The sequence below is a fragment of the Panthera leo genome, chromosome B3, assembly GCF_018350215.1.
Source record: "Panthera leo isolate Ple1 chromosome B3, P.leo_Ple1_pat1.1, whole genome shotgun sequence".
Classification (NCBI taxonomy): Eukaryota; Metazoa; Chordata; class Mammalia; order Carnivora; family Felidae; genus Panthera; species Panthera leo.
Window position 1 is genome coordinate 146,634,007 of NC_056684.1, and position 72,089 is coordinate 146,706,095.

General features: G+C 43.1%; 1 protein-coding gene, 2 pseudogenes and 2 gene segments (V, D, J or C); all 5 read right to left on the reverse strand.

Annotated features, from left to right (window-relative positions):
- Window positions 1-13,723: 13,723 nt before the first annotated feature.
- LOC122222693 lies at window positions 13,724-14,210 on the reverse strand. The segment is given in 2 exon segments: window positions 13,724-14,037; window positions 14,117-14,210. Coding segments are annotated over 2 exon segments (408 nt in total).
- A 5,244-nt stretch (window positions 14,211-19,454) lies between these two features.
- On the reverse strand, window positions 19,455-20,598 carry LOC122223224 (disintegrin and metalloproteinase domain-containing protein 21-like). The gene has a single exon (XM_042944504.1). The coding sequence runs from the start codon at window positions 20,342-20,344 to the stop codon at window positions 19,571-19,573; it is 774 nt and encodes a 257-aa protein (XP_042800438.1). The 5' UTR covers window positions 20,345-20,598; the 3' UTR covers window positions 19,455-19,570.
- Window positions 20,599-22,679: 2,081 nt separating this feature from the next.
- Window positions 22,680-31,612, reverse strand: LOC122222694 (annotated as a pseudogene).
- Window positions 31,613-56,664: 25,052 nt separating this feature from the next.
- On the reverse strand, window positions 56,665-57,489 carry LOC122223225 (the record flags this gene model as incomplete). The annotated part of the segment is given in 1 exon segment: window positions 56,665-57,489. A coding segment is annotated over 1 exon segment (351 nt), but the record flags the coding sequence as incomplete, so codon positions are not given.
- A 10,678-nt stretch (window positions 57,490-68,167) lies between these two features.
- LOC122222695 lies at window positions 68,168-69,118 on the reverse strand (annotated as a pseudogene).
- Window positions 69,119-72,089: the final 2,971 nt, after the last annotated feature.

A 72,089-nucleotide genomic window follows, 5' to 3' on the forward strand; every position in this document is an offset into this window, starting at 1 on the left:
CACACACTCATATTCATACACTGGAATGTTTCTCAGCCCTGAAAGGAATGACATTTGCTATTTGTAATGATATGGATGGAGTTAGAGAGTATTATGCTAACTGAAACAAGTGAGAGAAAGACAAATATATGCTTTCATTCATATGTAGAATTTAAGAAACTTCAAATGGGAAATGGGACAAAGAAGAGAGAAGAGCTACACCAAGAAATAAACTTTTTTCAATGTTTTTAAATTTATGTTGAGATAGAATGGGGCGAGGAGCAGAGGAAGCGGGAAGGAGAATCCCAAGCAGTCTCTTTGCTGTCAGTGCAGAAACCAAAATGGGGCTTGATCTCAGAATCCATGATATCAAGACATGAACCCAAATCAAGAGTCTTAGGCTTAAGCCATGGAACATATAAACCCAACAAAACAGATTCTTACCTATACAAAACAAACTTATGGTTACCAGAGGGAACGTGGGAGGAGGTTTGGGGAAGTAGGTGATGGGGTTGCAGGGCCGCACTCATAATGAGCACTGGGTGTTGTATGGAAATGTTGAATCGCTATATTTTACACCTGAAAGTAATACTACATTGAATGTTTACTATGTGGAATATGAATAAAATCTCAAATGATGTATTTACAGTGTCTGCAAATGGCCTTCTTGGCATAGAGCCCATGAAGAAACATTTATTCCAGAAAATATACTGACAGACGGCAAAGCTAGAATTTTGAGCTAAGGTATGTGCCTTTCCTTCCCCACCCCAGCTCAGCAAATGGAAACTCCAGTGCAAGGAGCTGGGACTATAGGCATGTGCCACTGAGCCTGGCTGCAACCTCCCCTCCAGACTGTTGCAACCAATACCAGGGTTCCTGGTGACCAGCTCCTGTTCAGAGGACTCTTTCCCAGAGGGACAGGATGTCAGTGGCCCTAAGCTGTTTGCTGTTGAGGCCAAGCCCCAGCAGGTGCCACTGAGATGTGGGACTCACTCATTGTTTGCAGCCCCACTCCCAGGATGGAAACTCTGCCCTGGGCACAGTCCACTCGGGATGCTGGGAGCCTGGTCGCCCCAGACCTGACTTGTACAGCAGGGGTCTCATGCCACTAGGACAAGCAAGGCTCAAAGAAGTGCAGCTGCCACTCACCCCTAAACTGAGCCCTCATTTTGTCCCCACCTGCAGCTGCAGAGTTTTGCCCAGGGCAGGGGGGAGCTGGAGCAATTCCCTAAACCAAGGTGCGGATCTGTTCCGGTACAACTGACTTCATTTCCAGCTGAGGGTGAGGAAGGTCTGGGCCTCATGTTGTGGGAGAGTCAGGTGCAGGAGACAGATGGTTTCAGTGGAGGATTCCTAACTTACTCCTCCTCACCTGCAGGAGAGAGCCAGAGCCAGGGACAGTGGAGGGAACAGCTCCTGTCAGAACACATGTGAGATTATGGCCTCAACAACTCTCCATTCAGAGGAGTCCGAGGTTGTAGGGTTTAGTCTGTGGAGAGTTGAAACATGAGAGCATTGTTGAGCGCAGGACAGCATTCAACATGAGGCAGAGGAACTTATCATGTGAATGTTGGGCAGAAAGAGATAAAGAAACCCAGCCAAACACTGTCATCTGGGCTGGCTGTGTGAATGTCCCAGGCCACACCACCTCTGTAGTCTTTGAGACGACTTCCCTTCCCTCATATCATGTCTTTGAGGTTCTCCTAGTTTCAATTCTGCATCAATAGCGTCACATTTCTGTGGCAAAGCATCCCATTGATGGAAGTTTCATACTTGGTTTATTCCTTTTTATTTAGAAAGACTTTTGCCTTATTCCTAGCTTCTAACACTAAGATGCTATAAATATTTACACACCATTTATTTTGTGAGCATGGGATTTCACTCTGGAGCAGACACTCGGGAGTGGTATTTCCAGGTTACATGTTAAGTCATCCATGTATAATTTCATAAGCAACAGCCAACAGTTTTCCAGAGCTGGTGTTCGTGTTTCATTCCTACCTGCAGTGTTTGAGGCCCCACGTGTGCTGGATGCTCACCTGGATGGTGTTGCCAGTGTTCCCTTCATACCTGAGCCCTCAGGATGAGTGCATATATATCAGGCTCCAGACTTAGATTTGTTTCAAATTTAAAACCAGTGTTTGAGAGGCACTTCTGGATCACTTCTTGCAGAAGGGACTGTGACAGTATAAATAATTCTGATCTGTGAACACAGTGATCTTTTCATCTGTGTTTGCCATTTTACATGTCTTTCTCCCAGCAGGTCATGTTTGGTATGTTATTTTACTTTTTAGTGAAATTTAATCCTAAATACTTTATTTTGTGCCATATAATTTTAATATGTCTTTATTTTTGTGTGACAGAGAGAAGGAGAGAGAGATCAGAGAGAGAGAAAGGGACAGAGAATCCCAAGCAGGCTGTAAACAATCATTGCAGACCCTGCCTCAGAATTAAACTCAGGAACCATGAGATCATGACCCGAGCCAAAATCAACAGTAGGCACTTAAAGGATTGAACCACACAGATGCTCCATTTTGTGCCATTTTCAATTGTGTGATTTTGTTAGTTTTTTCATATACTATGTTTTAGGTGTGTGGAAATACAACATATTTTTGTATGTTGATTTGTACCCTGAACTTTTCCTGAGTTTATTAGTTCTAATACTTTTTTTGTGGAGATTCTAAGGTTTCACTATATGTAAGTTCATGTGATTCTCAAACAAATAATTTTCTTCTTACTGATTTACATGTCTTTATTTCATTTTCTTACCGAATTTTTATGGGTACATCTGCAACTTATAGGAGCAGCAAGCTTTTTCCTTCTTTGCTTCTGTGTTCTTTGTATGGTCTAAGGATTCAATTGACATAAGACAGATCTACAGAAGAGAATAAATTTCATTTTGCATGTGCACAAGCTTCCTAATAATATGACACCCAGAGAATGAAGAAAGTAGGTGGCCCTTGTGCCTTTTAGAAAAAAAAAATGGATTTGCGAAGAGTTAACAAGACAGAGATTTGGGTTTGGGCAAGTCAATTAGTGAGGAATTAACAAGGCTTGTTTGCACAGCCTTCTTGGTGCTAAAGTTCCCATTTCTGGTGTAAGGATGGTTCTCCCATTCTGGTAGAGGGAAAGGAAGTTTCCCAGGAGAGATTTATGTCCTGCTCTCAGGGGGACAAAGAAGGGTCACAGATTGCTTAGACTAGCTGTACTCTAGTCACTTTCCTCCAAATAAGCCATGTGACAAGATGACATACATTGGGTGCCATATTTTACTGGTCTTCATGTTACCATGCGGAATACCTATGTAGGGAATGAGAATCCTTGCCCGGCTCCTAATATGACAGGAAAAGCGTCAGTTTTTCACTGTTAAATATGCTGTCAGGTGTGGGCTTTTCATCTACGGCCACAATTTTGTGGAGGTAATTTCTTTCTTTCCTCAGTTGCTGAGATTTTTTAATAATGACAATTTGTTGAATTTTGTCTAGTTTTATATATATCAATAGATGATGATATAGGTGATCAATAGATGTGACTGCATTGTCACATATGACCCTTTCATTGTGCTGTTGCATTCACTATGCTAGGAGTTTTGCATGTATGTCCATCTGAGATATTGGCCTTTAGTTTCTCTTAAGGTGTCTTTTGATTTCACATCATAGTAAGGTTGGTCTTGTAGATGAGTTGGGGCATATTCCTTTCTTTTCAGTTTTTGGTAAGAGTCTGAGAGGTATTGGCAATAAATAGCCTTTATATTTTGATACAGTTCATAGATAAAGTCCTCTGTTACCAAGCTGAATTTTTTTCTTTAGGGGTGGGATATGATTAGATTATAGATTCAATCTTACTTGCTTTAATTCTGTTAATTTTCTATTTCTTCATGTACAGTCTTGTGGATTGTATAACTCTAGAAACTGCCTAGTTGTCCCTTAGTTATCTAATAATGGGTCTATAATTATCTAGGGATTTTCTGTTACTGTTCTTCACTTCTTTGGTATCAGTTATGTCCCCTCCTTAATTCTGATTGTATCTGTTTGAGTTTTACTTATTTCCTAGTAGAGATGCTTTTTCAATTGCATTTAGCTTTCCAGATATCAATTTCGATTTGTTAATTTTTTGTATTATTACACTCCTTATTCCTTTTATCTGTTCTAATAATTTCTAATGTTAGTTGAGTTAATAAAAATGCCAATGAATGTATCTGGGAAATTCTTATTTATATGGTACCACAAAGCACACGGAAGTGAGAAAACAATCCTGAGAAAGAAGAACAAACCTGGAGACAGCACACGTCCTTCTTTCTAAGTATATTGCATAGGTACATTGTCTATCACACTGTGCTGCTGGCATACAGTCAGACACACAGACCAGTGGAGCAGGTTACAGAGACCAGAATGAAATGTGTCTGGATGCAGTCAGCAAATCCTCCATGAGATTTCACAGAATTAAAATTAGGGAAAAAATGGCCTCTTTCACAAATGGTTTTGAATTCCAGTGAGTAAAATAATGACATTTGGTCCTTATCTTATACCATACAGATATGTAGACCCCCATTCAGCCCCTTCCCTGGAGTCTAGCAGACCCACCTCATCAATTAGCTACTGAAGGTGAATCTAGAGACTGCACAGGAGAGTCTCAGGGACCCCCTCCCCTGCCAGGCATCATCAGGTCTCCCCCAGACTCCACCAGCTGTACGTCACACAAGACATCTACAGACACAAGTCAGGAAAATGTCACACATCCACTGTTTCTCTCACTCATATCCACTAACATAGTCAGTGTTTCTTGTTCATCATGAATTACTGTTTAAAATAGAACCACGGAAAACCAAAGTGAACCCAAACTCCATGGTGAGATGTCTGTGTTCTGTTCTGATCACTGAATGTGAACACTTAGGGGCTGGGGCTCTTCTCCCAGCTACAGTTTCAGGGATGGGAGAGTTTAATCAGCATACAGATGTCCTTTGACAATATAGTAAATTTTGCAATAGAATCCTCAAGAAGCCAGTGACCTTTGGCAGGTGTAAGGGATAGGGCAGTGTTTGGTGTCACAATATCTTTCAGGACATTGTGATTTATTAATTTGTGATTTTGCTGCAGTGATTATAAGTACCCATGATAATCGTTATTTTCACATATGAACCCAAACACTTGAGGTAAGAATCAGTATACCACCATTGTACAGGTTAATAGATACACTGCAGCAGAGACAGAGTGTGTGAATGTCCAAGATCACGTATGAGGTGAGAGTAGTCCCAGTATCTGGACCTGTGCTCTCCATCGGAGGACCCATCTGCCTCCTGAACCACATGCAGGACAAGGCTGGACATCCCAGTGAGGTTTGCAGGTTCCTGACTTTCTAGAAGTCCCAGGAGAGTGATGGGTGGAAGCCAGTTCTATTCTGTCACAGATATTGGAGAGAGTGAGAAGCCTCAACACAGACTCACAGAGCTAATGGAGATGCTAGGGGTTTTCTAAAAACACAAGGGGTCATTTACACATGAACTCTATGTGGACATCAATGGAAACCCTCAATAATGGGCCTCTGGGTGGCTCAGTTGGTTAAGTGTCCGATTTTGACTCAGGTCATGGTCTCACAGTTTATGAGTCTGAGCCTTGTGTCGGGCTCTGTGCTGACAGCTCAGAGCCTGGAGACTGCTTCATATTCAGATACTGTGTCTCCTCTCTCTCTCTTCCCCTTGCCCGCTCGTAGTCTGTCTCTCTCTCCCATAAAAACAAATAAACATTAAAAAAAGAAAGCCTCAATAACGTTAAAATGGTTGAATTTTATTAAAATATGTTGAAGGCAAAACACCTGAGATCAGGAAGGATGATGTTAATTAAAAATATTTCTTCATCTATGAAATGGAGATCATTATTCTTCTAAACTCTTGTTAATGTGAGAATGATCAAAGATGTATTTATCCCAGTGTCTGACCCTGGGAAAATTTGTGTATTCCCATTATCATGGTTTATTTAAACAGGGAGGACACTTGTGTGTTTCCACAGCTTTACAAACTCTTTGCTGTTTTCATATCAGAATAAGTGTGCAGAGCCTGGATCTGAAAGCCCTTGAGAGGAGACCAGTCCTCAACCAATCTCTTGTCCTGGATCATGAGCTCCCTGGTCTCTGAGTTCCCCCTGGTGGTTGTGATTGCCCCCGGTGGTCCCTGTGCTCCTATTGTTTCACAGACCCCTGCAGAGTTACAGTGACTCCTTTATTCCCCTCCCCATTTATGCAACAAGCAAGGGTGAGACCCTTCCATCATGAGCACTGCAGACCCTTCTGTTCACAGGATGTCTCCTCCTACATATTTTCCATCTTTGAACCCTTCACTCTGCTTCTTGCCTATAAATATACAGTTATATTTCCTTTAATCATTGGTGAGGAACAATCTTGAATAGTTATCCTTATCAGCTGGCAAGAGTCAGAAGAACTTTTCATTTGATAATAGAACAAAAGAAAGATTTTTGGGCTCATATTCTACTTTCATGAAACTGGGATAAATGTGCTCAGCTTCAGACATGTACCACCTTCAAGAAAAAAGGAAGTGTCAATCCCAGAGACAAGTTGGTGTCTGAGATTCAGAGCATTCTGTCTTTGAACGTAACGGGTTTCCCCAGATTGATAATCAAATTGTTTCTTGTTGGTGATGCACTTCTAAATTACACTGTATTTCTTCTGGGATAGGAATGTCAGTACCTGTTATGTTATGGTTACCATGCAGAAGCATTCAGAAAAAAAAATGGTTTTCTAGAAATGCAGGTCGGCTGATGGAGAGGGTTTCACCCCAGGATGGAAGGTACCACAGTCTCACCCTACCCAAGCTACATGGTTAGATTTGGGGTTTTAGAGGTAGTGAAATTTAGGAACGTTTTGGACTTGACTTAATATGTAATGATTTGACATGTTGGAGGATTTGGGGGTGTGGTAATGTGAGTGTCATGTGGGAGGGAGGTGAACTTTCCCTGACATCAGTGTGGACTGTGGTCATCTATGTCATTCTTGAACCTGTGTAGAATAACTTATGTGGCCAAAGGGACTTGTCACATGAGATTAATTTTGACACACTGATATTACTGCCATGTGTATGAGTCTGGGGATGGAGTTCAGGACACAGATGGGCAGTCACCAAATGTCTGTCTCGGAACTGAAGGTGAGTGGGTCCTGAAGACAGCATATCTGTGGGAGGGAATACCTTGAGAATTGTGGGATGAAACCCCTCATCACCAGGCACAGACACTTTCTTGCATGAAGTTCAAGTCTCCCTCTGGATCTGAGTGTCTAACTGAACCCAGGTGGATATGCATGGATGTCCCCAAAATGCTCTGAGGTGAAAAGAAACGGTAAGGAAAGAAACATGAAGAAAGACAGATAACAACAAGGAAAGACACATAAAGGTGTCATTGCCATTGAGAGAGGACTTCTGGGGATGACATGCATCCTGTTTTCTGCAGCCTTGATTCGACGTTGTTGGACACTAGCCAGTGGAGGTCGGGGGCAGCCCTACCAACTGGGCTCTGGGATGTAAGACCAGAACCATAGCCACCCTAAGCTGACTGTATTGTGGACAAGTGACATGACTCGGGAGGTCCCTCACCTGAGGGTAAAGGGATGTTCTGGCCACCCTGTGGCCCCCCCACCCTCTGAGGTCACTCCCTCCAAATGTTATACATTCACAGCTTCTATTGTATGTGAAATGTACCCTCTCTCAGTAAGGCGATGGTCCACTGCTGGTTGTGGGAGGATCCATCCTTGTGACCTTGTCTCTGGTATAAACCTCTTCTCTGTCTTCTAAGAATGAAAGCAAAGTTCCCCTTAACATGCAGCTAAAATCCAATATTGTGCCCTCACTTGGATCCAATTATTTTTTGGTGTAAATCACTAGTGAAATTGTCATCTGTTTGGAAATTCCCTTCAGAAGCAAGTACTGGAATACATGGGTGGTGTCAGGTGGTGTAGACCAGTGGAACAGCACATGGTAACCATGCATCCTCAAGGCTGAGCTTGTTCCCTAGTGCGGAATGGGAAGTACGAGGAATGCCAGGTGACACTCATCTGTGCTTCTTAAGTACCCAACAGACCTGGGTGAACGGGCCTGCTCCAGGAGCAAGGACGTCTACACATAGGCAATATATAGATGCCAGCTGTCTAGACAGACTGCCCATGAGACGGGGTCACAGAGAAGCAGGGAAGGGAACCTGGGGTTTGATTTCCCACTCACGTGGCACCAACATTGGGAATCCTGAGTATGTTTGTTAATTAATGTCCACTACCAGTTAGGGATAAAATGGGTAAATGCACGTTTTTAGACTCACTGCCCTAGATCCCATTGGTTATGACCTTTTTTAACAAAATTTGTCCCCTTCTTTTTTTCCCCTGTTTTTTAATGTCTGAAGATTTTATTTATTTACATCTTTGTTAGTTAACATGTAGTGTAGTTTTAGTTTTGGGAATAAAATTTAGTGATTCATCACATACATTAACACCCAGTGCGCATCACAAGTGACCTACATAATCTCCATCACCCGTTTAGCTATTTGAATCAGAATTTTTGTGTCCTTTGTGTAACTACCTTGTAGAGAAATTGGTGGGACATAAGGTAATTCTATTTTAACTTTTTAAACTCTTCTCCAGTGTGGTCACACAACTTTGCATTCCCACCAAGAGTATAGGAAGGTTCCTCTGTCTCCACATCCTTGCCCATATCTGTTGTTTCCTGAATTGTTCATTTTAGCCATTCTGACAGGTGTGAGGTGGTATCTTATCATGATTTTGAATTGATTTTCCCCAATGATGAGTGATGTTGAGCATCTTTTCATGTGTCTCTTAGCCATCCAGATGTTTTCTTTGGAAAAGTGTCTGCTCATGTCTTTTGACCATTCACTGGATATTTATTTGTTCTTCTGTGTTTGTTAAGTTCTTATAGATTTTGGATACTAACTCTTACCATGTATGTCATTTTCAAATATCTTCACTCCTCTGTCAGTTGCCACTTAGTGTTGTTGACTGTTTCCTCCACTGTGCAGAAGCTTTTTATCTTGATGAGGTCCCAATAGTTCATTTTTTGCTTTTGTTTTCCTTGCCTCTAGAGGCGTGTCTATTAAGAAGTTGCTGAGGTCGTGGTCAAAGAGGTTTCTGCCTGTTTTCTCTTATAGATGTTGATGCTTTTTGGTCTTACATTTAGGTTTTTCATCCATTTTGAATATATTTTTGTGTTTGCTGTAGGAAAGTGTGCCAGATTCATTCTTCTGCATGTTACTATCCAGTTTTCCGAGCACCATTTGCTGAACAGACTGTTCAGCAAATCTGGTTCTCTATTCTGTCCCATTCATGAATGTGTCTATTTTTGTGCCAGTACCATACTTTCTTGATGATTACAGCTTCGTAATACAGCTTGAAGTCTAGAATTGTGATGCCTCCAGGTTTGGATTTCTTTTTCAACATTGCTCTGCCAATTCGGTGTTTTCTGGTTTTATACAAATTTTAAAATTCTTTGTTCTTTTTCTGTGAAGAATGTTGGTGTTATTTTGGTAAGGATCACATTGAATGTGTAGATTGCTTTGGGTAGTATTGATATTTTAACAATATTTGTTTCCCAATCCATGACCATGGAATGCTCTTCCTTTGTGTCTTGTGTAATTTGCTTCATATGCTTTCTATAGTTTTTAGCATACAGATCTCTAACATGTTTGGTTAGGTTTATTCCTAGGTATGTTATGATTTTTGGTGCAATTGTAAATGGGACTGATTCCTTAATGTCTCTCTTTTCTGCTTCATTTTTGGTGTATGTATATAGTGCCAATAACTTGATGTTGTCTTTGTATCCTACAACGTTTCTGAGTTTTGTCTCCGCCCTAGAAGTCTTTTGGTGGAATCTTTTGGATTTTCCACATAGAGTATCATGTAATCTGCAAAGAGTGAATGTTTGACTTACTCCTTTCAAATGTCTATGCCTTTTATTTCTTTTCATTGTTTGATTGCAGAGACTAAGCCTTCTAGTACTACGTTGAACAAAATTAGTGACAGTGGATATCCCTGTCATGGTCCTGACCATATGTGGAGAGCACTCAGTGTTTCCCCATTGAGGATGATGTTAACAGTGCGTGTTTTGTATATGGCCTTTATGTCGTTGAAGAATTTTCCATCTATCTTTACTTGCTCGATGGTTTTTATCAAGAAAAGATAGTGTAGTTTATCAAATGCTTCTCTGCATTTATTGAAAGGATCATTTGGGTCTTATCCTATTATTGATGTGGTGTATAACTTTGATTGATTGTTAATATTGATCCATCCTTGCACCCCAGGAATAAATCCGACTTCATCCTGGTAAATGATTCTTTTAATGTACTGTTGGATTCAATTTGTAAGTATGTTGTTGATAATTTTTGCATCCATGTTCACCTGGGCAATTGGTCTGTAATTCTCCTTTTCTAATTCTTCCTGTTGAAATTTTGGTAGTTTACATGTTTCTGGGAATTTATTCATTTCTTCCAGATGGCCTAATTGGTTGGTATATAGTTTTTCATAATATTCTCTTATAATTGATTGTATTTCTGGTGTTGGTTGTGATCTGTCCCATGAAATTCATGATTTTGTCTCTTTGGGTCCTTTTTCTTTTCTGTTTGAATAATCTGGTCCAGGAAGTTCAATTTTATTCATTCTTTCAAAAGCAACCTAAAAGTTTTGTTGATCTGTTCTACTGTTTTTGTTTCTTTCTATGCCATTTATAGGTACTCTATGATTGTTTACCCTCCTCGTCTGACTTTAGGCTTCATTTGCTGTTCCTTTTCTAGCTTCTTTAGGTGTAAAGTGGTTGTGTGTTTAAAATTTTATTTTTATCGTGTTAGGCCTGTACTGCTATCTACTTCCATCTTAAACCTGCTTTTGCTGCATCCCACAGGATTTGGACCGTCAACGCTAACATTTTCATTTGCTTCCATGTATTTTTATTTCTTCTTTAATTTCCTGGTTAACTGCTTTATTCTTCAATGCAATGGTCTTTTACTCCAACTATTAGTGGTGTTTCCAAATTTTTCCTTGTGGTTGACTCCAAGTTTCATAGTGTTCTGATCTGAAAATATGCATGCCATAGTCTCAATCTTTTTGTACTTGTAGGGGCTGATTTATGACCCAGTGTGTGATCTATTCTGGAGAATGTTCCATGTGCACTCGACAAGAATGTATTCTGCTGCTTTAAGATGGAATGTTTTGAATATATCTGTTAAGTCCATCTGCACCTGTGTCATTCAAAGCCATTGTTTCCTTCTTGATTTTCTTCTTACACTATGTGTTCATTGTTGCAAGTGGGGTGTCCCCTACTTACAAGTGAAAGTCCCCTACTACTAGTGTATTATTATCAATGAGTTTTTTTATGTCATTAATTGCTTTACATATTTCAGTGCCCCAATGTGTGGTCATAAATATTTACAGATGTTAGTGCTTCTTGTTGGATAGACCACTTTATGATATAATGCCCTTCTTCATCTCTTTTTGCAGTCTTTGTATTTTAAATCCAGGTTGCCTGACATGAATATGGTACTACAGCTTTCTTTTTATGTCCAGTAGCATGATAAATTGTTCTGCAACCCCTCACTTTCAATCAACAGGTATCTCTAGGTCTCAAAGGAGTCTTTTACAGGCAGAATATACATGGATCTTGTTTTTTTAATCCATTCTGATACTCTGTGCCTTTTGACTGGACTTTTTAGTTCATTTACATTCACAGTGATTACTGAAAGATATGATATTAGTGTAATTGTGTTATCACAATGTTTTTGTAAAGTAATTTTTTTTCTGGAGATTTATTCTATTCCTTTCTAATGTTTGTTGCTTTTGGTCTTCCTTTCCCACTCAAAGAGTCCCCTTTAGTATTTCTTGCAGGGTTGGATTAGGGGTCACAGACTCCTTTAGATTTTGTTTGTCTGGGAAGCTCTTTATCTCTCCTTCTTCTCAATGACAAACTTCCTGGATAAAGTATTCTTCCCTGCCCATTTTTTTCCCATTCAGCACATTGAATGTATGATGACACTCCCTTCTCTCTTGGTAATTTTCTGTGAAGGGAACTAACCTTATTTGCCTTGCCTTGTTAGGGACTTCTTTTCTCTTGCTGCTTTTAGGATTTTTCCTTTATCTCTCTATTATGTCAATTTTCTATGATTTCTCTTGGTAATGGCCTACTTTTGTTGATTTTGATCTGTGCCTTCTGGATTTGGATGTTCATTTCCTTCCTTGGGTTAAGGCAACTTTCAGCTACAATTTGCACAGATAAACCTTCTGTCCCTTTTTCCCTCTCTTCTTTTGGGACTCCTATGAAAGGAATTTTACTACACTGTACAGAGTGGCTGAGTTCTCTAAGTCTACATCCATAACCCAAGAAGTTAGTTTACCCTCTCTTTTCTGATTCCTTATTTTCCATAATTTTATCTTCTGTATCACTTAGTCATTCCTCTGCTGTTTCCACCCATTATTATGTGCAGTAAGCATCATGTCTCTTTCATAGAATTTTTAAATTTCACCGTTGACCAATTTTTTATGTCTTTTATATCTGTGGTATGCATATCCTTGATGTCTTCTATGCTGTTCTCAAGCCCATCCATTATCCTTACTATTGTTGTTTTCAGTTCTGTTTTAGGCCTATTCCTTATATCTGTTTTGATTAGATCCCTGGATATGATCCTTTCTTGTTCTCTCTTTGGGGATGAATTCCTCCATATTCTCATATTGTCTAGGACTCTGTCTTCTTCTGTGTTTTAGAAAACCTGTTATGTTTTCTGCTTCTGAGAGTCATGGCTACATTAAGAAGAGTTCATATGCTGTACGGAGACTGGCGCTTCAGGAAGGGTTTGTGGTGAGTGCTGTGTGCACTGTGTTCTTGCGTTTTGGTGTCTTGGTAAGTGGGCATCACCCAATCCATTACGGTTATGAATAGAATAAAAATAAAAGTGAAGCAAATTCTCTCATTTTTACTTCTTGTGTGCCTGCTTGAGCTGTAACGTTGGCTTCCTCTTGCCCTTGGAGTGAAAGTTAAACCATCAGGTCCCCACATTCTCAGACTTGACACTAGTTTGGAATCAGATGAGAATTACACCTTTGACTTTACTGGGTATCCAGCATGTGATAGTATATCATGGGACTTCTCAGCCTATTTAGTCATGTAAGCCAATGTGCTTTGTGTTCTGTTCCTCAGGATTATCCTGACTAATACATGTAGATTCTTTTTCTCTTGTAGTTTCAAGTATTTGAAGAAAACTGTAACACATATAAAGTTCTGAGAAGCAAAGTGACATGAATGAAGTGTCATGGTGTTTGACTGGGACAAGAGCAGGGTGAGGATAACCAGGAGCTATGGGATCCTGTGGTCCTAGATGCAAAGTGAGCGCACCTGGGACTCCTGTAAATGTTCAGTTGATGTGCATCAGGATACGTGTAAACCATCGATATTTAGTACAAGGGTAAGCAATTGTAAGAGACTCTATCTCTTGTTCATGTAAGTATAGTGTTCCTGGTAAAACAAACTTTGTAAACCAGACCCGAGTAGGTAAGCACAGAATCATGTGTCCAGAGAGGCTTCCTGGGGGAAACTGCTATAAGGAGAGGAAGCCCCAGGCCATGGCACAAAACCTTCCAACAACCCCTACCTGCACCTGCTCCTGGGAACACAAACAGAATGGTGCATAGTGTGCACCCCCTGGCGGTCCTGATCTTCTTCTACAGGGCGGTTTGTGTCTGGGCTCACAGTGACAACCCCTCACTGTGTCCTTGCACAGTAATACATGGCCGTGTCTGCAGACCTCTGACTGCTTAGCTCCATGTAGGCTGTGTTTGTGGATGTGTCTGCTGTCAGAGTGAGTCTGCCCTGGAACTTCTGTGCATAGCTTGTAGAATCATCTTCAGGGTCAATGCTTCCCATCCACTCAAGCCCTTGTGCAGGAGCCTGTCGCACCCAGTGAATATAGTAATCAGTGAAGCTGTATCCAGATACTTTGCAGAAGATCTTCACTGATGCCCCAGGCTTCCTCAATTCATCCCCAGACTGCACCAGCAAAACCTGGGAGTGCACACCTGTAGAGAGGGGACAAGAGTGGATGAAATCAATGTTGACTGGTCCTGGTCCTCTCCTGTGTCCAGGGACTTGGCTGACCCTTAGCTGTCGCCACTGCCACCAGGTAGAGGATTCTCCAGCTCCAGTCCATTGTGAAGGGATGTGTCTCAGGGTCTCCGGTAGAGGATGGCATTGTACGGTGATGCTCTCAGGGCACAGACACACCCATACTTAACCTAGTGCTCTGAGGACTATTTGCATAGCCATGAGACAGAGTATTTCATACACAGGACCAGAACCATCTGGAGACGGTCCCAGAGACCGTGTACATTGGGACTCAGAGAGCACCAGTCTAATCCTTGTTTGAGGACATGGGTCCTTGGCCAGTTTCCTGAACTGTGTGCAGAGTGAGCTCCTGCCACTGATTGATAAGACCTTACAGGAAATTCTCCCCATTGTGGACCAGTATTGAATGAGGCAGAGACCACCTGAACCTGTTGTTGGCTCAGATATCTGGACGTCTTATTCCTGGAGAAGCGTGTCTCCAAACTGCTGCACAAAATGGGGTAATAGGGGCGCCTGGGTGGCTCAGTCGGTTAAGCGTCCGACTTCGGCTCAGGTCATGATCTCACGGTCCGTGGGTTCGAGCCCCGCGTCGGGCTCTGTGCTGACAGCTCAGAGCCTGGAGCCTGTTTCAGATTCTGTGTCTCCCTCTCTCTGACCCTCCCCCATTCACGCTCTGTCTCTCTCTGTCTCAAAAATAAATAAACGTTAAAAAAATTAAAAAAAAAAATGGGGTAATAAATGCGTCCTGGCTTCCATCTCTTAGATGAAGATACCTAAAAGCCCTGGAGTAGCAGCGTCAAGTGTCTTCTCACTGCCTGAGTTCATTAAATGCTCTGATGGAACAGGATATTTAAACACCCTTTAGCATCCCTCATCCTACTCATATTTTAGATTGCTTTCTGGAAAAGGAAACACTGGCTTCCGACAGGAAAGCCTTCCTCACCCCTTGTGCACCTACTCACCTGGGGGGGCAGCCTGGTGCTGGGTAGTACTGAAAGCTCCCTGCAGTCTAGGCCCGGCCCTGCAGGGAGGTTCCTGTCAAGACTCACAGGACATTTATTCCAGTGTCTCTACTCCAGCATTACATGGTGGAGGGGAGCAGAATATGCCACCCCAAATATGCCGCTGGAATGAAACATGCTTGAGAAACAGTCAGTGCAGAGACGCACTGACCATCCTTTGTTCCCTAAACAGAATATAAATCTCCTATGTGAAATACACCCTTTTTGTACCAGGAGGGGAGAAATGTCCTTAGCACCAGAAAAAGGAATTTAGGCCCCAGAATGCTGTGCAGAGAAACCTTATTTCTTCACTACTGTAGTAACACTAAGCACATTGAAGCTCTCACTTTTTCCCCATTGAGGATGATATTAGTGTTGGGTCATTCATATATGGCTTTTATGATCTCGAGGTATGCTCCTTCTATCCCTACTTTCTTGAGGGTTTTTATCAAGAAAGGATGCCGTATTTTGTCGAATGCTTTCTCTGCATCTATGGAGAGGATCATGTGGTTCTTGTCCTTTCTTTTACTGATGTGATGAATCACGTTAATTGCTTTGCAGATATTGAACCAGCCCTGCATCCCAGGTATAAATCCCACTTGGTCGTGGTGAATAATTTTTTTAATGTATTGTAGTATCTGGTAGGCTAATATCTTGTTGAGGATTTTTGCATCCATGTTCATCAAGGAAATTGGTCTATAGTTCTTTTTAGTGTGGTCTCTGTATGCTTTTGGAATCAAGGTAATTCTGGCTTCAGAAAGAGTCTGGAAGTTTTCCTTCCTTTTCTATATTTTGGAACAGCTTCAAGAGAAGAGGTGTTAACTCTTCCTTAAATGTTTGGTAGAATCCCCTGGAAAGCCATCTGGCCCTGGAGTCTTGTTTTTGACAGATTTTTGTTTACTAATACTATTTCCTTACTGGTTATGGGTCTGTTCAAATTTTTATATTTCTTCCTGTTTCCGTTTGGTAGTGTATATGTTTCTAGGAATTTGCCCATTTCTTCCAGATTGCCCATTTTATTGGCATATAATTGCTCATAATATTCTCTTACTATTGTTTGTATTTCTGTTGTGTTGGTTGTGATCTTTCCTCTGTCATTCTTGATTTTACTTATTTGCATCCTTTCCTTTTTCTTTTGGATCAAACTGGCTAGTGGTTTATCAATTTTGTTCATTTTTCAAAGAACCTGCTTCCGGTTTTATTGATTTGGTCTACTGTTTTTTTGGTTTCGATAGCATTAATTTCTTTTGTAATCTTTATTATTTCCTGTCTTCTGCTGGTTTTGGGTTCTATTTGCTGTTCTTTTTCCAGCTCCTTAAGGTGTAAGGTTAGGTTGTGTATCTGAGATCTTTCTTCCTTCTTTAGGAAGGCCTGGAATGCTATATACTTTCATCTTATGACCACCTTTGCTGCGTCCCACAGGTTTTGGGTTGTGGTGTTTTCATTTTAATTGACTTCCATATATTTTTTAACTTCCTCTTAACTGCTTGGTTAGCCCATTCATTCTTTAGTAGGATGTTCTTTAGTCTCCAAGTATTTTTTACTTTTCAAAATTTCTTCTTGTGGTTTTTTTTTGAGTTTCACAGCATTGTGTTCTGTAAATATGCACAGTATGATCTCAATCTTTTTGTACTTACTTAGGGCTGATTTGTGTCCCAGTATATGGTCTATTCTGGAGAACGTTCCATGTGCGCTGGAGAAGAATGCATATTCTGCTGCTTTAGGATGAAATATTCTGAATATATCTGTTAAGTCCATCTGGTCCAGTGTGTCATTCAAAGCCATTCTTTCCTTGTCAATTTTTTGTTGAGATGATCTGTCCATTGCTGTGAGTGGGGTGTTGAAGTCTCCTAATATTATGGTATTACTATCGGTGAGTTTCTTTATGTTTGTGATTAATTGATTTATATATTTGTGTGCTCTCCCATTTGGCACATAAATGTTTACAACTATTGGGTCTTCTTCATCTATAGACCCCTTGATCATGATATAATGCCCTTCTGCATCTCTTGATACAGTATTTTTAAGTCTAGATTGTCTGATATAAGTAGGCTACTCGGGCTTTCTTTTGTTGACCATTAGCATGATAGATGGTTCTCCATCCCCTTATGTTCAATCTGAAGGTGTCTTCAGGTCTAAAGTGGGTCTCTTGTGAACAGCATATAGATGGATCTTGTTTTCTTATCCATTCCGTTACCCTATGTCTTTTGATTGGGGCATTGAGTCCACTGAGGTTTAGAGTGAGTACTGAAAGATGTGAGTTTATTGCGATGATGACGCTTGTAGATCTGGAGTTTCTGATGGTGTGCTGTGGTCGTTTCTAATCTTTCTTGCTTTTGATATATATATATATATATATATATATATATATATATATATATATATTTTTTTTTTTTTTTTTTTTTTTTTTCATCTTTTGTCCCCTCAGAGAGTCCCCCTTAAAATTTTTTGCAGGGCTGGTTTAGTGGTCAAAAACTCTTTTAATTTTTGTTTGTCTGGGAAACTTTTATCTCACCTTATATTTTGAATGACAGCCTTCCTGGATAAAGAATTCTTGTCTGCATACTTTCTGATTCAGCACACTGAATAGACTCCGCCACTCCTTTCCGGCCTGCTGAGATTCTGTGGATAGGTGTGCTGTAAACCTGATCTGTCTTCCCTTGTATGTTAGGGACTTTTTTTTCCTTTCTGCTTTCATGATTCTCTCCTTGCCTGAGTATTTTGTGCATTTGACTATGATATGCCTTGTTGCTGGCCAGTTTTTGTTGAATCTAATGGGGGTCCTCTGTGCTTCCTGGATTTTGATGTCTGTGTCTTTGCCCAGGTTAGGAAAGTTTTCCGCTATGATTGGCTCACATAACCCTTCTACCTCTATTTCTCTTTCTTCCTCTTCTGGGACTCCTATGATTCTGATGTTCCTTTTTAATGAGTCACTGGTTTCTCTAATTCTTAAATCATGCCCTTTTGCCTTAATCTCCCTCTTTTTTTTCTGCTTCATTATTTCCTATTAGTTTCTCCTCTGTATCGCTGATTCTCTGTTCTGCCTCATCCATCCTTACCACAGCTGCATCCATCCGTGATTGCAGTTCAGGTATAGCATTTTTCATTTCATTCTGGCTATTTGTTTTCTTACTTCTCTTAACTCTTCAGGAGGGATTCTAATCTATTTTTGACTCCATATAGTGTTCTTATTATCGTGATTCTAAATTCTGGTTCAGACAACTTGCTTGTACCTGTGTTGGTTAAATTCCTGGCTGTCGTTTCTTCGTGGTCTTTCTTTTGGGGTGAATTCCTTTGTTTTGTCATTTTGAAGAGAGAAAAGGAATTCATGAAGTAGAAATATTGAGATAAAACAAATAAAATTACAAAAATATTAAAATTAAAAATTAAACACACACACACACACACACACACACACACAAATCTAATAGTTAATGCTTGATCCTAGTTGTGTTTTGTTTCGGTGTTGAAAGTGGTTTGACAGATTAGGGAAAAAAAAGGGGGCAAAGTAAATCACTTGAGAATTTGAAAAAATGAATACACTGATGTAGAGTAAAATGGGTAGATGGGAGTAAAATAGAATTTGAAAATAATATAGACAAAAGTAAAGTATATAGTAGAAAAAATTAAATAAAAATATTTTTAATAAAAATTATGAATTTTTTGTTGTGTAAGAAAAAAGTAAAGAAATGAAAAAGAGAATAAAGATAAAGAAAAGAAAAAAAAGAAATAATTTGATAATTTGAAAAGTGAATATACTGTAGTAGACTAAAGTAAAATGATGGAAATAAAAGGGAATTTGAAAAATTTACATAAAACTAAAAAAACATACTAATGACAATTAAATATGATTATTTTGTAAATATGAAATTTATTGTCAAATAGGTTTCTATACAACACCCAATGATCATCCCAACAGGCGCCCTCCTCAATACCCATCACCCACCCTCCCCACCCTCCCACCCCCATCAACCCTCAGTTTATTCAGTTATTAAGAGTCTGTGATGGTTTGACTCCCTCCCTACAACTTTTTTTTTCCCCCTTCCCATGGTCTTCTGTCAAGTTTCTCAGGATCCAAATAAGAGTGAAAACATACGGTATCTGTCTTTCTCCATATGACTAATTTCACTCAGCACAACACTCTCCAGATCCATCCATGTTGCTACAAAAGGCCACATTTCATTCTTTCTCAATGTCAGGTAGTATTCCATTTTGAATAGATACCACAATTCCTTTATCCATTCATTAGTTGATGGACATTTAGACTCTTTCCATAATTTGGCTATTGTTCAAAGTGGTGCTATAAACATTGGGGTACAAGTACCCCTATGCATCAGCACTCCTGTATCCTTTGGGTAAATTCCTTGCAGTGCTATTGCTGGGTCATAGGGTAGACCTATTTTCAATTTTTTAGGAACATCCACACTAGTTTCCAGAAAGGATGCACCAGTTTGCATTCCCACCAACAGTGCAAGAGGGCCTTACATCAAATATAGTGCCTTACATCAATCCCTTGAAGCATTGAGTCAGTCAAACTAACAAGCCTTATGAGGAATCGGGCACATTTTGACACGTTGTTGAACACACTATACATTGTTTTGGAACCGAGAACAAGTCCTTTCAAAATCCCATGATGGGATGAATACAACTTACTAGAGATCCTGGGGGCTGCACTGATATTTGCTTGAGAGAACAGGGGGTTCCTATCCTCCTTATATCCCAGGTTATAAGTAGGTCCCGTTGCATTGGTGTCTGCCACTATCTGAGAAACAACGTGTTCAAACCGTTGGGAATGGCTGAGGGGTCTGATTTCATAGGCAAGGTCATCCAACTTCATGATACCTTCAAGGCCCCCATAGCACGTGTCCATGGTGACCATGGAAAGAGGAATCTCCTCCAGGTAGCCGAGGTAGTAACAGTCTGGAGGGATGAAGGGGTAGTCCATCTGCAAGGCTCCCTGATCATCCTGAGTCATCATCAGCAACTGTCTGGACCAAAAGAGTTTCTTGTGCCTCATGTGGATAACATGGCTCTTGCCCCCGAAATGCAGGCTGTAGGACAGCCAGCCAGGCATCTGAACGCCCTTGCCGTGGTGCAACTCCTTCTTGGGAATTACCACCTCAGAAGAGATGTAGCGCCATGAGGGACGACCTTGAGAACCTTGGACAGGAGCCAGCAATGCCCAGAGCGCAAACAGCAAGAGGGGTGCCCTCAGGGTGACCTGGTCCTCTGCCAGCCTCATGCCCCTGCTCAGGGACATCTGCCAGTGAGCATGGATAAATGGAGGATCCTCAGCAAAGCCAGGTCTAGACCATCAGACAGAACAGAGGGCTGTACCAGGTGGCCAGCACCCTACACCTCGGGGCCACCTGTGGGGTTAGGTAACAGTCACAGGGTGTGGCATTGGGTGACCCTGCTCATCAGTTCACCTGGGGTGGATGTGGGAGAGTCAAGTGGGCCATGGTCAACAGTGCTCACATGGACATGGGTAGGGACTTGGACCCAGAAACACGGCTCTATTCAAGACATTCCATCTTTTCTCCTTCTACTTGGATACGGGATATGCAATTATAACACACTGAACTTCTCTACCAATTCCATGTCCTGTGGTACTGCTGGGTCACTTTCTCTGGATGACTGCTTTTCCTCATTATGGAGACCAATGCTTCCTACTTCCATGGGATATGGAGGTAGACTGTCAATTTTACCTTTGTACGTATTGAAAAACATCGCTTTGTAATGTTACATGTCTTATTCTGGTTGGCTATTAGTTTGCAAGCCATTTGATCCTTTTGGTTTTTGGTTTGAAGCTTCCTCTGTGTTGACTGAGGAAACATTTCCCAGTATTCTGTGTCATTATTGGTGAAGTACAAAGTTGTATTTTAGTATTTTCTTATGCCATCTGGTGAGAACAGAAAGTACTGCTGAACATGTGTGAGCCCCAGGGGATTTCCCCTCTAATCCCTTATTGTGGTTCTTTCCTGGCCTCTGGCAGTCTTCTCCCATGCCTGTGAGTTTCTCTCCTCAGGTGGAGCTAGATGCAGGGGAGTTGAGGTTACTTTGGCAGCTTGCACCATGGAGGCTGCACATGATCGAAAATGGTATCCACCATGGAACTCCCTCGTTTAAGTACCGTCTAGTCCTTTAAAATCCCTTGGGTTGGGCAGAAACCCTCAGAGTTGGCTTTTGGAGAAGAGTCTGCCTTTTCTCTGGGTGGCTGGCCTCCTAAATAAAGCTCAACTTCTTTTCCCATCAAAACTAAAACTTTGAACATTGACCTTTCCAGAAATACTCAGCTGAATTTGGGATTTGATAACAATAAAATGGAGAGTGGAATGGCAGTTGTCTGGGGCTGGCAGGGTGGGGCAATGAGGAGTAGTTCTCAAGGGCTATGATTTTCTGTTATGCAAGATGATTAGGTTCTAGAGGGGTCTCCACAACATTACCCCTGTCATTAACAGTACTGTACAGTACGGTTCAAATTTTGTGAAGAGTGTTGGTCTCATGTTCAGTGAGATCCTAACACAAAACACAAGTGGAAGACACGAATTTTGCTTCTCACATGACAGTATGCTGAACTGCATGGACACACTCTCTACTGATAATGTGAAAATAATTTAAAAACATTGACATAGTTTGAATACTAACCCTGAGGATATGTCATTTACAAATATCTTCTTCCATTCCATAGTTTGCCTTTTACTTTTGTTGATTTTTTCCCTCACTGTGCAGAAGCGTGCTATTTTGAGGTAGTCCCAGTAGTTCATATATGTATGTATTTAATTTTCTTGTTTTATTTTTAATTTAAATTCAAGTCTTCAGTCTTTGAGCTCCACGTTTACAGGAAGTTGACTTGTCATGATTAACTTTATGGGTTATCTGGACTGAGTCATGGGTGCCCAGATTCACCACTGTTTCTGTGGATGTCTGTGATGTGTTTCCAGAAGAGACTGGCATTTCCTTCCATGGTTTCTGTCTGGGCATCACCGATTCCATTAAGGTTGTGAATAGAATCTGATGCAGAGGGAGGAAGAATTCCCTCATTTTTACTTCCCATGTGCTTGTTTGAACTGGAACAGTGGTCCCCTCTGGCCCTTGTTATGAGAGTTATATCATCAGATCCCTACGTTCTGAGGCTAGACCCTAGTTCAGAATCAGACCTATTACACCACTGGTTTTCCTGGGTCTCCAGCTTGTGACAGTAGATCATGGGACTTCCCAACCTCTTTAGTCATGGAAACCAATGTGCTTTGGGTTCTGTTCCTCAGGAGAATCCAGACTAATACATGGAGATGATTTATCTCTTGTTTAGAGGAATTGAATAAAGCTGTAGCTCATGTAACGTCCTGAGTAGCAACTGCCAGGAGGGAAGTCTCACGTTGTTTGATTGGGACAAGGGCTGGGTGGAGTTAATGGGGAGCTGTGGGATCCTGTGGTCCTGGCTGCACAGGGAGTGCATTTGGGACTCCTGTAATGGTTCAGCTGTTGTGCCTCAGGAAATCTGTAATTCACTCATGTTGAGGGACAGGAGTAAGCAATGGAAACATCTGTGTCTTTTGTGCATGTTAGTGCAGTTTTCCTATGACAACAGGTATCTAATTCAGCGAGTTAATAGGTAAGCACAGAATCCTGTGTCCAGAGAGGCTCCCTGGGGAAACTGCTGTGTGGACAGGAAGCCCCAGACCCTGACAGGAAACCTGCCTGTAACCTCCATCTGCACCTGCTCCTGACAACACAAAGCAGAATTGTGCATAGTGTGCGCCCCCTGGTGGTGCTGATCCCCTCCTGCAGGGAGGTTTGTGTGTGGGCTCCCAGCGAGGTCCCCTCACCCAGTCTCTTGCACAGTAATATGTGGCCATGTCTTCGGCCCTCAGGTTCATCTGCAGATGCAGCGTGTTCTTGGCGTTGTGTCTGGAGATGGTGAATCGGCCCTTCACGGAATCTGCGTAGCTTGTGCCACTTCCACCAGTATCAATCCGTCAGACCCACTGCAGCCGCTTCCCTGGAGCCTGGCGGACCCCGTTCATGCTGGAACTACTGAAGGTGAATCCAGAGGCTACAGCGGTGAGTCTCAGGGACCCCCCAGGCTGCACCAGGTCTCCCCCAGACTCCACCAGCTGCACGTCACACTGGACACCTGCAGACACAAGACATCTTGGTCAGGAAACTGTCACACATCCGCTGGTTCTCACTCATATCCACTCACATACTCAGTGTCTCCCATTCACCATGAATTACCTTTTAAAAAAGCAACAAGGAAAACCAAGCCAAGCACATACTCCATGGTGAGGTGTCTGTGTTCTGTCCTGATCACAGAATGGGAACACCTGGGACCCCTGGAGCTGGGGCTCGTCTCCCAGCTGCACGGTCTGGATGGGCTGGTTTCATCAGCACAGAGAGGGCCCTATTTGCATGTCCTCTCACATATATATCACACTGCAGACTTAGATTTGATTCTTTCAAAGTGAATGGCAGGTTTAGGGATGCACTTCTACATTAGTTTGTGTGGATGGTGCTGTGACAATATGAATGATTCTAATCAGTGAGCACAGGTATGTTTGCGGAACTCATGCATTTTTACATGTCTTTCATCAACCAAGGTCATTTTCGCTCTACAATTATTTTACATAATTTATGAAGTTTAATCCCAAGTACTTTATTCTGTGCCATTTTCTGTTGTATAATTTTGTTACTTGTTTTGCATATATTTGCATGCTGGGGTGTAGAATTTTATTTTTATTTATTTTCTTTGTTCATTGTGCTCATTGTGCATCCTGCACTTTTCCTCATTTTAAAAAACTGGTTCTAATATTTTTTGTGGTATCTCTAGGGTTTTGTTATGTTTAAGATCATGTCATCTGCAAACAAATAATTTTCCTTCCTCCTTACTGATTAAATGTCTTTTATTTCTTCTTATTGCCAAAGTTTGTGGGTACTTCTTCCAGTTGTAGGAGAAGAATGCCTTTCCCTTCTTTTCTTCTGGGTTTTCACCTGGTGTAAGGATTCAATTGACATAAGACTGATCTAAAGGGAAGAATAAATTTAATTTTGCAAGTGCCTGGGCTTGCTAATAATATGACACCCAGACAATGAACAAAGCAGGTGGCACTTGTGACTTTCAGACAACGAAATATTGGATTTGGCAAGAGTCAAGGTAAAGGTGTGGTTTTGGGGTATTTAATTAGTCAACAAATAACTAGGTTTGTTTGCACAACTTTCTTGTCCCTGAGTTCCTTATTCTGGTGCTAAGGATGGTTCTCCCCTCCTGGTACAGGGAAGGGGAGTTTCCCAAGGGAGATTTATATCCTGCTGTCAAGGGACAAAGGAGGGTCTGAGAGTCCTTGGACTGGCTGTTTCTCCCGTGACTTTCATCCAAATAAGGACTGTGACACGATGATATGGTTTGAGGCAGCATAGTTATTCTTCACGTTATCATGTGGAATACTTATGTTGGGGATGAGCATCATTTCCTGGCTCCTGATATGGCAGAAATGGTTTTAGTATTTTATGTTCAATATGCTGTCAGGTGTGGGCTTTCATAGTGGCCATGATCATGTGGAGGTAATTTCCTTCTCCTTTTTAATTGAGTTATTTTTAAATGATGAACATGTGTTTTTTGTTCATGAAAAAACTTTCTCTAATGATTTTATGAATAAATTAAGGATGGCTTTGGTTTAATCATTCCCTCTGTTAATGGAGGACATCACATTTTTGCATTTGTGTATGTTGAAGGAAACTTGCATCTCAGGGATGCATCACACTGGATTATCATGTGTGATCCTTTCAGTGTGCTGTTGAATTCAGTAGGCTCGGACTTAATCAAGGAATTTTGCATGTATGTGTATCTGAGACACTGGCCTGTAGTTTCCCTTCTTGTGGTGTGTTTCTCTGGCTTTGTTGTGAGCATAAAGGTGTCCTCATAAAGTGCACCTGGGAGTGGTCTTTTTCATCAGCAATTTGTAATAGTTTGAGAAGTATTGGCATCAATTATTCTTTAAATATTGTAGAATTTTAATAAAGCCTTTTTTTTTGGAGGGTGAAGGTTTATATTAAGGATATCTTCTTACTAATTTTTGTTTTGTTCCTCTGTATTTTGCATGAATGAGTACTGGTGGATCATATAATGCTAGAAAATGTGTAATTTGTTCTTGGTGATCTAATTGTTGACCTATAAATATCTAAGTTTTTCCTTTATGATCCTTTTCATGTGTTTAGTTCAGTTATGTCTCCTTTTTCAGTTCTGATCGCATTTGTTTGAATCTTACCTATTTCCCTAGGCTACCTATGTTTTTTAAATTTCACTTATCTTTCCAAATTCAAATTTTAATGAAGTTGATTTGTTTTCTGTATTTGTGATAGTCTTTTTTTCTCTGCTGTATTTTTTTATGTTAATTTTATATTTATCTTTTTATCTCAATGAAAATGCCAATGCCTTTTTTTTAAAGGAATGTGAAAAATATACTAATTCATATGTAACCACAAAACACATGGAAGTAAAAAAAAATCATGAAGAGGAGAGAACCTGGAAGAAGGAGAACACTTCTTCCTTCTAAATATATTGCAGAGATACATTAGCTCCAACAGTGTACTGCTGGCATGAAATGAGGCATATAGACCAGTGGAGCTCATTACGGAGCCAAGATGTAGAATTGTGCAGATGCAGTCAGCAAATCCTCCATGAGATTTCCAACAATGCACAGTGGGGAAAGGATTGTGTCTCTTAAACACGGTGTTGACTAGGGGCGCCTGGGTGGCTCAGTCAGCTAAGCATCCAACTTCCAGTCACGTATTGTTGTCATGATTTGTGGGTTTGAGCCCCACATCAGGCTCTGTGCTGACAGCTCAGAGCCTGATTCTGTGTCTGCCTCTATCCCTGTGCCTCCCCTGATCATGATCTGTCTCTCTCCCTCAAAAATAAAAGAAACATTAAAATATGGTGTTGATATACACGTGCAAAATAATGACATTTGGCCATACTCTTGCATCATACATATACGTCAACACAAAAAAATCTCAAAATGGATTAAAGGTTAAGCAGAACAGCTGACCCAAAATGCCTTCGAAGAAAACACACAGGATAACCATCATGACATTCTCTTGACAATGATTTATTTGATACAAAAGCAAAATCACAGAGAACCATGGCAGACAAGGGGGACTGCATCAAACTAGAAAGGGGGCAAATCAAACAGTAGCAGGGTGAGAAGGCAGTCTATGAAATGGGAGACATTACATTAAAAATATTGAAAAGGAGTTAATATCCAAAATACAGGAGGGACTCCTTAACATCAATAGCAAAAATCACAATTATAATAATAAACGCATCACCTGATTAAAATTTGGGTCAAACATGTAAATATCCATTTTGCTATTAAGGTTGAAAAAATGTCCATCCAGCATATGACTTGCTGTTCATCATCACTAATCATCAGAGAATTCCACCCCCGATCCACTGAGATATCACCTCACAACTGATAGCAAGGCTATTATAAAATAAGGCAAACACAACCAGAACATCTCAAGTGTTGCTGAGGATGTGGAGAACAGGCAATCCTAGAATTCACTTGATGGGAGTGCAACATCGTGTAGCTACTATGGAAAACTGTGGTGAAATAACCCACTAAACTGAGTTCCTAATCTGCTCCCATACAGTTGACTTCATGTCCAGCTGAGTGTGAGGAAGGTCTGGGCCTCATGTTCTGTGGAGAGGCAGGTGCAGAGACAGGTGGATCCAGTGGATGATTCCTTAACTACTTAAGTAGAATGGACCCCTGGCTGACCGTTTTGTAAGACTTGACTCAGTGTGCCTCCCCACTGGTTGTCTCAGGCTTCCTGAACTGGATGGAGAACAAAAGGAGTGAAGGGTAGAAACTACTCTTTTCTCTCACAGGAACGTGTATATACTGAGAATCCTTGAGAGAAAGTCGTGGAGTTGATGAAGAAGCTGTGGGGTTGCGACAACTACAAGAGTCTTTACTCATGCTCTCTCTTCATGGGCATCAAAGGAAAACCTTAAGGAAAATAAAAGGAGAGAGGAGCTGCTCAAATATATTAAGTTTAGATCACTTGAATGAGTCAGTCTCCTCTGTTTGAAAATCACTTACATCTATTTTAAATGGTGGCCCGTGTACTTGTGAGGCACAGGTCTGATCATATGAGAGTTAATTTATCCCCGAGCTTGGTCTCTGTCAAGGTCGGCACTACTATATGACTGTTCACTCTAAATGATAGAAGACATCTGTGTTTGTAAATGGTTTAGGAAACAGTGTGTACTGTTTGCTGGTCAGGTTGAAGTTTGCAGGGCCTGATGAGAAAGATGCTTCACAGGAAACCTGACCCTGTAACACTGGTTCTGGATATGAATTCTGAGATCTTGGGTGCCCCCTGGAGACCTGTGAACCTCCAGGTTCCCTAGGTGGCTCCTGGTGTCCTGTGTGTTCCTGATGACCTGAGTGCCCCCAGGTGAACTGAGTGGCAGCTAGTGACCTCAATGCCCTATGGAGACCTGAGCATCCCCCTGGAGGTCTGAGTGCTCCATGCAGAACTGAGCGACCCTGGTGTCCTCAGCTCCCCCTGGTAACCTGAGCACCCCAGGAGATCTCAGTTACCCCTGTTGTCCTTAATGCCCCCTTGTGACTTTTAGGTAACCTCAGGGCAAATCGCAATTTTTGGGCCGATGCTCAGCTCTCAGAAGTCCTTTGTGGTGTTTGAGCCAGCTCTGTGGCTAGGCCTATCCTGTCCTGTTCACCCTTAGAGGGGGTTCTGATTGTGTTGCTGTTAATCCTGGGGGAACCTCCAAGGGGGTGGCCAGCACCTGCTTCATCCCTCTTCCTCTTGCCTAACAAACTGCCTAACTCTTGGACATGTGGCTCTTGTGGTCTGGACCCTAGTATGTGATATAGAATATATGATAGTATGTGAACCATCCACTGCATCCACTCTGCTGGGGTCGGTGGATCCAATTCCACCAGAAATTACTGGTTGAGATGGAGAACCCCAAGATGCTGCTAGTGAGGTGCAGAGTGTGCAAGGCACTCACCAGTTGGGCACAACCCCTGCAGCTGCACCTGGGACAGGACCCCTGGGGACAAGGAGACTCAGCCTGGGCCAGTCACCAGCAGTCACAACCATTCCCATCATCCCACATCTGACATCTGAAACCCTCAGCTTTGGGACCTCTCACCAGGCACAAGGAAGGCCCTACAGTCTCTTCTGTTTCTCGAATACAGTTCTGCCTTCCTCAGGGACTTCAGCCCTGTCTGAGGAGACATCTGTGGGCTCCCACTCCCCGAGATTGGAGTTTACTCTAGATCTTGAGAAGTTTGCCTGTGTGGGAGGGAGCATGTCCTGATAAGTGGACAAAAATTGAGTCAGGCTCCCCTTGTCCTTCCAGGTCCACCTGTGGGCATCTCTTTCTGGATCCGCAGGCTTGTTGGTCCTCAGTCAAGACAACACTTGGTCTATGAATTGTGTTGGAGGCAGGTCAAGTGATGGCCTCACCTTCCTGATCAGATACTGAACAAATGAGTGGATCACAATTCACTATACTCTATCTGTCCGAAAGACATTTGAAGGGATCCATATTTTCTCCAGAAAACTTTCCAAATCAAGTCTTTAAGTACATTCAATTTTAACAGTCATTCCACACATAACTGTATAGGAAAAATCTATATTGATGTCCAGTCTGGTGTAAATATAACAAGCAAAGGACACTTGTTCCCAGGATCATATTTCTTTTAGTTTCCACACTGATGTATTAACCTCACCTGACAACCACCTGCAAAGCATGGGCACATCTTGAGACTTCTGATCTTGATGGTTCTCTGCTGAGGGGGTTTGCTTCCTCAGTCATCTGCAAAGCTTGGAAGCAGTGCCGACATCTTTAAATGCACAGACACCAAGACATGGACACCTTTCTGTCACCTGCAGATATGATTCGCATGCATGGCTGGTGTCTCCATCTCCTGAGAAATCCCCATCCAACACAAGGGGCTGTTAACTCAGGGAGGAGGCACAGATGTCACAGGAAAGTGGGGGACTCTTCACTGATATGGACAGCGACCATCAGTATCTGAGGTAGGAAGTTAATGGCACTAAAACAACCACATTAATGAAAATGGATTGGCTGACCTGGACATCATTGGAATCTAAAAATCCGGAGCCTAAAGAAATTGCAGAAAATGTGTTCCTAGTCCTGAAGGCATGTGCCAAGAGGATAAATGCTGAGTTAGCTGAATAGACTTCAAATAGAGATCAGAATGCTAGATAGTAGATAGATGATAAGTGGATAGGTGATGGATGATAGAGGGTAGATAGATGATAGATAATACTTTTATGTTATATTAAAGTCATTATAGAGGATTCAAATCATTATGAATGTATTATAATGAAATTACCCACTATTGGCAATATTTTTTAAAAGACCATAATTTCATACGGAAAAGAATATTTGACACCAACTTTAGATATACAAAATAAATAATTATGACATCAATATTTTGTGAATACAGCTTCCACATGGGGTAACACATTCCTGCTTGTAGATTCCTCCTCCCTCTGGGGCTTTGACTTCCATTCCCATTTGTTCCCAGGGTCTCCCTTCCCAGGATGTCCTGAGCTCTGGGGTGTGCAGGGACAAGAGCTCTGTCCTGGATCTGGACCATCGTCCCTCTGGTTAACATTTACAGCTCCTTCCAGGCCCTTGCTCAACCACCAGGCTTCTGCCCACCAGGCTCCCTCCCTGCCTGCACCACCTGCCAGCTTCCTTCTGGACTCTTCCATTCATTTCCTGTGGATTTAACAACAGTTTGTTAGGTTGGCAGGTCTCCTAATAATAATTCGCATTGAGGAAAGAACTGTATAGGTAAAACATGACAGACTGTCTCCACAATAGCCTTGAGTTCATTCCCATGATGTTATTATTTTGCACCCCATCTCAGCCCCTTGACCCCACAGTCTTGCCTTAGAAACTGTCACTTTCATGAACGGAACTAAATCTGTCCCCCCTACACAACTGGTCCATCCTATCTATCTACTCTATATGGTCATCAGACAACCACCAAGCTAAGAAGGAACACAATACAGAGTGTGAAGACATAAGTATTTATAGAAATAATTTTATAAAATTTTATCTAATAATCAAAGTAATGAGATATTTACAGAAGTAAGTTAAATATGGTAAATGACCATGTTTATTATAAGATTCTATGAGTTTAGATGAACATAATCAAGTTACAGGACAACCGAGTAACCACAGGTCAAAGAAATGTATCCTTCTCAGGTCTATCCAAACCCTTTCCTTTGCACACCAATCAGTTTCCTATCTCTCCCTTTCTCTCTGGGCCTCGCGTGTTCTCTGTCTCAAAAATAAATAAACACTGCAAAATAAAGATACGTACAGGTCAGTGATATTTAATGGAGAACCCAGAAATAATCCCCTTCATCTTTGGTCAACTGAATTTTGACAGGAGCAGACAACATGACATTGGGGAGCAAATGGTCTTTTTAATAAAGGGTGCTAGACAGCTGGCTATCCATGTGCAGAGGAATGAAATTGCGTCCATATCTCACACCATATACAAACATCAAATCAAAATGGATCAACAGTTTAAATGTAAAATTATGACCTCTGGAAGCAATATATCGAGATAAATCTTCATGACCATTGGGTTTAGCAATGCTGTTAGAGATGACACCAAAGCACAAGCAAGGAAAGAAAAGTAGATAAATTTAGTTTTCTCAACATTAGAAACCTTTGTACACCAGAAGATGCTATCCCCAAAGTGAAAAGACAAAGCCTAATGGAAGACAATATTTGCACAGTATTTGTCTGGTAAGAGCCTGTTATGCAGAATGTATAAAGAGTTTTTACAACTCATCAACAAAAAGACAACCCAATTTTTAATATGGACAAAGGATTTGGATATATCTTTCCCCAGTGCAATCATACAAATGGTGAATACCACTTGAAAAGATATTAAACATCAATAGTCCTTATGGAAATGGAGATTTAAACCACAGTGAGATACCCTTTTACACGCACTAAAAATGCTCTAATCAATACAACAATAAAATAACAAATGTTGGTAAAGATGTTGAGAAATTGGAACCCTTCAACCTTGCTTGTGGAAATGTAAAATGGTGGAGACTATGTGTAAAAGAGTTTGGCAATTCCCCCCCCCCAAAAAAAAAGATAAAAACATAGAATTACCATATGGCCCAACAATACTACTGCTAGATGTGTATCTCGAAGATTGAAAACAGTTGTTTAAACAAAGTGCATGTGCACATACATAGCAGTACTGTTCACAATAGCCACATTGTAGAAACTATGCAAATGCCTGTCGGTGTGTGAATGGATAAACAACCTGGGGCAGACCCTTAAACAGGAATATTATTCTGTCATACAAAGAAATAAAATAAAATGTTGTGGCTGTAGAGAACACTGGTTTCTCAGAAAGCTATCACAGAACTCCACATCTGCACTTACATCTGGAAATTTAAAGCAAAGCCTTGAGCAGGTATTCATGTTCCCGTATTCATAGCAGCTTTTTCACAACAGCCATAAGATGGAAGCAACCCAAGTAACTATTCACAGGTGAGTAAATAAACAAAATGTAGTATATACACAATGGAGTATAATTCAGCCTTCACAAGGAAGAGAGTTCTGACACACACCTGCACACCGACTGAACTTGGCAGTCATTATGCTGAGTGAAATGAGCCAGTGACAGAAGGAAAATACACTATGGTTCCACTTAAGTGAGGTGTCCAGAAAAGTCATACTCAGAGACACCAAGTAGAATGTGGCTGTAGGGGCCGAGGGGAAAGGGGAATTGGGATTTAGGGTTTAATAGATACAGAGTTTCCCTAGGGGAACATGACAACGTTCTGGAGATGGATGTACAACAGTGTGAATGCAGTTAATGCCAGACAACTGTATGCTTAAAGTGACTTACGTGGTAAGTGTTATGTTACATACATTTAATCAGAATTTAAAAAGGAAGGACTGATACACGTCACAACATGGGTGAATGCAGAAAACATCCTCAGTGACAGAAGCCATCCAGAAAAGGCCACTCAGGAACCATCTTGCTCTATTTTTTTTTTTAACATTTATTATTTATTGTTGAAAAAGAGAGACAGAGACCGGTCATGATAGGGGGAGGGGTTAGCAAGAGGGAAACACAGAATCTCAAGCCATCTGTAGGCTCTGAGCTGTTAGCACACAGCCAGAAGCAGGTGCTCGTACCCATCAACTTCAAGATCACGACCTGATGTGAACTCGGCGTTTAGCAGACTGAGACCCCAGGAGCCCCAGGAACCACCTTGCTCTTTAAATCCCCCCAGGTTACACAGATAGGGGAAAGTCTCAGGAGCACTTCCCCAAAAGAAGCCAGATCAGATTGGGAAAAGACATTTCACAGTGGGGCAGGTGGGGACACTTGAAGTGGGCCTGTGGTCTGGGTTCTAATGTGGAAACGCAGGGATTTCCTCATTTGGGGTTCTGTGGTGGTTTCTCGGGAGGGTGTCCGTGTTTGGGGTAAAACGCACCAAAGTATCTCCCGTGAAGTGGCAAACGCGGTAAAGAAACTAGCGTCCAGGTAAAGTGTATTTGCGCTGCTGTGACACGTTCACTGAACGTCTGAAATCACAGAGTAAGGTACTCCTCGAAACAACAGTGTCAGCCCCACACGATAGAAGCAAGAGAGGGGTCAAACGCTGTGACGTAGGCCCACGCCCAGACCCAGCTCACCCAGGCGGAGAGGCCACGGGCCCTGCAGGAGGCAGCACGTGAGCCAGAGGCACGTGGGAGGGTTCTATTGGTGGCCACGTGTCTTGGGTGCAGCGGAAGCAGTGGGATTTGGAATTCCGGTTGTCCACAAGACGCCACTAAGAAGCTGTTAGAACTGCGAAAACCAATGAAGGGACATCTCCCGGAAGTGGACTCGGGAGGCGGGGAGGGGAGGCTGGAAGGCGGAGCCCACCACCCAGGGTCAGGCTGGGGAACAACCCAGGGCTACAGACCCAAGATTAGAACCCTCCGCGGAGAGAAGCCCCCGGCTCAGGCCCCACCAGGGGAAGCCTTGCCCTGCGGCCCCTGCAGGAAACCCACCGCGCCTGCAGCTGGGCCCGGGAGGCGCCTGCTCGCCCTGCAGCCCTGCTTTCCTCCTGCGGACTTCGCTTCAAAACCACGCTCCCAACTTCCTCTTCTCCGCGAAACAGCGCTCCTCTCCGTGTGCTCCCCGCTCGGCCGCGGTTTTGCCACAGCTTGCTGGGCCCGGATGGCAATTCTCCGCTACTCCTGAAGAAACCCACTTTGGCTGGTAACATAACTGGCGGGTTATTTCCAAGGGCAACGGAAGGAGCAACGAGGACACTCGCAGGATAGGAGAGCAGCACACACACACCACGTGCACGTCTGCACGCTCCTGACGACCCGTCGGAAAGAGAAACAAGAGACGGTGCCATTTGCAACCGCGGCGGAAGGAACGACGTGCCCCAGAGGAAATCTCAGCAAGGAGGTGGCAGGCCTGCTGTCCCAGGACAGGGCACTGGGGACAGAAAGGGAGGAAGACGCACGGGGGCGGAGAGCTGCTCTGTGCTCCTGGCCGCGGAGGAACCGCCCCTGTGAGCACGTCTGTCCTGCCCGGAGCCATCTGCAGCTCCGGGGTGTCGCACAGAAGTCCCCACGGCGCCGTGGCAGACTCGGGAGGGACACCCCGCCCCGCGCGGAGGCCGAAGGGACCCGCGAGGCCAGAGCGGCGGGAGTGCGAGCTCCGCCAGGGGAGCCCGCTCCTGGACCGCGAACCGCATGAGGCAGCGGCGGGAACCGAGTGGGCGCGGAGCAGGAAGACGGCCGCGCGGCCCCGCCGCCCGGCGCCGGTGAGGTAAGCCCCGCGGGGGACACAGTGTCACCGCGCACGAAGCCGCGCAGGGTCCTTTCCCCCCAGGGTCTGGCGAACAGCGCCCCCCTCAGCCTCCAGGTTCCGGAAGCTCCTCTTCCCGGGGCCTGGCTTTCTCCTCGCCTGCTCCTCCCTTGGCGGGAGGTGAGGGGACCGGGTGCTTGTCAGTGTGGACGCAGGGCCACGTCCCCCTGAATCCTCCACAGTGGGTCCTGAGGGGACCGGGTTGTTGTCAGTGTGGACGCGGGGCCACGTCCCCCTGAATCCTCCACAGTGGGCCCTGGGAGACCGGGTTCTTGTCAGTGTGGACGCGGGGCCACGTCCCCCAGTGTGGACGCAGGGCCACGTCCCCCTGAATCCTCCACAGCGGGTCCTGAGGAGACCGGGTTGTTGTCAGTGTGGACGCGGGGCCACGTCCCCCTGAATCCTCCACAGTGGGTCCTGAGGAGACCGGGTTCTTGTCAGTGTGGACGCGGGGTCACGTCCCCCAGTGTGGACGTCCCCCTGAATCCTCCACAGTGGGCCCTAGGAGACCGGGTTCTTGTCAGTGTGGACGCGGGGCCACGTCCCCCAGTGTGGACGCAGGGCCACATCCCCCTGAATCCTCCACAGTGGGCCCTAGGAGACCGGGTTCTTGTCAGTGTGGACGCGGGGCCACGTCCCCCAGTGTGGACGCAGGGCCACGTCCCCCTGAATCCTCCACAGTGGGCCCTAGGAGACCGGGTTCTTGTCAGTGTGGACGCGGGGCCACGTCCCCCTGAATCCTCCACAGTGGGTCCTGAGGAGACCGGGTTCTTGTCTGTGTGGACGCAGGCCTAAGTCCTCCCGAATCCTCCACAGCGGGTTCTGACGAAACCGGGTCTTGTCGGTGTGGACACCGGCCCTCGTCTCCCCGAAGTCTCCACAGAAGGTCCTGTGGAGACCAGGTTCTTGTCAGTGTGGACGCAGGGCCACGTCCCCAGTGTGGACGCAGGGCCACGTCCCCCTGAATCCTCCACAGTGGGTCCTGAGGAGACCTGGTTCTTGTCTGTGTGATCGTGGGCACTCGTCCACCCGAAGTCTCCACAGCGGGTCGTGAGGACACCGGGTTCTTGTCAGTGTGGACGCAGGGCCACGTCCCCCTGAATCCTCCACAGTGGGTCCTGAGGAGACTGGGTTCTTGTCAGGGTGGGCACGGGCCCTCGTCTCCCCGAAGTATCCACAGCGGGTCCTGAGGGGACCGGGTTCTTGTCTGTGTGGACACCGGCCCAGGTCCTCCCGAATCCTCCATAGCGGTTCCTGACGAAACCGGGTTCTTGTCGGTGTGGACACGGGCCCTCGTCTCCCCGAAGTCTCCATAGCGGGACCTGATGAGACCGGATTCTTGTCGGTTTGGACGCGGGCCCTCGTCTTCCCGAAGTCTTCACAGCGGGACCTGATGAGACCGGATTCTTGTCAGTTTGGACGCGAGCCCTCGTCTTCCTGAATCCTCCACAGCGGGTCCTTTGGAGGCTGAGTTCTTGTCAGTGTGGACGCAGGGCCACGTCCCTCTGAATCCTCTACAGTGGGTCCTGAGGAGACTGGGTCCTTGTCTGTGTGGACGCGGGGCCACGTCCCCCTGAATCCTCCACAGTGGGCCCTAGGAGACCGGGTTCTTGTCAGTGTGGACGCGGGGCCACGTCCCCCTGAATCCTCCACAGTGGGCCCTAGGAGACCGGGTTCTTGTCCGTGTGGACGCGGGGCCACGTCCCCCAGATGGACGCAGGGCCACGTCCCCCTGAATCCTCCACAGTGGGTCCTGAGGAGACCGGGTTCTTGTCAGTGTGGATGCAGGGTCACGTCCCACAGTGTGGACGCAGGGCCACGTCCCCTGAATCCTCCACAGTGGGCCCTAGGAGACCGGGTTCTTGTCAGTGTGGACGCGGGGCCACGTCCCCCTGAATCCTCCACAGTGGGCCCTAGGAGACCGGGTTGTTGTCAGTGTGGACGCGGGGCCACGTCCCCCAGATGGACGCAGGGCCACGTCCCCCTGAATCCTCCACAGTGGGTCCTGAGGAGACCGGGTTCTTGTCAGTGTGGATGCAGGGTCACGTCCCACAGTGTGGACGCAGGGCCACGTCCCCCTGAATCCTCCACAGTGGGTCCTGAGGACCGGGTTCTTGTCAGTGTGGACGCGGGCACTCATCCACCTGAAGTCTCCACAGTGGGTCGTGAGGACACCGGGTTCTTGTCTGTGTGGACGCAGGGCCACGTCCCCCAGTGTGGACGCGGGGCACGTCCCCCTGAATCCGCCACTGCGGGTCCTGAGGAGACCGGGTTCTTGTCTGTGTGGACGCAGGCCCAAGTCCTCCTGAATCCTCCACAGCGGGTTCTGATGAAACCGGGTCTTGTCGGTGTGGACACGGGCCCTCGTCTCCCCGAAGTCTCCCCAGCGGGACCTGAGGAGACCGGGTTCTTGTTGGTGTGGACGTGGGCCCTAGCCCTCCCGAATCCTCCACAGCGGGTTCTGACGAAACCGGGTTCTTTTCGGTGTGGACCTGGGCCCTCGTCCTCTGGAATCCTCCACAGGGGGTCCTGATGAAACCGGGTCTTGTCGGTGTGGACACGGGTCCTCGTCTCCCTGAAGTCTCCACAGCGGGACCTGATGAGACCGGATTCTTGTCGGTTTGGACGCGGGCCCTCGTCTTCCTGAATCCTCCACAGTGGGTCCTGTGGAGGCTGAGTTCTTGTCAGTGTGGACGCAGGGCCACGTCCCTCTGAATCCTCTACAGTGGGTCCTGAGGAGACCGGGTTCTTGTCTGTGTGGACGCAAGCCCAGGTCCTCCCGAATCCTGCACAGCGGTTCCTGACAAAACCTGGTTCTTGTCGGTGTGGACACGGGCCCTCGTCTCCCCGAAGTCTCCACAGCGGGACCTGAGGAGACCGGGTTCTTGTCGGTTTGGACGCGGGCCCTCGTCTTCCCGAATCCTCCACAGCGGGTCCTGTGGAGGCTGAGTTCTTGTCAGTGTGGACGCAGGGCCACGTCCCTCTGAATCCTCCACAGTGGGTCCTGAGGAGACTGGGTCCTTGTCTGTGTGGACGCCGGCCCGGGTCCTCCCGAGTCCTCCACAGCAGGTCCTGACGAAACCGGGTTCTTTTCGGTGTGGACCTGGGCCCTCGTCCTCTGGAATCCTCCACAGGGGGTCCTGATGAAACCGGTTCTTATCAGCATGGATGCATGCCCTCCTCCGCCGGAAGTCTCCACAGTGGGTCCTGAGGAGATCAGGTTCTTGTCACGTGGACAGGAACCTATGTCGTCCTGTTCCCCCACTGTGCATGTAATGGCACAGACTTAAGGTCAGAGTGGTCCTTCATGAAGAGCTCCTTAGATGGTGTTGTCAAGGGCCTCTCCTCCAGGTTGGAAATGGTCAAGGATCTTGGGCGCATGACACAAGGCAAAAACAAAGAACAAAAACCCCACACTCCTTGAATTGTCCCCATTCTATCTTAGAGGTGGATTGGGTCTCTCCCAGTGGGCCTGTGCTGCCATGCCATAAAACTCCAAGTCCCAGGAATCAGAGCTTCTTTCTTCCTACCTCTGTGGGCTCTGGGGGCTTGGGGAGCGTCTTCCTCAGAGCCTTCCCCCTTTTTTGTCTGTGTCTCCTGCCCTGTGCCTTGGCGTGCTTGTCATGGTCTTTTGATAGAGTGAAAAGTCTGGAGGCTCCTCTAGGGTGTCTCTGTAAACAGGCTGTGGATACTTTGAGTTTTTCAATGAATGATGACTTTGGCGGTCTTGGACCAATCCAGCCAGCTGCAGCATGTCAAGTGCTGTAAGCAACAGCTTGGAGCCAATGACGAAGACCCACAAAAGCCAATCAATGTCCTTGTCTCCCTCCCTTTGGACAAATGATTCCAGGAAGCCTTGCATTTCCATGATGGTATAGTGCCTGTCACCATTTCTGTCTCTCACGCTGGTCCTTGGACATGTAGGTGTAGTGGATCGTGACAGGGAAAATCTGGGATAGAAGTTATTTCTTTCCAGAGTCGTGTACTGTGGCCTCCCACACTGAGGTGTCCCACTCAACACCTGACAGGTGGGGAGCCATTGGCGACAGCAGCGAGGATTGCAGCCACTAGGGGGAGCTTGCCTTGGCCAAGACCTCCACCCTGGGTGCCATGATGCTCCTTGTAAATTTGCCTCCATCCCTAGCTAGGGCTGGCTAATCAAGCACAACACCACGGTGCTGGCCGCAACACAGTGGACCAAGCAGCTGGTGTCTTCTTCGACACTAATCTAGGAACACTGTCCTCGGTGTCCACCTCCTTTGGAGGTGAATAGGAAGTACACACCCCTGTACCCCCAGACTGGTGCCTGCTTGTTGGTCTCTGCAGGGAGTCTGACCTTTTATGGCACTGATAATTTAGGGTGAGGGTTTCTGGCAACACCTGGCATAAGCCCAAATCAAAGCTACAGAAGAACAGCAAGCACCAGCTCCTTCCCACAGCAGCTGAGACGTGAGGGTGAGGAATGAGTGAGCCATTCTTAGGTCTAAGGCATTGTAGGGGGGCATCAGCTAGGCTCCCAATCCCATCCTTGGGGATAAATGTATTGTGGGACCTCAGCTTCTGGACTGAATTAAGAACATGAAGACTGTGACCTGCTGAAGGAAGTGGCAACAGCAAGTCACAGTGGGTGACAGGCAGCTCCCTAGGTATCTGAGCCCTCGTTTGGGGTACATGAGATGTGTGGGCCCCTTGTGACTGAAGGTGGGGTTTCAGTACACCCCCAACAAAGGAAATGGAAGCACAGGATTTATGAATTACAGAGCCCGGAACAAGAGGGCACAAGGACCCAGGGAAGGGCAGGCCTCCATCCCACATTCGCCATGATCAGGACATAGAAAACAGGGTAACAAGTACAGGATTTCTTGGGAGTGGATGGGGCTGAATTCACTAACTTTCACAGGCTCACCTCTGTGTTATTCTAGAAGGTGCTTGGAAAACCAAAGTGGGAACCCTAGGCAGATTCTTATCTAAGGTTAAACTCACTGAAAAGTAGGCAAGAGAAAGAGAGCAGGGATTCACCTTTCCCGATCTCCCTCTGGATGCCAGAGTCATCCATAGACGCTTGTGCCTACCCTTCTGATTGACTTATGGGGTGCTACTTTCAGCCTCATGGTCTCAGTCTCCCACATTTGGAAATTTGCTCTCCAGAGAGGCACAGCTTGCGCTAGGTGGAACCTAATGGCAGTCCCCTTCCCTCACAGCCCACAGACACCCCCGTGTAGACAGGCAGTATGGGTGGGTGGTAGCCCTCCATTATCCTGAGCCCACATGGGACTGGGGGAAGACAGATTACCGGAGAATGAGAAACTTTTCAGTCGACAACAGCGTAGTTTTGGAGAAAACTCATGAAGTTGCCAATGAAGGAGCTTGTGTCAACTTCTCTTAATTCTGGAACCAGACACTTCTGCTCAAGACACAGCTCTGACTCAGGTTCTCTTCCCAGAAACTAAGGCTCAGTTTGGGCTCTTACAGGCTTAAAAACTACATAAATGCCACAAGCATGCAGTTTTCAAGTTTTATTTCAGAGTGCTGGTCGGTGACCCATGAGAGACCTGGTGTCAGAGCTGTGATGTGCCTGAGGACCCCTGTGTCTCCCGCAGACCCTTGGAAACGTGGATGTCAGCTGTGCCGCCTCAATACTGTATTTTTACAGATGCACCAGATGCATTGTCTATAGTTGTTCAGGGGTCTGGAGGCTAAATTATGGATTGTCTTCTCCAAAAATCTCTTCCTTAACTTTCTCTGTGTTTATAGTTCTGACATTTCCAGAAACAACAAAGAGGAATGCAGCTATTATGGCGTAAATGTGACCAAAACCCACTCTGAGATATACCATGGATTCATGACTTTGCCTGACTGGCTGAATTCTTCTGGGAGGGGTCCACAGTCTGTGCTCCCACCAGTGCCTTGTCCGTGCACCATGGAGGATCCCAGGCTGTGTGGCAGTGGCAGTTCCTGTTATGGTTGCACATCCCTCTGTGACTGCATTTCTCTGGGATACAGTCATAATTCAGCTGAGCCCCACTGCCAGTGCAGTAGGTATCCCGACAGAACTTTCCAGAAGCACAGGAAATACTGGTTCTCACATGACCAATCTGGGTTGTTCCTGTGCTACGCTGTGAATCCAGCCCCAAACATCAGAACCCTGGATCTCAGACAGATGGAATCCAACATGTTCTTGCAGCTGAGGGAGATGTGTGACATTCCTACACTGCAGCCTTCCACACGGCACGCCTGTATGGGAACAGGTTCAGCGTTGAATTCCCCGGGGTCTTCTGCAGTGTCCATGTCGGCTGCCTTCGTGATTTATGGTATAGCAGACATCTTCACCTTTCCCAGAATTTCTGCCAAAGCTTTCTTGGCAGTGAATAGTGCGGTCAGTGCAGTTTCCATGATAGCAGCAGCCCTCTTCAGTGCACCCGGTTCCATCTTGCATATGGAAGTCACAGGGTACGCCAAGGTCACCCCATGGCAGAACTCTGGAAGATCACGTATATTTTGGATTGGTCTGCAGAGTGTCCAAGCAGCGGAGTTGGTGCAGTCTGTATAGCATCTGCCTGTATTCCATTTGCCCCCAGGGGTTCAGATACAATCAGGCATACAGCCTAGATTGCTGTAGCACTGGTTGAATGAGCCGCAGTCACACTGCTTTCCTGGATCCACTATGTAGTTTCCATAATGATAGTGGGTCAGGCTTTTATTTAAATGTACCATTTCAGTGTTGAACATGCACTTGCCTGTTCCACAATTCATTATGTGCTGCATATGAATGAAGAAACAGTTACTGAAAGCTTCCATTATACCAGTTAGTTGGGTCCTAAGGCAGCTGGACCTTTTTTGGCAAGCACATTCATCAGTGTCAATGCACGAGCCACAGTTTCTTGCCATGTGATGTGTTGCTATGACAGACAAGAGTAAATAATGTCTGCCTAAATAACTCAGAATGATGGCATACCATTGGTGGATGTCATATAAAATATACAACTGGACTGCCATGAACCTCATGGGGCCCATCTCAAATCACATTAAGGGTGAATGTGTTTTAAGAAATCGAAAATACTTTGACTCATACTATTGAAGAGAAAAAAAAGGGGCTCTGATGAACAAATAATTGCCTGTGTGAGCTTGATGTCTCTCACTATAAATGACCATGAAACCAATAACTTACATCAATAGCATGAAATATGGACTCAATTAAGCTAACTAGCCTTACTAGGAATTGGGCACTTTTTTCGACGTGGTTAACACACTATACATTGTTTTGAAACTGAAAGCAAGTCCTTTGAAAATTCTGTGATGGGATGAACAGCACTTACTAGAGATCCTTGGGGCTGCACTGGCATTTCCTTGAGGAACAGGGGGTCCCCTGTCCTCCTTATATCCCAGGTTATAAGTAGGTCCCATTGCACAGATGTCCTCGACTATCTGAGAAACAAAGTGTTCAAATGATTGGAAATCACCGAGGGGTCTCATTTCATAGGCAAGTTAATCCAACTTCATGATATCTTCAAGGCTGCCATAGCCTGTGTCAATTGTGACCATGGGAAGAGGAATCTCCTCCAGGTCGCCGAGGTAGTAACAGTCTGGAGGCATGAAGGGGTAGTCCATCTGCAAGCCTCCCTGAGCATCCTGAGTCATCATCAGCAGAGTCTGGACCAAAAGAGTTTCTTGTGCCGCATGTACATAACATGTCTCTTGCCCCAAAACGCAGGCTATAGGACAGCCAGCCAGGCATCTGAATGCCTTTGCTGTGGTGCGGGTCCTTCTTGGGAATTACCACCTCAGAGGAGATGTAGCGCCATGAGGGATGCCCTTGAGAACCCTGCACAGGAGCCAGCACTGCCCAGAGTGCAAAGAGCAAGAGGGGCGCCCTCAGGGTGACCTGGCCCTCTGCCAGCCTCATGCCCCTACTCAGGGACATCTGCCAGTGAGAATGGATAAATGGAGGATCCTCAGCAAAGCCAGGTCTAGACCATCAGAGAGAACAGAGGGCTGTGCCAGGTGGCCAGCACCCTGCACGTGCGGACCCCCTGTGGGGTTAGGCAACAGTCCCAGGGTGTGGCATTGTGTGACCCTGCACATCAGTTCGGCTGGGGTGGATGTGGGAGGGGCAGGTGGGCCATGGTCAAGAGTGGTCACATGGACATGGGTAGGGATTTGGACCCAGAGGCATGGCTCTAGTCAACACCTTCAATCTTTACTGAAGCTACTTGCATATGGGCTATGCAGTAATAACACCCTGAACTTCTCTACCAATTCCATGTCCTATGGTACTGCTGGGTCACTTTCTTTGGATGACTACTTTTCCTCATTACAGAGACCACTGCTTTTGCTTCCTTGTGATGCGGAGGTAAACATTGTCAATTTTACCTTTATGGGTGATGCAAAAAATCGCTTTGTAGTTTTGTGTGTCTTATTCTCCTTGGCTATTAGTTTGCAAGCCATTTGGTCCTTTTGGTTTTTGCTTTGAAGGTTCCTCTGAGTTCACTGAGGAAAACATTTGTCAGTATTCTGAGTGATGATTTGTGAACTACAAGGTTGTATTTTAGTATTTTCTTATGCCAGCTGGGGAGAAGAGAAAGTACTGCTGACCATGTGTGAGCCCCAGGGGTTTTCTCCTCTAATCCCTTATGGGAGTTCTTTCCTGGCCTCTGGCAGTCTCCTCCCATGTAGTTTGGTTCCCTCTTCAGCTGGAGATGGAGGGAAGTTGAGGTTACTTTGGCAGCTTGCACCATGGAGTCTGCCCATGATCAAAATATGGTTTTGACCATGGCACTGCCTTGCTTGATTAAGTACCCTCTACTGCTTTAAAATGCCCTGGGTCAGGGAGAAACCTCAGAGGTGGCGTTTGGACAAGAGTTTGCCTTCTCCCCAGTGGCTGGCCTTCTGAATATAGCTCAAATTTCTTTCCCACCAAAACTAAAACTTTGAACATTGACCTTTCCAGCAACAGGCAGCTGAATTTGGGTTTTGATAACAATGAAATGGAGAGTGGAATGGCAGTTTCCAGGACCTGGCAGGGAGGGTCAATGAGGAGTAGATCTCAAGGGCTATGATTTTGTGTTATGCAAGATGATTAAGTTCTAGAGGGGTCTCCACATCATTACCCCTGTAATTAACAATACTGTAATGTATGGTTAAAATTTTGTGAAGAGTGTGGGTCTCATGTTCAGTGAGATCTTACCACAATATAAAAGTGGAAGACACGAGTTTTGCTTCTCACACAACAGTGTGCTGAACTGCATGGACCCACTCTCTACTGATAATTTGAAAACAATTAAAAAAAACTTATATGTTTTGAAAACTAACCCTGAGGATATGTCATTTACAGATATCTTCTTCCATTCCCTAGGTTGCTTTTTTGTTTTGTTGATTGTTTCCTTCACTGTGCAGAAGCTTGCTATTTTGAGGTAGTCTCTCTCTATATATAATTTTCTTGTATTATATTAATGTAAATTCAATCTGTTAACATACAGTGTAGTACTGATTTTAGGGTAGAATTTAGAGAACCATCGCATACATATAACACCCAGTTCTCATTTCACCCAGTGCCCTCCTTAATGGCCACATGCCATTTAGCCCACCTCCCCCACTTCCCCTCAGTTTGTTCTCTGTATTTAAGAGTGTCTTCTGGTTTCCTCCCTCTCTGTTTTGATTTATTTTATTTTTCCTTTCTGTATGTTGTGTTTCTTCTATTCCACTAATGTGTGAAATCATAGGATATTTGACTTTTTCTGACTGACTTGTTCCACTTAGCATAATACACTGTAGTTCCATCCACATTATTGTAATTGGCAAGATGTCATTCTTTTTGATGGCTAAGTAATATTGCATTGTATATATTTACCACCTCTTCTTTATGCATTCATGTGTTGATGAATATTTGGGCTGTTCCACATTTTTTTTTTTGTTGATAAGGCTGCCATAAAAATTGGGATGCACGTGCCCTTTCGAATCAGCATTTTGGTATCCTTTGGATACCTTTGGTATCCTTGGACAAATGCAATTGCTTGATCACAGGATAGTTCCGTTTTTCATTTTTTGAGGAATCTCGACACTGTTTTCCAGAGTGGCTGCGCCAGTTTGCATTACCATCAACAGTGCGAAAGGGTTTCGCTTTCTCTGCATCCTTGCTGACATTTTGTGTTTTCTGAATTGTTAATTTTAGTCATTGTGACAGGTGTGAGTTGGTATCTCATTGTGGTTTTGCTTTATATTTCACTGATGAAGAGTGTTGTTGAGCATCTTTATTCGTGTCTTTTTGCCATCTGGATGTCTTCTTTGGAAAAATATGTATTCATGTCTTCTGCCCATTTCTTCACTGGATTATTTGTTTTTTGAATGTTGAGTTTGGTAAGTTCTTTATAGATTTTGGATACTAACCCTTTGTCTGAGATGTCATACAAATATCTCCCCCCATTTTGTCAGTTGCCTTTTAGTTTTGTTGATTTGTTCTTTGCTGTGCAGAAGCTTTTTATCTTGAGGAGATTCCAATAGTTTATTTTTGCTATTGTTTCCCTTGCCTCTGGGGACATGTCTAGTAAGAACTTGTTCTGGCCAAGGTCAAAGAGGTTGGTGCCTGTGTTCTCCTCTAGGATTTTGATGGTTTCCTGTCTCTCATTTAGGTCTTTCATTCAATTTGTATTTATTTTTGTGTGTACTGTAAGAAAGTGGTCCAGGTTCCTTACAAGTTCACGATGCTGTCCAGTTTTCCCAACACCAGTTGTTGAAGGGACTTTTTCCATTTGATAGTCTTTCCTGCTCTGTCAAAGATTAGTTGATCATATAGTGATGTGTCCATTTCAGGGTTTTCTAATCTTTTCCATTAATCTATGTGTTTTTTTTTTGCCAGTATCATCCTGTCTTGACGACTACAGCATTGTAATATAGCTTGATATCCAGAATTGTGATGCCTCCAGGTTTTTTTCTTTTTCAAGATCTTTGGTTATTTGGGGTCTTTTGTGGTTCCATGATAATTTTAGAGTTATTTGTTCTAGCTCTGGGAAAAATGCTGGTATTATTTGACAGGAAATTGAATTATTTGCATTGAATGTCTAGGTTGCTTTGGATAGTATTGTCATTTAACAATGATTTTTCTTTTAATCCATGTGCATGGAATATTTTTCCATTTCTTTGTGTTTTCTTCAATTTCTTCCATAAATGTCCCAGACTTTTCAGAGTACAGATCTTTTACTTCTTTACTTAGGTTTATTTCTAGTATATTATGGTTTTTGGTGTAATTTTAAATGGGATTGATTCCTTGGTTTCTCTTTCTCCTGCTTCATTATTGGTGTATAGAAATGTAAGACATTTCTATATGTTGATTTTGTATGCTACAAATTTACAGGTTTATTGTACCAGTTCTAGCGGGTTTTTTTTTTTGGTCGAGTCTTTAAGGTTTCTATATATGGTATAAAGTTCAACTCCAGAACTGAATAATCCTATTAAAAAATGGCCAGAAGACATGAATAAGCATTTTTCCAAATGTGACCTACAGATTGTCACTAAACACATGAAAAGATGGTCAACATCACTCCTCATCAGGGAAATATAAATCCAAACTACAATGAAATATCAACTCACACTGGTCAGAAAGGCTGAACTCAACAGCACAAGAAACAACAGGTGTTGGTGAGGATGCAGAGAAAGAGGATCCTTTTGGAGGTGCTGGTGGGAATGCACACTGGCACAGCCACTATGGAAAACAGCATGGAGGTTCCTTAGAAAGCTAAAAATACAACTACATTATGATAGAACAAATGCACTACTAGGTATTTACCCAAAGGATACAAAAATACTAATTTAAGGGAATTGTACCTCTCTGTTTATAGCAGCTATGTCACAAACAGCCCAGCTATGGAAACAACCCAGCCGAAGTATGCATTGATTGATGAATGGGTATAGAATACGTGGTATATCTACATAACCCCGTCCACGCACACTGGAATATTTCTCAGCTGCAAAAGGAATGACATTAGCTATTGTTAAGGACAGGGATGGGCCTAGAGAGTATTATATTTACTGAAATAAGTCAGAGAAAGACAAATATATGATTTCATCCATATGTAGAATTTAAGAAACAACAAATGGGCAAAGGGACAAATAAGAGAGAAGAGGCAAACCAAGAAATAGGCGATTTTTTCAATGTTCACTTACTTATTTAGAGAGAGAATGGGAGGTGGGGCAGAGGCAGATGGGAAGAGAATCCCAAGGAAACGTCGTGCTGTCAGTGCAGAAACCAAAGTGGGGCTCGGTCTCAGGAATGATGAGATCAAGACAAGAGCCCAGATCAAGAGTCGTGGGCCTAACCCATGGAACCACGTAAGCCCCACGAAACAGATACTTAACTATAGGGGAAAAACTGATGGTTACCCTGGGGAGGGTGTGTGGAGGGATGGGGAGGTAGTTGATGGGGATTAAGGGGAGCGCTCATCACGAACACTGGGTGCTGTATTGCAATGTTGAATCACTATATTTTACACCTGAAAGTAATAGTACATTGCATGTTAACTAACTGGAATTTGAAGAAAAACTCAAATAATGTATTTATAGTGCCTGCAAATGGCCATGTTGGCATACAGCCCATGAAGAAGCATTTATTGCAGAAAATATACTACCAGAAAGAATACCTAGAATATTTGAACTAAGGTATGTTCTTTTCCTTTCCCACCCCAGATCAGCAAGAAGAAACTCCAGTGCAAGTAACTGTGACTATAGGCATGTGCCCCTGAGCCTGGCTGCAACCTCCCCTCCAGACTGTTGTAGCCAATACACACGGTTCCCGGTGACCAGCTCCTGTTCAGAGGACTCTTTCCCAGAGGGACAGGATGTCAGTGACCCTAAGCTGTTTGCTGTTGAGGCCAAGCCCCAGCAGGTGCCACTGAGATGTGCGACTCACTCATTGTTGGCAGCCCCACTCCCAGGAAGGAAGCTCTGCCCTGGGCACAGTCCACTAGGGATGCTGGGAACCTGATCACCCCAGACCTGACTTGTATGGCAGGAGTCTCATGCCACCAGGACAAGCAAGCCACAAGGCAGTGAAGCTGCCAGCCACCCCTAAACAGAGCCCTCAGTTTCCAAACTGTTTGGAATCCTGTTTGTCCCCGACACGCCCTGCAGCTGCAGACCTTTGCCCAGAGTATTGCCCAGGGTAAGGGGGAGATGGAGTAATCCTCTAATCCAAGGAGCAAATCTGTTCCTATAGAACTGACTTCATTTCCAGCTAAGTGTGAGGAAGAAGGTCTGGGCCTCATGTTGTGGGAGAGTCAGGTGCAGGAGACAGATGGTTTCAGTGGAGGATTCCTAACCTACTCCCCCTCACCTGCAGGAGAGAGCCAGAGCCAGGGACAGTGGAGGGAACAGCTCCTGTCAGAACACATATCAGACTATGGTCTCAACTACTCTCCATTCAGAGGAGTCCGAGGTTGTAGGGTTCAGTCTGTGGAGACTCCATACATCAGAGGGTGGTTGAACATAGGAGTGCTGTCAAATGAAGCAGAGTATCTCATCATGTGGTTTGGGAAAGAAAGAGATAAGGAATGCCCAACCAAACCACTGTCACCATGGTCTGGCTGTGTGAATGTCCCAGGTCACACCACCTCTGTAATTATGGGACTACCGCCCTTCCCTCCACATCATGTCTTTGAGTTTCACCTGGTTTCAGGTGTGCATCAGTAGTGTCACATTTCTCTGGCAAAGCCTCCCATTGATGGAAGTTTCGTAGTTGGTTTATTCCTTTATATTTAGAAAGACTTTTGCCTTATTCTGAGCTCCTAACACTAAGAAAGATGCTATAAATATTTACACACCATTTATTTTCTGAGCATGGGATTTCATTCTTCAGGGACAAATACTCGGGAGTGGTATTTCCAGGTTCCTTTTTATGTCATCCATGTATAATTTCATAAGCAACAGCCAACGGTTTTCCAGAGCTGGTGTTTGTTTGTCAATCCTTCCTGCATTGTTTGAGGCCCCACGTATGCTGGATGCTCACCTGGATGTTGTTGTCAGAGTTGTTCATACCTGAGCCATTGGGATGTGTGTATAGGGCATCTGTTGCGTTCTTGATTTGAATTTCCCTGACAGTCGATGGTGTGAAGAGTCTTCTCCAGTCCGTAACTAATGTGTCTATAACCTCAAGGATAGGATGTCTACTACACAAGGCTGTGCTTGTTTGATGGAGGTTTGTTTCCTTTCTTCCTATTGACTGTTGAGGGTTGTTAGCATATTCAAGATGCAGGTCCCTTGGTGGTTATGCAATTTGTGAATGTTGTCTCTTACTCTGTAACTTATCTTACTATTGGTATTCATGTGGGCAGATAATCGTATTTGATTTTCACAAAGTCTATTGATACCATTTCTTTTTATGGGTCTTGTGTTCTTAGCTATAGTTTTCCTTTTCTTGATGATTGATTGCTTATGACTAATATTTTTTTAAAATGTTTATTCTTGATAGAGAAGAGACAGAACGTGAGCAGGGAAAAGCAGAGAGAGAGGGAGACACAGAATCTGAAGCAGGCTCCAGGTTCTGAGCTGTCAGCATAGGGCCTGACAACGGGGCTCAAACCCTCAAATTGTGACACCGAGACCTGAGCTGAAGTGAGACACTTAACTGACTCAACCATCCAGGCACCCCACTGATTTCTTGACTTACAATGTAACTAAAAGTCTTGTTTTTTTCTGGTGTCTCTCAATGTTGACGTGTTCCCTATTTGGTCTCTGGTGACTTAGAGTTTTGTCGTTTGTTTTTAAATTTATAGACTCTAGCAAATCATTTTCGTGGCATGGTTTTTCCTAATATATGGAAATTATGTGGAAATATATGAAATTGAAGTTCAAATTTCACAAGAGTTGCCATTCTGTGTCTCTTTGGCCAGACTGCTCATCAGATTTGATAGATATGCTCCTGGGGTCCAAAAACACGTTTACCTTTTCAGGTGGTGGGCTTTCTATATGTCTCAGGAGCCATTGAGCTCTGTGCACACAACCGAGTTTTTGACACAATTTTTCCTTCACAATTCTATGTGAAACCCTCAAAATCCATTTTTTGCATTGCCAATTTTAGACACTTCATGAATAGAACACATTGAAACTCTTGTATCATTTGCTAAAATTATTTTACCCTTGCGTGTGTGGGACTGTAATTTTTCTTCTTCCTTCCAAGGGGAGCTCATATCTGCATTTGTGGAATTCTTCCAGGCTTCTCATCTCTTAATACTTTCCCAACGTGCTGTGCAGTTTTTGACCAAATGAATACTTAGGTTTATTTGTACTCTACCACATTGGGTGATAGGAGCCGCGAGACAGGCTGCATCATATGGGTTTTTTTTTTTTTGTCCCCTTGTATGTTAACTGTCATATTGAATGTTTATAGAACATATAGCCCCTCACTTTCATGAACCACTAACAGGGGACATGGTTCTCTTCAAGAGACAGGAAAGGAAGGCAAGGGAGCTGAGAAAGCAAGTCGGGGAAGGAAACCCAGAGCTTCTCAGGAAGCGTCAACTGTCCACACTTTCCAGTTCTGCAGATGTGGGTCCCTGCTGAGGCCCAACCTGGGTTCTTGTGCAGGTGTCTGGACAAGCTGCCCATGATGTGTGGGCACAGGGGAGTTGGGAAGGGCAGCTGTGGTTTGAATTCCAGCCCACCTGGCACTGCTGTGAAAATTCATGAGTATGTTAATTTATGTCCACCATCAGTTAGGGATATAATGAGTAAATGCAAGACGTTAGACTCACTACCTTAGATTCCATGTTCATGACAATTTGTGACAACAATTCTCCCTTCCTTTTTTCCACTTTTTAAATTTTTTAAGTTTGTGTTTAAATATTTGTTAGTTAACATATTGTGTAATATTAATTTCAGTAGTAGAATTTATTGGTTCATCACTTACATTAACACCCAGTACTCATCACAACACGTGGCCTCCTTAATCCCCAACACCCATTATCCCATCCCCCACACACCTGCCCTCCAGCAACCCTCAGTTTGGTCTCTAACCTTAGAGGTTTTTTTTTTTATGATTTCTTGCTCTTTTTCCCCTTCCCCTAGATCTAAATTCCCCATAGGAGGAAATCATATGTTGTTTGTCATCTTTGACTGACTTACTTTGCTTAGCATGATGCCCTGTAGCTGCATCAACATCTTTGCAAATGGCAAGATTTCATTCTTTTTTATGACTGAGTAATATGCCATTCTATACATATAGCAGATTAATCACATGGTGGACTTTTGGTCTCTTTCCTCAGTTTGGCTGTCATAGTTAATGCTGCTGTACACATTGGGGTGCATGTACTTCCTCAAATCAGAAGTTTTGTATGCTTTGGATGAATTCCTAGTAGAGCAATTGCTGGAGTGGAAGGTTGTTTAATTTTTAGTTTTTAAACTGTTTTCTGGAATGGTCCGGGCACTTTGCATTCCCACCAAGAATGTAAAAGGGTTCCCTTCTCTCCTCATCCTCATCAATATCTGTTGTTTCCTGAGTTGTTAATTGTAGCCATTCTGACAGGTGTGCAGTCATCTCTCATTGTAGTTTTGATTTGTAATTCTCTGATGATGAGTGATGTTGAGCATATGTTCGTCTGTGTCGGTTAGCCATCGGAATGCTTTGTTTGGAAAAGTATCTCCTCATGTCTTCTGCCCATTTCTCCACTGGATTCTTTGTATTTTGGGTGTTGAGTTTGAGAGGTTTTTTTAATAGATTTTGGATAGTAAGCCTTTATCAGATATGTGGCTTGCAAATACCTTTTTAATTTCTGTAGAATGCCTTTTAGATTACTTGATTGTTTCTTTAGCTGTGCAGAAGGTTTTCATTTTGATGAGGTCCCAGTAGTTCAAGTTTGCTGTTGTTTCCCTTGCCTCTCTAGACACGTCTAGTAAGAAGTTGCTATGTCCCAAGTCCAGGAGGTTGCTGCCTGTTCTCCTCTAGGATTTGATGGTCTCCTGTCTCACATTTAGGTCTTTCACCCATTTGGATTTATTTTTGTGTATGGAGTAAGAAAGTGGTTCAGTTTCATTCTTCTGCATGTTCTGGTCCAGTTTTCCCAACACCCTCTGTTGACAAGGCTGTCTTTTTTCCCATTACATAGTCTTTCCTACTTCATCCAAGATGAGGTGGCCATACATTTGTGAGTCCATATCTGGGTTTACTCTTCTGTTCTCTTGATCTATGTGTCTCTTTTGTGCTTGTAGCTTACTGTCTTGATAAGTACAGCTTTGTAATATAGCATGAAATCCATAATCATGAAGTCTCCCGTTTCTTTGTGTAGCATAGACATTTCAACACTACTTGCTCCTTAAATCCATGAACATTCAAGGTGTTTCCACTTCCTTGTGTCATCCTCAGTTTCTTTCACCGTTTTTAGAGTCTTCAGAGTATAGATATTTTTTTTTTTGCTTATTTGCATTCATAAGACTATTTTATTAACACCAAGCAGATAGGAAAGGGGAAGAGAAAGCAGAGTATAGATATTTTAACTCTTTAGGTATCCTATTATATTTGGTGCAATTGTAAACGGGATGGATAGTTTTTTTATTTTTCTTTCTGTTTCTTCATTATTGCTGTGTAGAAATGCAGCCGATTTCAGTATGTTGATACTGTATCTTGTGACTTTGCTGAATTTGTGTATCAGTTCTTGCAATATTTTGGTGGAGTCTTGAGTTTTTTATATAGAGTGTCATGTCATCTGTGAAGAGGGAATGTTTGACTTCTTCTTTTCCAACTTGAATGCCTTTATTTTTTGTTGTTGTCTGTTTTTGAGGATAAGACTTCCACTGCTGTGTTAAGTAGAATGATGGGTGTGGACATCCCTCTTGTGTTCCTGACAGTAGAGGAAAAGGTTTTTTTTCCCCACTGAGGATATTAGCTGTGGGGTTTTCATGTATGGACTTTATGATGTTGAGGTGTGTTTCCTCTACCCCTTGTTGAGGGTTTTATCAAGAAAGGATGCTGTACTATGTCAATTTTTTTTGCATCTATTGAGAGGGTCATATCATTCGTATCCTTTCTCTGATTGATGGTATGTATTACATTGATTTATTTGTGACTATTGAACCACCCTTACAGCCAAGGAATAAATCCCACCTGGTCACGTTAAAGGATCCTTTTAATGTCTTGTTGGATTCAATTTGCAAGTATTTTCTTTCTTTTTTTGTAACGTTTATTTATTTTTGAGACAGAGAGAGACAGAGCATGAATGGGGGAGGGTCAGAGAGAGGGAGACACAGAATCTGAAACAGGCTCCAGGCTCTGAGCTGTCAGCACAGAGCCTGACACGGGGCTCGAACTCACGGACCGCAAGATTACGACCTGAGCCAAAGTCAGACGCTTAACCGACTGAGCCACCCAGGCGCCCCTGCAAGTATTTTCTTGACAATTGTTGTATTCTTGCTCATTAGGGCTAGTGGCATGTAAGTCTCATTTTTAGTGGGGTTTAATCTGGTTTGGAACCGTGATCATACTCATCTTATAGAATGAATTTGGAAGTTTTCTTTCCATTTCTATTATTTGGAACAGTTTGTGAAGACAGGAATATTCTATTCTACTTAAATAGAATATTTTACACTCTTGTTAAATATCTGGTAGAATTCACCTGTGAACCTATCTGGCCCTGGATTTTTGTGTGTCAGTAGATTTTTGATTAATGATTCAATTTCTTTGCTCATTATCAGTCTGTTCAGGTTTTCTCTTTCTTCCTTTTTCAGTTTAGGTAGTTTACATTATTCTGGGAATTTATCCATTTCTTCCAGATTGCCCAATTTGTTGGCATATAAATCTCCAAACTATTTTCTCATAGTTGTATTTCTGTGGTGTCAGTCGCGATGTCTCCTCTCAAATTCTGATTATATTTACTTTCGTCCCTTCTCTTTTGTTTTTGCCAAGTCTGCCCATGGGTTTATCATTTTTATTTATTCTTACAAAAACCAACTTATAGTTTCATTCATCTGTTCTACTGTTTTTCTTTGTTTCTATATCATTTATTTCTGCTCTAATCTTTTTTGTTTACCTGTTCCTGCTGGCTTTAGGGTTCATTTGTTGTTCTTTTTCTAGCTCCTTTAGTTGTAAAGTGGTTGTGTGTTTGAGACCTTTCTTCTTTCTTGAGTTTGGCCTGTACTGCTATATATTTCACTCTTCCATCAACTTTGCTGCCTCCAGATGGTTTGGAACTGGCATGTTTTCATTTTCATTTGCTTCCATGTATTTTTTATTGCTTCTGTAATTTCCTGAAAATCTCATTCAGCTTTTACTACAATGTTCTTTAACCTAATGTATTGGCAGTGTTGCTCAAATTTTTCTTGTGGTCGACTTCAAGTTTCATAGTGTTGTGGTTTGAAAATACGCATGGAATGATCTCAGTCTTTTTGTACTTGTAGAGGGCTGATTTGTGACATAGTATGTGATCTGTTCTGGAGAATGTTCCATGCCCACTCAAAAAGAATGTGTATTCTGGTGCTTTAGGATGGAATGTTGTGAATATATCTGTTAAGTCCATTCAGTCCATGTGTCTTTCAAAGCCATTGTTTCCTTATTGATTTTCAGCTTAGATTGTCTTTCCATTGTTGTAAGTGGAGTGTTAACGATCTCTATTATTACTATTGTCTATTATCAATGAGTTTCTTTATGTTTCTTATTAATTGAGTTATATATTTCAGTGCTTACATTTTTGGGGTATAAATATTTAAAGCTTCAGATCTTCTTGTTGGATAGACCCCTTTATGATGATATACTGCCTTCCTGATCTCTTGTAACAAACTTTGGTTTGAAAACTAGTTAGTGTGATATGAGTGTGGTACTACAACTTTCTTTTGACGTCCATTAGCATGATAAATTGTTCACCCTCCCCTCACTTTCAATCTACAGGTGTTTTAGGTTGAAAATGAGTCAATAGTGTGCAGTGTATAGAAGGATCTTGTATTTGTTTTTATCCATTCCCTATGTCTTTTGATTGGAGCATTTTGCCCATTTACATTCACAGTAATTATTGATAGATATAAACTTAGTGCCATAGTGTTACCTCCAAAGTCATTGTTTCTGGAGATTTTCTCTGTTTATTTCTAGTCTTTGTTACTTTTAGTCTTCCTTTCCCACTCAAAGGGTCCCCTTTAATTTCTCGCAGGGCTGATTTAGAGGCCATGAACTCCTTTGGTTTTTGTTTGTCTGGGAAATTCTATCACTCCTTGTATCTGAATGACTGCCTTACTGGAGAAAGTATTCTTAGCTGCAAAATTTTCAATTGTGCATGTTGAGGATATGATGCCACTCCCTACTTGCATGAAGGTTTCTGTAGAGACATCTGCCATAGTTTTTTTTTAATCTTCCCTTGTTAGTTAGCAACTTCTTTTGTGTTGATGCTTTTATGGTTTTTCTTTATCTGGATATTTTGCCATTTTCCTATGATATGTCTCAGTGTTGGCCTGCTTTTTTTTTTTTTTTTTTTTTTTAATGGGTGTTCTCTCTGCCTCCTAGATGTGGATGTCTGTTTCCTTCCCCAGCTTGTGGAAATTTTCACTATATTCACTCAGCTAAAATGTATCCCCCTTTTTCTCCCTCTTATTCTTTTGGGACTCCTTTCAAAAGAATGTTATTACAGTTTATGGAGTTGCTGATTTCCCTAAGTGTATGTTTGTGATGCAATATTTTAATTTTCCTCTTCTTTCCAGCTTCATTTCCCCCATACTTTTATCTTCTATGTCCCTTCCTCATTCATCTGCTTCTTTCCGCCTTGAGGTCATTATATCCAATCAGTTTCACATCTCGGTTACAACATTTAAAATTTCATCCTGACTAGTTTTTAGGTCTTTTCTGTTTGCAGTAAGGGTATCCCTCATGTCTCATATATTTTCCTCAAGCACAGCTAGCATCCTTATGATACTTTTTGAAAATCCTGTTTCATTATGAGAGTTTTCAGAAATTCTGTTTGAGGCACATTAGTTTATGTGTTTTAATTATATCCCTCACAATGACCTTTTATCATTTTTTCTTTTAGGATGAGTTCCTCCATCATGTTGTTGTCTATGTCTCTGCCTTCTTAAATGTTTTAGAAAATCCTGTTATCTTTTCTGCTTCTAGGGTAGTATCTTTATTGAGCAGTGTTCACATACTGTCCAGGGCCTGACACTTCATGAAGCATTTGTTTTATGTTCCGTGGCACTGTGCTGTCGTGTTTTGGCTGCTCTGTCCCTCAGGACACTCCTCTGCAGATTTTCTCCTTGCCTCCAGTGGGGAGTGTTGGACCTTGTCCCCAGTGTTGTGAGTTTTAACTAGGTGAGTTTGGTCTGCTTGTTAAAAGAGGCTAATTCCTATCTCCCCTAGAGGTGAGGATATGCGTCACTGTATGATCAGCTGACTTGGTGCGTGTGGGGGTTTATGGTGGTCTTTGGAGGAAGGGGTGCAGTGGTGGTCTGGTTGCCAGGCACTCTTTCCTAGTAAGCAAGCACTTGATGGGGGCTGGAGTAGGTGGAGCTTGGTGTTAGTGGCTCAGCTTGCACTGGGGATGCTGTGCTGCTGAGTGAAATCTGTCCATGCTGATTGGTGGGAGGAAATATTGGCATCAGCTCCCTCTCTAGTCCCTGGAGTTGGAGTTCCCAGCCTCCCCTGTTCAGGAAGCCCTCACACAGAGAGAACACTTGTGGGTCCCAGGCTTCTGTCAGAATTGCTTTCACCCTGTCTGCGTCCAAGCCATTGGCCCATCTGGTGGCACAGGGCTCTTATGTTTTATCTCAGGAGCTCTAGCTGGGTTTGAAAACTCCAAATTGTGTGAACTCAATATGACAGGGACCCCACTGATCCTCTGGGAGAGGGTCTTGATGTGCTGTGCCTGGAGCTGGTTTACCCCAGATGGGCAGTTGCATGAACACTAGGGGCTTGGAGTACATGGTGAAGAACAACCAGAAGGCAGCGTCCAGCTAGCTGCTCTCAGAAGAGGCTCCTATGCTAATGATCAGGGAACTTTAATGGTGCCTGTCAGCTCTCCTGTCCTATGAGAGGCAATGCCCCGTCTCCCAAATGCACTCCACGAAGGGAATTGTCTCTCCCCATGCGACCCAGGGGATACTCAGACCACAGTTCCCCTTATGGGCCTCTGCCCTCCTCCACAGGAGCACTGCTGTGCCCACCAGACTCCACCCCAATGATGGGATTGACTTTTAAATCTTCAGTCTTTGAGCTCCACGTTTACAGGAGGTTGACTTGTCATGATTAACTTTATAGGTTATCTTGACTGTGTCATGGGTGCCCAGATTCACCACTGTTTCTGTGGATGTCTGTGATGTGTTCCAGAAGAGATTGGCATTTCCATCCATGGTTTCTTTCGGCCTGGGCACCACCCATTCCATTAAGTTTGTGAATAGAATCTGATGCAGATGGAGGACGAATTCCCTCATTTTTACTTCCCATGTGCTTTTTGAACTGGAATATTGGTCTCCTCTGGCCCTTTTTCTGAGAGTTACATCATCAGCTCTCCACGTTCTGAGACTAGACACTAGTCAGAATCAGACAAGAATTACATCACTGGTTTTCCTGGGTCTTCAGCTTGTGACAGTAGATCATGGGTCTTCTCAACATATTTAGTTATGGAAACCAATGACCTTTGGGTTCTGTTCCTCAGGGGAATCTTGCCTAATACATGGAGATTGGTTGTCTCTCCTTTAGAGTAATTGAATAAAGCTGTAGCTCATTTAAAGTCCTGAGTAGCAAAGGGCTATGAAGAAAGTGTCACGTTGTTTGACTGGGACAAGGGCTGGGTGAGGATAAGGAGGAGCTGTGGGATCCTGTGGTCCTGGCTGCACAGGGAGCGCATCTGGGAATCCTGTAAATGTGCAGCTGTTGTGCCTCAGGAAATCTGTAATTCACTCATGTTGAGGGACCGGAGTAAGCAAGTGCAAACAACTGTGTCTTTGTGCATGTTCGTCTAGTTTCCCTATGACAACCCAGTTGCTAATTCAGAGAGTTAATAGGTAAACACAGAATCATATAACCAGGGAGGCTCCCTGGGGAAACTGCTGTGTGGAGAGGAAGCCCCAGACCCTGACAGGAAACCTGCCTGTAACCTCCATGTGCACCTGCGCCTGGGAACACAAAGGAGAATTGTGCATAGTGTGCGCCCCCTGGTGGTGCTGATCCCCTCCTTCAGGGAGGTTTGTGTCTGGGCTCCCAGTGATGTCCCCTCACTGTGTCTTTCGCACAGTAATATGTGGCCGTGTCCTCGGTCTTGAGGTTGTTCATCTGCAGATACAGCGTGTTCTTGGCGTTGTCTCTGGAGATGGTGAATCGGCCCTTCACGGAGTCTGCGTAGTATGTGCTACTTCCATCACTATAAATTGCTGCGACCCACTGCAGCCCCTTCCCTGGAGCCTGGCGAACCCAGCTCATTGCATAGCTACTGAAGGTGAATCCAGAGGCCACACAGGTGAGTCTCAGGGACCCCCCAGGCTTCACCAGGTCTCCCCCAGACTCCACCAGCTGCACGTCACACTGGACACCTGCAGACACAAGACATGTTGGTCAGGAAACTGTCACACATCCACTCTTTCACTCATATCCATTCACAGACTCAGTGTCCCTCGTTCACCATGAATTACCTTTTAAAAGAGCAACCAGGAACACCCAGCCCAGCACAAACTCCATGGTGAGGTGTGTGTGTTCTGTGCTGATCACAGAATGGGAACACCTGGGACTCCCGGGGCTGGGGCTCGTCTCCCAGCTGCACGGTCCGGCTGGGTTGGTTTTATCAGCACAGAGAGGGCCCCATTTGCATGTCCTCTGACATATATATCAAGCTCCAGACTTAGATTTGATTGTGTAAAAGTGAATGACAGGGTTAGGGACGCACTTCTACATTAGTTTGTGTGGATGGCGGTGTGACAATATGAAGAATTCTTTTTTTTTTCAGTTTTGGATTTTTACCTATATTAATGGAGGCTTCGGCATAATCTTTAAGAAATATTTACCTCAACAGCATGATCACACATTATTTTCTCTTAAAATATTTTAATTTTTAAAATTATTAATTAGTATTTACTTTTAGTTTTAAAAATTAACATCCAAATTAGTTAGCATATAGCGCAACAATGATTTCAGGAGTAGATTCCTTAGTGACCCTTACCAGTTTAGACCATCCCCCCTCCCACAACCTCTCCAGTAGCCCTGTTTGTTCTCCATATTTATGAGTCTCTTATGCTCTGCCCCTCCATGTTTTCATATTATTTTGGTTTCCCTTCCCTTATGTTCATCTGTTTTGTCTCTTAAAGTCCTCATATGAGTGAACTCATATTATTTTTGTCTTTCTTTGACTGACTCATTTCACTTAGCATAATACCCTGTAGTTCCATCCACATAGTTGTAAATGGCAAGATTTCACTCTTTTGATTGCCGAGTAGTACTCCATTGTGTATAGTTACCACTTCTTCTTTATCCATTCATCCATCAATGGACATTTGTCTCTTTCCATACTTTGGCTATTGTTGATAGTGCTGCTATAAACATGGGGGTGCATGTGTCCCTTTGAAACTGAACACCTGTGTCCTGTGGATAAATGCCTAGTGGTGCAATTGCTGGGTCATAGGGGAGTTCTATTTTTAGTTTTTTGAGGAATCTCCATACAGTTTTCCAGAGTGGCTGCACCAACTTGCATTGCCCCCAAAAATGCAAAAGAGATCCTCTCTCTGCATCCTCGTCAACGTCTGTTGTTGCCTGAGTTGTTAATGTAGCCATTCTGACAGGTGTCAGGTGGTATCTCATTAGGGTTTTGATTGGCATTTCCGTGATGATGAGTGATGTGGAGCATTTTTTCATGTGTCGGTTGGCCATCAGGATGTCTTCTTTGGAGAAGTGTCTATTCATGTCTTTTTCCCATTTCATCACTGGATTGTGTTTTGGGTGTTGAGTTTGATAAATTCTTTATAGATTTTGGATACTAACTCTTTATCTGAGATGTCATTTGCAAATATCTTCTCCCATTCTGTCAGTTGAATTTTAGTTTTGCTGATTGTTGCCTCCACTATGCAGAAACTTTTGATTTTGATGAGGTCCCAGTAGTTCATTTTGGTTTTGTTTCCCTTGCCTCTGGGGACGTGTTGAGTAGGAAGTTGGTGTGGCCAAGATCAAAGATATTTTTGCCTGCTTTCTGCTCGAGGATTTTGTTGGCTTCCTGACTTACATTGAGGTCTTTCATCCATTTTGAGTTTATTTTTGTGTATGGTGTAAGCAAGTGGTCCAGGTTCATTCTTCTGCATGTCGCTGTCCAGTTTTCCCAGCACCACTTGCTGAAGACACTGTCTTTATTCCATTGGATAGTCTTTCCTGCTTTGTGAAAGATTTGTTGGCCATATATTTGTGGGTCCATTTCTGGATTTTGTATTCTGTTCCATTGATCTGAGTGTCTGTTCTTGTATTTTTTTTAATTTTTTTGGCATTTATTTATTACTTTTCAGAGACAGAGACAGAGCATGAGTGAGGGAGTGTCAGAGAGAGAGGAAGACACAGAATTCCAAGCAGGCTTCAGGCTCTGAGCTGTCAGCACACAGCCTGATGTGGGACTCTAACTCACGAACTGCCAGATCATGACCTGAGTCAAAGTCAGATGCTTAACAGACTGATCCACTCAGATGCCCCTGAGTGTCTGTTCTTGTGCCAGTACCATACTGTCTTGATGATTACAGCTTTGAAGTATAGCTTGAAGTCTGGGATTGTGATGCCTCCTGCTTTGGTTTTCTTTTTCAAGATTTCTTTGGCTATTCGGCTGCTTTTCTGGTTCCATACAAATTTTAGGATTATTTTTTCTAGCTCTGTGAAGAATTCTGGTGTCACTTTGATCGGGATTGCATTGAATATGTAGATTGCTTTGGGTACTATCAGCATTTTAACAATATTTGTTCTTCCTATTCAGGAGCGTGGAATCTTTTTCCATATTTTGTCTTCTTCCATTTCTTTCATAAGCTTTCTATAGTTTTCAGTGTAAAGATTTTTCACCTCTTTGGTTAGATTTATTCCTGGGTATTTTATGGTTTTTGGTGCTACTGTAAATGGGATAGATTCCTTGATTTCTCTTTCTGTTGCTTCATTGTTGGTGTATAGGAATGCAACTGATATCTCTGCGTTTATTTTATATCCTGCCACTTTGCTGAATTCATGAATCAATTCTAGCAGTTTTTGGTGGGGTCTTTTGGGTTTTCCATATAGAGTATCATGTCATCTGTGAAGAGTGAAAGTTTGACCATCTCCCGGCCAATTTGGATGCCTTTTATTTCTTTGTGTTGTTTGACTGCAGAGGCTAAGACTTCCAATACTATGTTGAATAAAAGTGGCGAGAGTGGACATCCCTGTCTTGTTCCTGACCTTAGGGAGAAAGATCTCAGTTTTTTCCCCATTGAGGATGATATTAGCATTGGGTCGTTCATAGATGGCTTTTATGATCTCGAGGTATGGTCCTTCTATCCCTACTTTCTTGAGGGTTTTTATCAAGAAAGGATGTTGTATTTTGTCAAATGCTTTCTCTGCATCTATGGAGAGGATCATATGGTTCCTGTCCTTTCTTTTATTGATATGATGAATCACATTAATTGTTTTACAGATGTTGAGCCATCCCTGCATCCCAGGTATAAATCCCACTTGGTCGTGGTGAATAATTTTTTAATGTATTATTGTTTCTGGTTGGATAATATCTTGTTGAGGATTTTTGCATCCATGTTCATCAGGGAAATTGGTGTATAGTTCTCTTTTTAAGTGTTGTCTGTGTCTGTTTTTGGAATCGAGGTAATGCTGGCTTCATAGAAAGAGTTTGGAAGTTTTCCTTCCATTTCTATTTTTTGGGAACAGTTTCAAGAGAATAGGTGTTAACTCTTCCTTAAATGTTTGGTAGAATTCCCCTGGAAAGCCATCTGGTCCTGGACTGTTGTCTTTTGGCAGATTTTTGATTACTAATTCGATTTCCTTACCAGTTAAGGGTCGGTTCAAATTTTCTATTTCTTCCTGTTTCAGTTTTGGTAGTGTATATGTTTCTTGGAATTTGTCCATTTCTTCCAGATTGCCCATTTTATTGGCATATAATTGCTCATAACATTCTCTTATTACTGTTTTTATTTCTGTTGTGTTGGTTGTGATCTCTCCTCTGTCATTCTTGATTTTATTTATTTGGGTCCTTTCCTTTTTCTTTTTGATAAAACTGGATAGTGGTTTATCAATTTTGTTAATTCTTTCAAAGAACCAGCTTTTAGTTTCATTGATGTGTTCTACTGTGTTTTGGTTTCGATAGCACAAATTTCTGCTCTAATCTTTAGTATTTCCTGCTTTCTTCTGGTTTTGGGTTTTATTTGCTGTTCCTTTTCCAGCTCTTTAGTCATAAGGTTAGGTTGTGTATCTGAGATCTTTGTCCCTTCTTTAGGAAGGCCTGGATTGCTATATACTTTCCTCTTATGACCGCCTTTGCTGCATCCTAGAGGTTTGCGTTGTGGTGTTATCATTTTCATTGACTTCCATATACTTTTTATTTTCTTCTTTAACGGCTTGGTTAGCCCATTCATTCTTTAGTAGGTTCTCCAGTCTCTAATTATTTGTTACCTTTCCAAATTTTTTCTTGTGGTTGATTCTGAGTTCATGGCATTGTGGTCTGAAAATATGCATGGTATGATCTCGATCTTTTTGTACTTACTTAGGGCTGATGTGTGTCCCAGTATATGATCTTTTCTGGAGAAAGTTCTATGTGCACTGGAGAAGAGTGCATATTCTGTTGGTTTAGGATGAAATGTTCTGAATATATTTGTTAAGTCCTTCTGGTCCAGTGTGTCATTAAAAGCCATTGTTTTCTTGTTGATTTTTTGATCAGGTGATCTGTTCATTGTTGTGAATGGGGTGTTGAAGTCTCCTACTATTATGGGATTCTTATCGATGAGTGTCTTTATGTTTGTGATTAATTGATTTCTATATTTGGGTGCTCTCACAATTGGCGCATAAATGTTTACAATTGTTAGGTCTTCTTGGTGGATAGACCCTTTGATTATGAATAATATAATGCCATTCTGCATCTCTTGATGCAGTCTTTATATTAAAGTCTAGATTGTGTGATATCAATATGGCTACTCTGGCTTTCTTTTGTTGAACATTAGCATGATAGATGGTTCTCCATCCCCTTATTTTCAATCTGGAGGCGTCTTTAGGTCTAAAGTGGGTCTCTTGTAAAAAGCATATAGATGGATCTTGTTTTCTTCTCCATTCTGTTACCCTATGTCTTTTGATTGGGGCGTCGAATCCATTGACGTTTAGAGCGAGTACTGAAAGATATGAGTTTATTGCTATTATGATGCTTGTAGAGTTGGAGTTTATGGTGGTGTTCTTTGGTCTTTCTACATTTGTTGATTTTGGTATTTATTTATTTATTTATTTATTCATACATATATACATACATACATACAGATATATTTTCATCTTTTCTCCCCTCAGAGATTCCCGCTTAAAATTTCTTGCAGGGCTGGTTTAGTGGTCACAAACTCATTTAATTTTTGTTTGTATGGGAATCTTTTTATCTCACCTTCTATTTTGAATGACATCCTTGCTGGATACAGAATTCTTGGCTGCATATTTTTCTGATTTAGCACACTGAATACATCCCGCCACTCCTTTGTGGCCTGCCAAGTTTCTGTGGATAGGTCGGCTAACCTGATCTGTCTTCCCTTGTAAGTTATGGACTTTGTTTCCCTGTTGGTTTTATGATTCTCTCCTTGCCTGAGTACTTGGTCAATTTGATTATGATGTGCCTTGTTGATGGTCGGTTTTGGTTGAATCTAATGGGAGTCCTCCGTGCTTCCTGGATTTTGATGTCTGTGTCTTTGCCCAGGTTAGGAAAGATTTCTGCTATGATTTGCTCACATAACCCTTCCACCCCTATTTCTCTCTTCCACTTCTGGGACCCATATGATTCTCATGTTTTTCCTTTTTAATGAGTCTCTGATTTCTGTAATTCTTAAATGTTGCTCTTTTGCCTTAATCTCCCTCTTTTTTCCTGCTTCATTATTCTCTATAAGGTTGTCCTCTATAACGCTGATTCTCTGTTCTGCCTCATCCATCTGTGCCACCGCTGCATCCATCTGTGATTGCAGCTCAGTTATAGCATTTTAAATTTCATTCTGGCTATTTTTTACTTCTATCTCTGCAGAAGGGGATTCTAATCTATTTTTGACTGCAGCTAGTATTCTTATTATTGTGATTCTAAATTCTGGTTCAGACATCTTGCTTATATCTGTGTTGGTTAAATCCCTGGCTGTCGTTTCTTTGTGGTCTTTCTTTTGGGGTGAATTCCTTCGTTTTGTCATTTTGAAGGGAGAAAAGGAATTAATGAGGTCACAAAATTGAAATTAAAAGATAAAATTACAGAAATATTAAAATTAAAAATTAATCACACACACACAAATTGAATGGAATATGCTATATCCTAGGTATGTTTTGTTCTAGGTGTGGAAAGTGGATTGACAGATTAGAGAAAAAAATGGGAGGGGGAGAAAAAAAAGGAAATAATTTGAGATTTTGAAAAAATGAATACACTGAAGTAGACTAAAATGAGATGATGGGAGTAAAATAGAGTTTGAAAAAATATAGAGAAAAGTAAAGAATATAGTAGAAAAAATAAAGAAAACTATTTTTAATAAAAATTAAAAATAAATGTGATTTTTTTCTTTTTCTGTATTCTAGAAAAAAGAGAGGAAACAAAAAAGAGAAAAAAGATACAAAAAGGAAAAAAAGGAAATCATTGGAAAATTCAAAAAGTGAATACACCATAGTAGACTAAAATAAAATGATGGAAGTAAAATAGAATTTGAAAAAATTTACATAAAAGCAATCAATATAGTAAAAAAATTAAAGAAAAATATTATTAATAGAAATTGAAAGTAAAATGAAGTTTTTCTCATTCTGCATTCAAGAAAAACTACAGAAACGAAGAAGAGAAAAAAAAGAAAGAAAAAATAAAAAGAAAACCGGAAATTTGAAAACGGGAATACACTGAGGTAGAGTAAAATAAAATGATGGAAGTAAAATAGAATTTGAAAAAAAATACAGAAATGTAAAAAATATAGTAATAAAAATTAAAGAAAAATAGTTTTAATAATAATTGATAATAAAAATAATTTTTTCTGTTTCTGCATTGAAGAAAAAGAAAAGAAGTTTAAAACAGAAAAAGAAAAAAAAAGAAAGAAAATTGACTAGATGTACTGGCTAACAGATTGATGTAGGACTGAAATTACTTCCTTATCCCCCAGATGTCAGTCTATTTAGCTCTTTATAGTCCATGAGTAAGCGGCAGTGAGACTTGTGTTCCTGAAGAGCCCTGTTGGCCCATTTGGGGGGGGGGGGGCTCAGTGTAATGGCTCCGCTCTCCAGTAGATGGCGCTTTTATGCTCCTGGGGTAGATAGTTTCGGTGGTTGTAGGTGCGAATGCACATGCGTGGGAGAGGTGAAAATGGCACCACCCAGCTACCCAGTCTGTTCTCCTGGATCAACAATTGCGCACCCATCCTCTGTCTTCAGCCCTTGTCCACTCCCTGCTCCTTCACTCTCCGTGACCAGGCCCCAGGCCGCACCTCTCTCCCAAGTTTTGTCACAGATGCGGCTGTTTTCCCCGGTGCCTTATGTCCAAAGGACCGCGGCTTTGACCTGTTCTGCCCCTCTGTGGGAGGGTCTCACCAAGCAATGTCCGAATGAGCAATGGCCGAATATCAGCCACACCTAGGAATGCTTGCTGGACCCTGTTGTTGTTGGTGACCTGAGACTGTGGCCAGGTGCGAGCCCGCCCCAGAAAAAGTTCACGAGAGAGTGTAGCAGCAGCGTTTTGTGGATTATGGACAATCACAACACACGTCTGGCACCAGGTTTCACCCTAAACGACCTTGTTCCAGCACCAGCGAATGTGGCCGTTTTTGGGGGTCTGCTGGGACCAGATGGCTTTGGCAGTCTCCTCCAAATGTCCTTCCAGCAGTGCAACTGCCTCTCCCCGTGTGGCCTGAGAACATCCCGGACCCCACTCTGTTCCTGGGATTCTCCCTTCCCACCAGAGCACCTCCAGGTATCGAGCTGTGGAGTTGCAGCCTTTGCACTCCCCTTGTTTACAGTCTTAGTGGAATTTACATACTCTCCTTTCTCCTTTCTCCCTTTTTAGTTGAGTCCCTGTGGCTGTTTCCAATTTTCCACTTTCTCTCCAGCTGCTTTTGGGGAGGGGTGCTTTTCCTGTTTTCTTCCCCACTCCCCAACTCTGTTCTCTCTCCGCCCGCAAAAGCACCTCCCTTCCTGCAGCTTCATGCTCCCCAAGGTCCCATCTCCACGCCACGTACTTGTTGAATTCTGTGGTTCAGGTTGTGCAGATTGTTGTGTTAATCCTCAATCAGTTTTCTAGGTGTGTAGGATGGTTTAGTGTTGGTCTGGCTGTATTTCATGGACGCGAGACACACAAAAATCTTCCACATTGTTTCCGCCATCTTGTCTCCTCCCCCATTGACTGCCTAATTTTCAATTGAACATTTGAGGATATAATGCCACTCCCTTCTTTCCTGCAGGTTTCTGTGGACACTTCTGCCATAATCTTTTTTCATCTTCCTGTATTCGTTAGCAAACTCTTCTGTCTTCATGCTTATAGGGTTTTTTTTTAAATATGTGTATTTTGTGAATTTTACTTTGTTATGTCTCAGAGTCGGCCTGCTTTTTTTTTTTTTTAATTTTAATGGGAATTCTCTGTGACTCATAGATGTGGACGTCTGTTTCCTTCACCATTTAGTGGAAATTTTCCACTCCAATGCGCTCAGACAAAACTTCTCCCCTTTTTTCTCCCTGTCTTCTTCTTCTGGGACTCCTTTGAAAATAATTTTATTACACTTTATGGAGTTGCTGATTCCCTAAGTATACGTTTGTGATGCAATATTTTAATTTTCCTCTTCTTTCCTGCTTCATTTCTCACAAAATTTTATCTTCCATGTCACTTACTCATTCATCTGCTTCTTTCTGCCTTGAGTTCATTGTATCCAATCAGGTTCACGTCTCGGTTACAGCATTTTCAAAATTTCATCCTGACTGGGTTTTAGGTCTTTTCCATCTGTAGTCAGGGTATCCTCATGTCTTCTAGGCTTTCTCAAGCATAGCTAGTATCCTTATGATAGTTTTTAAAAGTTCAGTTTCCTTATGATAGGTATTAAATTCTGTTTGAGGCTTATTATTTATATGTGTTTTAATTATATCCCTGGCAATGTCCTTTATGGCTTTTTCTTTTGGCATGAATTCCTCCATCACTCTGTATGTCCATGTCTCCGCTTTCTTTTTTTTTAAAGTTTTATTTTTATTTTTGAGACAGAGAGAGACAGAGCATGAATGGGGGAGGGTCAGAGAGAGGGAGACACAGAATCTGAAACAGGCTCCAGGCTCTGAGCTGTTAGCACAGAGCCCGACGCGGGGCTCGAACTCACGGACCGCGAGATCAAGACCTGAGCCGAAGTCGGCCGCTAAACCGACTGAGCCACCCAGGTGCCCCTCTCCGCTTTCTTAAGTGTTTTAGTAAAATCCTGTTATGTTTTCTGCTTCTAGAGTAGTGTCTTTTTTGAGAAATGTTTACATACTGTTGACAACCTGACATTCTGGAAGCATTTCTTGCATGTGTTGTGTGCACTGTGCTGTCATGTATTGGCTGCTCTGTCCCTCAGGTCAGTCCTCTACAGAGTTCTCCTTGCCTCCAGGGGAGAGTTTTTCAACTTTGTCCATAGTGTGAGTTTTAACTAGGTGAGTTTGGTCTCCTTATTAAAAGAGGCTAATTCCTATTTCCCCTACAGGTGAAGGTATGCCTCACTCTATGGTCAGTAGACTTGGTGCCTGTGGGGGTATATGGTGGTCTTTGGAGGGAGGCGTGCAATGGTGGTCTGGGTTGTAGGCACTCTTTCCCTAGTAAGGAAGCACCTGAGGAAGGAAAGGTGGGTATGGCTTGGTGTCAGTGGCTCAGTATCTACTGGGGGGTGTTGGGCTGCTCACTGAATTCTGTCCATGATAATTGGTGGGAGGAAATATTGGCATCAGCTCCTTCTCTAGTCCCTGCAGTTGGAGTTTCCAGCCACCCCTGTTCATGAAGCCCCCACATAGAACAATCTGTACTCATGGGTCCCAGGCTTCCTTCAGAACCTGGCCTTCACCCTGCCTTTGTCCAATCCATTGGCACACCTGGCAGCTCAGGGCTCTTCTGTTTTATCTCAGGAGCTCTAGCTGGGTGTGAGTACACCAAATTGTATGAACTCAATGTGACAGGGACCCCACTGATCCTCTGGGACAGTGTCTTGATGTGGTTGGAGCTGGTTATCCCAGAAGGGCAGTTGCATGAACACTAGGAGCTTGGAGTTCATGGTGAGGAAGAACAAGAAGGCAGCATTCAGTTAGCTGCTCTCAGCAGAGGCTCCTATGCTAATGACCAGGGCAGTGCAATGGTGCCTGTCAGCTCTCCTTCCCCATGAGGGGCAATGCCCTGTCTCCCAAATGCACTCCAAGGAGGTAACTGTCTCACCCAATATGACCCTGGGGATCCTCAAACCGCAGCCGTACCTATGGACCTCGGGGCTCCTTCTCCACAGGAGCACTGCTATACCACCAGGGTCCACCCCAGTGATGGCATGGAGTTCTAAATCTTCAGTTTTTGAACTCGACATTTACAGCAGGCTGACTTGTCATGATTACGTTTATGTGTCATCTTGACTGCGTCATGGGTGTCCAGATTCACGAGTGTTTCTGTGTATGTCTGTTATGAGTTTCCAGAAGAGATTGGCATTTCCATCCATGGTTTCTTTCTGCCTGGGTATCACCCATTCCATCATAGTTCTGAGTAGAATCCAATGCAGAGGGAGGAAGAATTCCCTCATTTTTACTTCCCATGTGCTTGTTTGAACTAGAACATTGGTCTCCTCCTGCCCTTGTTCTTAGAGTTACATCATAGGCTCTGCAGGTTCTGAGACTACACACTAGTTCAGAATCAGGCGAGAATTATACCACAGGTTTTCCTGGCTCCCCAACTTGTGACAGTAGATCATGGGACTTCTCCACATATTTTGTCATGGACCAATGTGCTTTGGGTTCTGTTGCTCGAGGGAATCCTGACCTATACATGGAGATGATTTATCGCTTGTTTAGAGGAATTGAATAAAGCTGTAGCTCATTTAAAGTCCTGAGTAGCAAAGTGCCAGGAGGGAAGTGTCACTTTGTTTGATTGGGACACGGGCTGGGTGAAGATAATGGGGAACTGTGGGAGCTTGTGGTCCTGGCTGCACAGGGAGTGCATCTGGGACTCATGTAAATGTTCAGCTATTGTGCCTCAGGAAATCTGTAATTCACTCATGTTGAGGGACAGGAGAAAGCAATGCAAACAACTGTGTCTTTGTGCATGTTAGGGTAGTTTTCCTAGGAAGACAATGATCTAATTCACACAGGTAATAGGTAAACACAGAATCCTGTGTCCAGAGAGGCTCCCTGGAGAAACTGCTGTGTGGACAGGAAGCCCCAGACCCTGAGAGGAAACCTGCCTGTAACCTCCATCTTCACCTGCTCCTGGCAACACAAAGCAGAATTGTGCATAGTGTGCGCCCCCCGGTGGTGCTGATCGCCTCCTGCAGGGAGGTTTGTGTCTGGGCTCCCAGCGAGGTCCCCTCACCCTGTCTCTTGCACAGTAATATGTGGCCTTGTCCTCGGCCTGCAGGTTGTTCATTTGCAGAGAGAGCGTGTTCTTGGAGTTGTCTCTGGAGATGGGGAGTCGGCCCTTTACTGAGTCTGTGTAGTACGTGCTACTTACATCATCATAAATAAATGTGAGCCACTACACCCCTTTCCTGGAGCCTGGCGAACCCAGCTCATTCCATATCTACTGAAGGTGAATCCAGAGGCTACACAGGAGAGTCTCAGGGACCCCCCAGGCTGCACCAGGTCTCGTCCAGACTCTGTCAGCTTCACGTCACCCTGGACACCTGCAGACACAAGACATCTTGGTCAAGAAACTGTCACACATCCACTGGTCTCACTCATATCCACTCACATACTCAGCATCTCTCGTTCACCAGGAATTACCTTTTAAAAGAGCAACCAGAAACACCCAGCCAAGCACAAACTCCATGGTGAGGTGTCTGTTCTGTCCTGATCAGAGAATGGGAACACCTGGGACTCTGGGGGCTGGGGCTCCTCTCCCAGCTGCAGAGTCTGGGATGGGCTGGTTTTATCAGCACAGAGAGGACCCCATTTGCATGTGCTCTGACATATATATCAAACTCCAGTCTTAGATTTGATTCTTTAAAAGTGAACAACAGTGTTAGGGACGCACTTGTAGTTTAGTTTGTGTAGATGGTGCTGTGACAATTTGAATAATTGTATTCAGTGAGTACAGGTGTATTTGCAGTCCTGTGTGCATTTTTACAGGTCTTTCATCAACATAGATCATTTTCACTCTACAAGTATTTGACATACTTTTTGAAGTTTAACCCAAAATACTTTATTCTGTGCCATTTTCACTTGTATAATTTTGTTATTTATTTTGCATGTATTTTCATGCTGGTGTGTAGAATCACAGGTGGTTTGTTTTTATTTATTTTCTTTGTTCATTTTGTATCCTGCTCTTTTCCTCATTTAAAAAAAACTGGTTCTAATATTTTTTGTGGAATCTCTAGGGTTTTGTTATGTTTAAGATCAATGTCACCTGCAAACATGTAATTTTCCTTCCTCCTTACTGATTTAAATGTCTTTTATTTTTTTTATTCCCTATTTTTTTTCTGGTTACGTCTTCCAGTTGTAGGAGAAGAACGCTTTTCCCTTTTTTCTTCTGGGATTTAGCCAGTATAAGGATTCAATTGACATAAGACATATCTACAGGAGAGAATAAATTTCATTTTGTAAGTGCATGGCCTTCCTAATGACATGACACCCAGAGAAAGGACAAAGCAGGTGGCACTTGTGTCTTTCAGACAACAAACATTGGATTTGGCAAGAGTTAAGTTTGGGGTATTATGTTAGTCACCAAGTAAGTAGGTTTGTTTGCATAGCCTTCTTGTCCCTGTATTCTTTATTCTGGTGCTAATGATGGTTCTTCCCTCTTGGTACACGGGAGGGAGATTTATATCCTGCTGTCAAGGGACGATGGAGAGTCTGAGTGTACTTGGGCTCTTTCTCAAGTGACTTTCACCCAAATAAGCAGTGTGACAAGATGACATAGTTTGAGGTGGCATATGTATTCTTCACGTTATCATGGGGAATACCTATGTTAGGGGTGACCATCATTGCCTGGCTCCTGATTTGACAGGACAGCCTTCAGCATTTTACCGTTCAATATGCTGTCAGGTGTGGGCTTTTCATAGTGGCCATGATCATGTGGAGGTAATTTCCTTCGGTCCCTTTTTAATTGGGTTCTTTTTAAATGATGAACATGTGTTGATTTTTGTCTAATGTTTTTTTGAATCAATTAATGATGGCTTTGATTCAGTCATTCCCTCTGTTAATGGAGGACATCACATTTATGCATCTGTGTATGTTAAAGGATCCTTGCATCCCTGGAGTGAATCCCACTGGATTATGTTGTATGATCCTCTCAATGTTCTGTTGAATTCAGTATGCTCAGATTTTGTGAAGGAATTTTGCATGTATGTTCATTTGAGATAGTGTCTTGTAGTTTCCCTTCCTGTGGTGTCTTTCTTTGGTTTTGGTGTGAAAACAATGCTGTCCTCACAAATTTCATTTGGGAGTACTGTTTTTTTTTTATCAGTGTTCTGTAAAAGTTTGAGAAATATTAGCATTAATTCCTCTTTAAATACTTAGTAGAAGTTTTAATAAAGCCATGGACTCCTAGGCAGATTTTTTGGAGGGTGAGGTTTTAGATAGAGAAATCTTATTAATTTTTCTTTTGTTCATTTTGTATTTTTCCATGATGCAGTCTTGGTGGCCTACATTATGGCATAAAATGTGTAATTTGTTCCTGGTGATCTAATTGTTGGCCTATAAATACCTAAGTTTTTCTTTAATGATCCTTTTCATGTCTTTATTTCAGTTTTGTCTCCATTTTCAATTCTGATTGCATTTGTTTGAGTCTTCTTTATTTCCCCAGGCTACCTATTTGTTTCAAATTTTACATACTTTTCCAAATACAAATTTTTATGTAATTTATCTGTTTTCTGTATTTGTGATAGTCTCTATTTTCGTTTTGCTTTATATTTTTATGGTATTTTCATGTTTATCTTGTTATGTCAATAAAAATGCCAATGAGTTTTTTAAGGAACCTGAAAAATATACAATTCATATGAAAGCACACAACACATGGAAGCAACAAAACAATCATGACGTCGAGAGAACCTGGAGACATCACACTTCTCTCTTTCTAAAGATATTGCAGAGGTACATTAACCACAACAGTGTGCTGCTGGCATCAAATGAGACATTTAGACCAGTGGAGCTCATTACGGAGCCCAGAAGTAGAAGTTTGCAGATGCAGTGAGCAAATCCTCCACGAGATTTCCAACAATGCACAGTGGGGGGAAGATAGTGTCTCTTAAACGTGGTGTTGACTAGGGGCACCTGTGTGGCTCGGTAAGTTAAGCATCCCACTTCCACTCAGGTCATGATCTCACGCTTTGTGGGTTCGAGCCTCACATCAGGCTCCTGCTGACAGCTCAGGGCCTGGATTCTGTTTCTGCCTCTATCTCTGTGCCTCCCTACTCATGATCTGTCACTCTCCCTCAAAAACAAAGTAAAAAGTAAAAAATAGTATTGATATATACATGCAAAATAATAACATTTGGCCATAATCTTGCTTCATACATATACGTCAACACAAAAAAATCTTAAAATGAATGAAGGATTAAGAAGAACACTTGAACCTAAATGCCTTCAAAGAAAACATGAAAGATAAATATGACATTCACTTGAGAATAATTGATTTGATATAAAAGCAAAGTCACAGAGAACAAAGAAGGCAAGGGGGACTACATCATACTAGAAAAGGAGCAAGCAAATATTTGCAGAGCTAGAAGGCAGTGTATGGGAGGGTAGACATTACAATAAAAAATATCGAAAAGGAGTTAATATCCAAAATGCAGGAGACACAA

Bases quoted from the DNA above. Each gene is read 5' to 3' on its own strand.
- LOC122223224 (XM_042944504.1), bottom strand. From the start codon at position 20,344: ATGTCCCTGAGCAGGGGCATGAGGCTGGCAGAGGACCAGGTCACCCTG.